This window comes from Taudactylus pleione, unplaced genomic scaffold, assembly GCF_031769625.1.
Source record: "Taudactylus pleione unplaced genomic scaffold, aTauple2 ptg000509l, whole genome shotgun sequence".
Classification (NCBI taxonomy): domain Eukaryota; kingdom Metazoa; phylum Chordata; class Amphibia; order Anura; family Myobatrachidae; genus Taudactylus; species Taudactylus pleione.
The window spans coordinates 1,388,538-1,460,626 of NW_028284911.1; the positions used below are offsets into that span (position 1 = coordinate 1,388,538).

At 45.1% G+C, this 72,089-nt stretch overlaps 1 protein-coding gene and 2 pseudogenes across 1 annotated transcript; all 3 read right to left on the reverse strand.

Annotated features, from left to right (window-relative positions):
- Nucleotides 1–4,085: 4,085 nt before the first annotated feature.
- On the reverse strand, nucleotides 4,086–5,376 carry LOC148501646 (uncharacterized; annotated as a pseudogene).
- A 9,441-nt stretch (nucleotides 5,377–14,817) lies between these two features.
- Nucleotides 14,818–30,820, reverse strand: LOC148501647 (vacuolar protein sorting-associated protein 18 homolog). The gene is made up of 5 exons (XM_088450182.1): nucleotides 30,658–30,820; nucleotides 25,848–25,989; nucleotides 23,159–23,250; nucleotides 15,988–17,840; nucleotides 14,818–15,634 (listed from the first exon to the last, which is right to left on the reverse strand). The coding sequence occupies exons 1-5, from the start codon at nucleotides 30,743–30,745 to the stop codon at nucleotides 14,906–14,908; spliced, it is 2,904 nt and encodes a 967-aa protein (XP_088306308.1). The 5' UTR covers nucleotides 30,746–30,820; the 3' UTR covers nucleotides 14,818–14,905.
- A 12,901-nt stretch (nucleotides 30,821–43,721) lies between these two features.
- On the reverse strand, nucleotides 43,722–45,100 carry LOC148501648 (uncharacterized; annotated as a pseudogene).
- Nucleotides 45,101–72,089: the final 26,989 nt, after the last annotated feature.

A 72,089-nucleotide genomic window follows, 5' to 3' on the forward strand; every position in this document is an offset into this window, starting at 1 on the left:
ATAGAAGCGAGAGTTATTGGAATGACAGGAAAAATTCCACTGGAAATATGAACTGATGAGCAAAGTCATACACCAAGCTACAAGCTGATACAAATGTTCTCCAACTGAGAATGTTTCCAGATGCAGCCGTGATATAAAGTATCTGACTAAGGTTAAGGTGAGCCGCAAGACTTAAAGTCCAGTGAGGGGATTTCCACTGTGTGCGACTGGTCAGTGTGTGCTGACCGCAGCAATGGGACTTTAAGGTTGATTCCACCACGGTCTCCAATGCGTGTACTCGGTCCGTGATAGCTGACCCGCAGCTCCTGCAGACAGGACTGGAATGCGCACCCACAGATGGTCCAATATGAAGTCCGACTCAGGTAGGTCGTCTGTGGGGGATAGATCACTGTGTATGCTCAGCCGGTGGGGAGAGATGAATGCTCCCGTCAATGGGATGAGATGGATGCAGCTGCTGCCGGCATAGAGTCAATGTCTTGCATCAGGGAATTCCCCACTCAAAAAAGATCATAGATAAGTAGGTGAATAGATCAGCAGTGTATAGCCCAATAGCCTTCCTTTATCCAATATATATACACATACATACAGATATATAAATAATTGGGAAGCACAAAGGCGGACCACTGGAAAACCCACAAGCGTGCAACACACTGGTCCACAGATATGGCACCGTGTAGCAAGCACCTGTATGTGACAGAGCTCACAAATACTTGAATTTATATATGTGGAAATCAGAGAGAAGCCCCTCCCCCACACACCTGCCAGGGCTGTAGTAGAAAAAAGGGATAGGTATAGACTGACAGTATTAAGGAAATAAAGCACAGTCAGTACTAGCAAAAGTCACATAACATGCAGAAGAATACTCACTGCACCGTTACCACTACAATCAACCTGCCCAGATTCAGTGTCTGGGAGGGCTATAGTGCTGTGTACACTGTCCTTTAGCAGGGGAGAGGTACACAGGGGGACCAGACCACACGCTGCCTGAGCGATCTGCGCTGCCACCAGAAAAAAAGATGGCCACCGGAGACCTCAGAGGAGTAGTGGCCACAGGAGGATGCAGCTCAGCGACACCAGACCCCAGCGGAAAGGCGCGCTGAGCTAAGGGGGAGGAGCCGCTAGACAGGGAAGGCTCTCTCCCCTGGCTAGCATTTAACCCCTGGGACGCTGGTTCCCACTGCCAGCAAATTACTCCCTGGTGGTCTAGTGGACACGCGGGGTATGCCTCCTGAGAGAGGGAGCCCACCGCCACTGCTAGCACCTCCGGTCTGTCCCCAGAGACTGGAGGCCAAAAGCTGCATGTACTCGCGGGTCACTGTAAGCGGTGACCCGCGGCTTACCTGTTCCACGGCGATCCAGCAGCAGCCCAGGGATATACGCAGAGCCCGGCTAGTACAGACTCTGGGGTCCCGCCGCCATCCCCAGATCTGTACTGGTGCTGCGGCGCCAGCGGGGTGTAGGAGCGGCAGCTTGGACGTCCCATGGACAGTCCGACGCTGCTGCTCTGAAGAGTTTTAAAAATAAAAGTAAAATTAAAAAAACTCAAAATAAAACAAGCTTAGGGGCTGCTAATCAGCCCCCCTGCGCTAACGGTGACTCGACTTCGGCCAGGCCCAACTTAAACTGAGGTGCCTGTGGCTCAGGGGCGGGGTATAGAGGAGGATGGACCCAGTGCATCCTGGGAGCTAAAGCTTTAACTGCGTGGTGCACGTGGATCCAGATCCAGCTATACCCCAAGGTCAACCCTGTGGACCCCCTATGGACCCTGAAGAAGAAACACAGCAGCTAGCAAACAGTCACATACAATGTATATGCAATTTAGTTGCAACGGGTTCTGAATCAACTACTCAAAACACAATGCTTGGTAGTATTTAGAGAACTATATACCCAACCCATGGCAGCGGTATACAGGGAGACTGATCCAAAACCTCCTGAAACCAACAGCTACAGCAGCGCACCGATAGTGGACTGTGAGTGTCTCATATACACGAGGCAGGTAGGAGGAGCGACCCAGATGCGCAAAAACCTTTGATGGGACCGCATCTGGGTAGGAGCTGCTGGGGGAGCGCCTACCTCCCCTAAGCTACGTCAACCCACCCTGCCGATCCCCGGTGTCAGACGAGAAAAAGGTCCCGGTAATCTAGTGAGGACGCGGAGGGTCCCGACTGCAGCGGCTTCTGTTGCATCTCCTACGCCGGAAGCAAGGACTGCCACGTGCGATTCCCTATAAGCAAGGAATCGCCTTACCTGACATCTCCGTGCGTCCGGTTGCAATCCGGGTCCCAGCTAGCATGCTCAGCCGAGACCCACCGGAATCACAAGCTCTATTACTGGTGTTGCGGCCCGGCGGAGGTAGACGGAGTCACAGTATATGCGTCTTAATTCAGACGCTCAGTACTGCCAACCCGAAAACCTAGAAAATAAAATAAAAGCTTAGCACTGCCTGAGTAGTTCCCTGTTACAATGGTGCGTCTGAATCCTGCCGCAAAAGAACAACTGAAGGCCTGTGGCATATAGGAAGGAGGACCCAAGGCATCCTGGGAGCTGAAAGCTTTAACTGTTTGGTGTCTGGATCTCTCAAACCACATTACCCCATAGTATCCCTGTGGATCTCTATGGACCATGAAGAAGAAAATAGGAGTTTGGTACTTAGCGATAAATCCCTTTCTCTGATTCCACACGGGACACTGGAGTCTCAATACAATGGGGTATAGGAGTGGGTTAACCGGGAGCTGGCACCTTAAAAAAAAAAAAAAACTAACAGTAGCTAGCTCCTCCTCCTCCCCCCCCCCCCCAAGTCAGTCTAAAAATAACTGTGCCCGAGGAGAGTTGGAAGTAAGGAGGAGACAGAAAAGCTACAATAACTACATCCATGTACTAACACATCATACACAGAAAGAAAAACGGTAACAGACCAATCAAACGACATAATGCAACAACTGTCGCATCGTTCAGAAAAGAACAGCGCAGGGAGGGCGTCCAGTGTCCCCTGTGGAATCGGAGAATGGGATTTATCGGTAAGTACCAAAATCCTATTTTCTCCTTTATCCACTAGGGGACACTGGAGTCTCAATACAATGGGGACGTTCCAGAGCTTACATCCCGGGTGGGAGAGCGCTGAGAACCTTGCAGTACTGCACGACCAAACTCAGAAGCGGAGGCCGCAAAAGTATCAAATCGATAAAACTTAAGGAAAGTATGCTTTCCCGACCAAGTAGCTGCTCTGCAAAGTTGGTTTAATGAAACCCCCCGAGCAGCCGCCCATGAAGGACCTACCGAGCGCGTTGAATGAGCGGTAATGGTACTAGGTGGTTGTCTGGAAGCCACCACATAAGCCTGTCTGATAGCCAGGCAAATCCATCTTGAAATGGTTTGTTTGGACGCCGGCCAACCTGGACGGGCCAAATCAAACCTAATAAATAAAGCGTCAGATTTACGGAGGGAAGCCGTCCGGTCCACATAAATCTTAAGAGCCCTGACTACATCTAATAACTTTGAATTTGGAGAATCGTCTTTGAAAACCGGGACCACTATCGACTGATTTATATGAAAAGCAGTCACTACCTTGGGAAGATAGGATTTCTGCGTGCGTAACTCCGCCCTATCCTCATGAAAAATTAGAAAGGGGGGGACGACAGGATAAAGGCACTGAGCTCCGACACTCGCCTTGCTGAGGCGAACGCCAACAGCAGAACCACCTGCCAGGTTAAATACTTAATTTCTACCCTGTGTAAAGGCTCAAAGGTTTCAGACTGAAGGAACATTAAAACTAAATCCAAATCCCAAGGGTGCAGTGGGCGGTACGAAAGGAGGTTGAATTCTGATGACTCCATGTAAAAAGGTCTGAACATCTGGAAGCAAGGCCAATTTCCTCTGAACGAAAATTGACAATGCAGATATCTGTACCTTTAAGGAACCTAGACGAAGGCCCGCTGTTAGACCGGCCTGAAGAAAAAGGAGGAGACGTGATGTCCTAAAAACTGCTGGAGGGTAATTACGTCTCTCGCACCAAACAACATAAGCCTTCCATATGCGATAGTAATGCTGAGAGGTGACATCCTTCCTGGCCCGCAGCATAGTGGGAATCACGCTGGACGGGATCCCCTTGCTTCTGAGGACGGCCTTTTCAGTAGCCAAGCCGTTAAACGAAGCCGCCGTAAGTTCTGATAAACAAACGGCCCCTGCAGAAGAAGATCCTCCTGAAGTGGTAGGGGCCAAGGTTCGTCTATTAACAGATTTTGTATTTGCGAGTACCAAGCTCGCCTGGGCCAATCTGGTGCTACTAGTAGTACCTTGACTCTTTCTCGCTTGATTCTCTGGAGCAAGCGTGGAATGAGAGGAAACGGAGGGAAGACGTAGATGTAATGGAAGGGCCACGGAGCTGACAGTGCGTCCACCGCCGCAGCTTGAGGATCCTTTGTCCTGGAGTAGAAGACTGGTAACTGGTGATTTACTCTTGACGCCATGAGATCGGCTTGCGGACAGCCCCACCTCAGAGTCAGTTGATGGAACACCTGAGGATTCAGGGACCATTCCCCCGGATGGATGTTCTGCCGACTGAGATAGTCGGCCTCCCAGTTCTCTACTCCCGGTATGAATATTGCAGAAATTGCTACTGCGAATTCCTCTGCCCATATCAAAATCCTGCTTACCTCCCTCATAGCGGCTCTGCTTTTTGTGCCGCCTTGTTTATATATGCCACCACCGTGGCATTGTCTGACTGAACTCTGATCGCCTGACCCCTCAATATGGGCTGCGCCTTCTGAAGGGCATAAAACACTGCTCTCAACTCCAGCACATTTATGGATAGATTTGCTTCCCGTTGAGTCCAGAGCCCCTGAAAATGCTTTCCCAGGGTCACTGCTCCCCACCCTCTCAGGCTTGCGTCCATGGCTAGGAGTATCCAATCCCACATCGCAAATCTTCTTCCCGCCAACAGGTGAGAGGGATTCATCCACCATATGAGGGATGTTCGTGTTTGCGGCGCCAAAAGGACCCTCTGATGTAGAAACAGGTGGGACCCTGACCACTGGGAAAGAAGATCTAACTGAAAGGTTCGGGCGTGAAATCTTGCGTATTGTATCGCCTCGAAAGCTGCTACCATTTTCCCGAGAAGATGGATACAGAGATGTACAGACACCCAGCGATGCTGTAAAACCATGCACACCAGGTGCTGAATGGGGGCAACCTTGTTCTGGGGCAAAAATAATTTTTGTTCCCTTGTGTCTAGTATCATTCCCAGAAAAAGCAGGCGTTGGGTGGGGATCAGGGAGGATTTCTTGAAATTTAGGATCCATCAGTGTTGTAAGAGAACACTCTGCGTTAGATGAATGTCCTTTAACAGGCGATCCCGTGACGAGGCCTTTATCAAGAGATCGTCCAAATACGGAACAATGACAATACCCTGATGATGCAGCAGGGCCATCATTTCTGCCATAATCTTTGTAAACACCCTTGGTGCTGACGAAAGACCGAAAGGCAGGGTCTGAAATTGAAAATGCGAGTCTAATATTGCAAAACAAAGAAAAACCTGATGAGGGGGCCATATTGGTATATGGAGATAAGAATCCTTTATGTCGAGGGACACTAAAAACTCGTCTTTCTCGAGACTCGCAATCACGGATAGTAGAGATTCCATTTTGAATCTGAAGACTCGCAGATAAGGGTTTAATTCCTTGAGATTGAGGATGGGCCTCATGGAGCCGTCCGGCTTGGGCACAGCGAACAAACTGGAATAAAACCCCTGACATTTCTGGTGGGATGGAACCTTCACTATTACCCGAGACAATAACAGCTTTTGTATTGCCTCCTGGATAGCTACGTAGCTATAGTAACCTGAGGTAAACCTGTCTTGAAAAAACGAGAGGGAGGCTGTATTCTAAAATCCAGCTTTAGTCCCTGAACAATGCCATCCCGAACCCAGGCGTCCTGACAAGACTGGTTCCAAATGTCCTTGAAACGTAGGAGCCGAGCCCCTACTCTGGGGTCCCCAAAAGAAGGGAGAAGGTCATGTGGTAGGCTTTGCAGCTGCTTTATCCTGCAGTGAGCTGAGGCAGCTGAAGACAATGCTCTACCCTGGCCTCTGGTACCCCTGGAGAACACTGGGCCTCCTCTGGCACGCCCTTTAAATCTCGCAGGGGTACGAAAGGACCAAAAGGACGGACCTGCCAAGGGTCTTTTGGTAGGAGGAGGGGTAGCAGATGGTAAATAAGTGGACTTTCCACCTGTAGCTTGTGAGATCCACTTATCTAATTCCGAGCCGAAAAGAACCTCCCCCGTAAAAGGAAGAGCCTCGACTGCTCTCTTAGACTCTGCGTCCGCTTGCCACTGACGCAACCACAGAGCCCTTCTAGCTGACACAGCCAATGCTGAAGATCTGGCGGATAGACTGCAAATGTTCTTTGACGATTCCCCCAAGAATGCAGCCGATTCTGCAATCTGCTCAGCTAACTGAATGAGGTCATCGGGTTGTGCACCGGACCTAATCCCTTCCGCTAGCTGCAAAGCCCAATTCTCAATGGCTTTGTTCACCCAACAGCAGACTTGAGCCGGACGCATCAAAACCCCTGCTACAGTGTATAGAGATTTTAATGTCTGTTCCAGCTTCCTGTCCGAGGTCTCTTTTAAAGCAACGGCACCCGCACTGGAAGTACTGTCTTTTTAGAAAGACGGGCTACTGATGGGTCTACCGCAGGAGGAGGTTCACACAATCTCCTACTGTCCTGCGGAAAGGGGTGATAAGAGAGATATTTCTTGTTCATTTGAAATCTCTTATCTGGGTGTTTCCATTCAATAGAGAGAATATCATCCAGCTCCTCCGATGCTGGAAAGGTAACGGACTGCTTAACCTTTTTACCAAAAATAGACAGTTTTGCAGTTACCTCTACCTCCTCCACATGTAACACCTGTCGTACTACTGTAATCAAGGCCTCTACCCCTTGTGATGCAGGTTAAATTTCCTCAGTAATCTGAACCTCCTCCTCCTGCACTTCCCCCTCCTCTTGGTCCTGAACATCTTCTTCGTCTGATTCATCCCAATGTAGGGGATTATGAATCAACCTTTTACTAAGGACCTGAGTAGATGCAGAGGGAGTCTGGGACATTGCCTTTGAAAGACCCTCTACCGATCTTGCTAAAGATCGGGCCCAATCTGGTTCAGCTGCTGTCTGATTCAGCCTTTCCCTGTCTCTGCGAGCTGCTTCCAACTCAGATGACAGGTTGGATATAACTGACACACTTAAAACACAGTAGAAAATGCACCAGCGCTTCACATACACTATTAAGGCTGCAAAAAAAAAAAAAATAGGAGAAGTCTCTATTCCTCCAAATAAAAGTCACACGAATATATAGAGATATAGCTCTTGCGCCACTAGAAAAAGTCACCAAATATTCCTCTGTAAAATATAAGGAATAGGTCCGATGATATCAGTCACCAACGTTTCTTGCACACTATTACTGTCTCAAATCTTCTTATGGCCCAGGATAACACTTTAATGAATATTCCAAAGATCACGTAAACGAGAAGAAAATAAAAATTTCTGTATGGTGAAGTATGTTTAGACAAACTTTATTTCCACATCAACATATAAAAACACAATCCAAGGATAGGGTAAAATTAGCCGTGTACCGTATTATAGGGGTGTAGTTTCCTAGCACCCAAGCAATCATAAGATGGTAAAACTCCACTACGTCTCCCGGGAATGACTCGTGGACTTGCTTCAGTCTTGGAGATATCCCCCCACGGTACCAGTCACACACCAACGCGTTTCGACTCACCAATAATCAGAGTCTTCCTCAGGGTGTGTGTGTCCTGTATGCCACTCACTTATATCCCCCTTACTGGTTTCTCATTGGGTAGGACAATAACCTTTCAATTTTGTCTTAGTCCTAATCTGTCAGATCAATCACTATCCTTAATCCACTAGGTACTTTTTCAGTTAACCTGTATATATTCATTTCTATAAATAAAATAAAATATTAAATATATAATCCACAAATATAGTTAATTGCGTTCCACAGCCGGAACGCATAGTGCTTCCTGTTTCCCCATTATCCATTTACTTCCGGTCCGGAGTGCATATCGTTCCATATCCTGCTGTCAATCTAAAGTCACCATGGTGACAGCCTCAACATCCTGACGCTGCCATACCTCCATGGTCCTTACCTACTACTGTAGCTATCGGGAATGTACAACCGATAACGCTAGTCACGCCCTCCACGTGACGGAAATACGTCACGTCCAGCATCCCGGATGTGCTTGTTGTTCCCAACCTCCTTGGAACGCAAACACAGAAAATTGCGTTCCACATACGGAGTGGGTAACCGGATCAGTATACTAATAGTCACCATAAATGTGCAAAAAGCAAAATAAATAGCGATACAGGCTGGTTACAGATACATATAAAGCTGCTACAGCTAAACTTAATACCGATTTTAAGGGACACTAAAACCATACCCAAATGGGTAGCCTCAACGTGCAGCACAGAATAAATATAATATATAGTAAAATACATGAATAATATATACTAATAAAAACAGATAAAAAAGTCCATAAACGATACATAACCATTAAAGAAACCACTTGAGCTCAAAGTCCGTATTCAATCCATTAGGGGACAAGGGCCCTCATTCAGAGCCGTACGCTCTGAGCAGAGCGCACGCTCTGAATGAGGGCCGGCCTCCATGAAAATGGAGCGTCCTTCTGGATGCTCGTATAGCTGTGGGTCACCACCCACAGGCTATACGAGCGTGCATTTTGATGGCCGCGATGGTCGAGACCATCGCGACCATCGAAATTGCGAGCCGGAGCCTGCGGTTGAGGTTTTCAACCGCAAGCTCCGGAGTGATTTTGGCTCTATCAGAGCCAAAATCACTCCCACTGACATCACTAGTGATGTCAGTAGGCCGGCTTCTGACGGGAGGCGTTCCCGTGGGAACGCCCCCGTCAGGGAGGCACGCCCCCGGCACGCCTACCAAAGGGGGCGTGCTGTCAATCAACATCGACAGCACGCCCCCTTTGATCAGACACAACGAGCGAAGGACTTTCCTTCGCTCGTCGCGTCTGGCGCATGCGCACGACGGAGCTCCCTCCGTCGTGCGCATGCTCAGTCCATAACATCGACCCACTTGTGAGCGGACAGCCGCTCGCGAGTGGGTCTGAATCAGGCCCAAGGTGCATAGGTCATAAATCCATTTCATTTCAACCTTGGCCAGATCATCACCTATATTTTTCTTTCGTCAATGATTGGTGACCTGACTAATGCCCATAACAAATTTAAGACTTTTAACGGAACATTCATGCAATTCTTTAAAGTGGTTGGAGACCGAATGTTTCTCAAACCCTTTTTTTATATTTCTTAAATGTTCTGCCCAGCGTTCCCTTAAAGGTCTTGAAGTGCGACCAACATATTGGAGTCCGCACTGGCATTCCAAAAGGTATATACAGTTTTTGCTGTTACAGGTAATAAAATCTTTAATCTTATACCTAACCTTGGTCACATTGGAAATAAAGGTTTCAACTTTACTTGATTGTCTGATGTGCAGAAACCACAGGGGACAAAGTCCACATCTGTGGAACCCTGTCGTTTTAATTCTGCCCTCTCTCTTGGGTGGCACCGCACTCTTAACCAACTTATTTCTTATATTGGGTGCCCTCCTATACACGAACTTTCCGTCACGTGGAGGGCGTGACTAGCTTCATGTGGTAGGCGCGACTAGCGTTATCGGTTGTACATTCCCGATAGCTACAGTAGTAGGTAAGGACCATGGAGGTATGGCAGCGTCAGGATGTTGAGGCTGTCACCATGGTGACTTTAGATTGACAGCAGGATATAGAACGATATGCACTCCGGACCGGAAGTAAATGGATAATGGGGAATCAGGAAACAGGAAGCACTATGCGTTCCGGCTGTGGAACGCAATTAAGTATATTTGTGGATTATATATTTAATATTTTATTTTATTTATAGAAATGAATATATACAGGTTAACTGAAAAAGTACCTAGTGGATTAAGGATAGTGATTGATCTGACAGATTAGGACTAAGACAAAATTGAAAGGTTATTGTCCTACCCAATGAGAAACCAGTAAGGGGGATATAAGTGAGTGGCATACAGGACACACATACCCTGAGGAAGACTCTGATTATTGGTGAGTCGAAACGCGTTGGTGTGTGACTGGTACCGTGGGGGGATATCTCCAAGACTGAAGCAAGTCCACGAGTCATTCCCGGGAGACGTAGTGGAGTTTTACCATCTTATGCTTGCTTGGGTGCTAGGAGACTACACCCCTATAATACGGTACACGGCTAATCTTTACCCTATCCTTGGATTGTGTTTTTATATGTTGATGTGGAAATAAAGTTTGTCTAAACATACTTCACCATACAGACATTTTTATTTTCTTCTCGTTTACATGATCTTTGGAATATTCATTAAAGTGTTATCCTGGGCCATAAGAAGATTTGAGACAGTAATAGTGTGCAAGAAACGTTGGTGACTGATATCATCGGACCTATTCCTTATATTTTACAGAGGAATATTTGGTGACTTTTTCTAGTGGCGCAAGAACTATATCTCTATATATTCGTGGATATAACTGATGTTAATTGATCCGACCACATAGGCTGGCTCACATTAACAGAGTCCGGAGGCTGAGACATGCAATTATCACACAGTAAGGAAGCATTAGGCTGTCCCTGTGTGAATTTTTCCCCACAAGTCTTGCAGGAAAAGGACTTTTGGGCTGCCTTAGACCCCTTGGTAGACATTACTGTTACAACACACACAGAAAAAAATGACAGTAGTAATTACAATCGCACCTATGACTGACAGAGAAGGGGCACAGAGGGGGATAAGCAATGCACTGTACAGCGCTAGCTGAATAACGCTGCAACAATAATAGCAAGGGCTGATAACTGAGTACTAGCCTGACTACAGACACAGCCTGCTCCTTCACTTAGTAGTGCTCCAAAATGGCCCCTCAGCGTTCTTTAGAAGCGCTGAGGCTGATGGGAGGCAGAAGAAAAAAACTTAGGCTCCGCCCCCCCCCCCCTCCCTCCCTCCCTTATGGCGCCTTCCGCGCGAGCGGCAACTGTGAAATGCCCGCCTATTATAAAGTCCTGGCTCCTCTGCTAACCAGGGAGCCAGGTGACACTAACCTTGACCCTGCCTATGCGGCCGGCGGCGGGCATTTGCTGTGGGGACCCGCTACGAGCACTGCAACCAGCGCGTATCTGGGTTCCCCAGAGACTGAGGTCTCTGTAGCAGGAGACCTCAGCGCAAACCTTGTGCAGCAGCGGTGAGGTCTCCCCTGGCAGTATCCATCGGTGTAGACAGGCAGGGCCAGTGTGCTGCCTGTCCATCCTCCTGCTGATTGGAGGTCATTTTTTCCATTAAAATAAGCCCTAAACGGGAGATCAACATCCAGCTCCCAGGGCACACTTTTTTAGACTGGCTTGGGGGGGTATAGAGGGGAAGGAGCTAGCTACTGTTAGTTTTTTTTTTTTTAAGGTGCCAGCTCCCGGTTAACCCACTCCTATACCCCATTGTATTGAGACTCCAGTGTCCCCTAGTGGATGAAGAATAAATAGGGTGTTTTTAACCATCAGAAGGGAGAGACCATAGAAGACCCAAAGAGTAGAGACCCCACAGATCCTGAGGTAGAGATGGCATTGAGACTACAACACCTAGCAGAGGACCAGATATCAGAACAATCCATTCTGGTACAGATGGATATGACAGCAACCTGAAAACCTGCAATGAGCCCAGGCGAAGACCAGTGGCCACATCGACTGGACAACAACAAACTTCTGGCAGCCTGAAAACCGTAGTATTGAAGAACCAAAGATCCAACTGTCACGCTAGTAGAGCGAGAACCCTAAGGAACTCTGCAGAAGAAGAACTAGCCAATAGATAACGGACTCGTGCCATCTGCAAAACAACCAATATAGGTAAGCACCCTATACAGTGAGGCTAGAACACTAGGAGGACAATCATGTAAGCACCTTAATTAAGGTGGAAGGTCCGTGTCTATATGCCATGAATGAACTGTGATACACCCGTAAAGTTTCTGGATAAAAGTCCCAGTTCTAAGAAGAACCAAGGGGAGACTAAGGAAAACAAGGATATATAAATATATGAATAAACAATTATATATAGATCAGCATAATGAAAGTATCAACAGATACCGAACAGTAATCACAGCGAGGCCTCCTGCATGGAAACATTGCTGTCAAGGAACCGAACCTGGGTCTCTCACACTTAATGCTATAGAAGACGTGCAGTAGCACCTCAGTCCCTAATGTAGCATCACCCCCACAGAAAGCTAGTATAAAAGACATTGCTAATCTCCAGTCCAGCCAAAGAGATGAATCAGGAAAGGCCTCCAAAACACCTGAGAGCGTACTGCGAGCAAACTTCGCTCTCTGAAGAGAGAACAACCGTTCTTCCACCTAGCAGAAGGTTGAATATATAGCGTTCTCCCCAGGCTGTATGTATGAAAAAGCTGAGATTAACTTGCTGTGGTGACCATAACCAAGTCTTGCTGAAGCTCATGAATGGATATATAAAAATATACATATTTAAATAGTGTGGTAACACACAAGAGGCATGGCAGAAGCTTGATTGCCGTGGTTCAATGTTAGTGAATTATATTATAAATATATTCTAAGTACCTATGCCTAAATATGTGTCCACAGACACAACAGACTTCTGGTCGCACCAGAACAGATATAGAAGTTAGCAGCAGAAACCTATGTATAAAAGGGTATCTGCTGTATCCCGTAGCTTTCATTTCAATAAGGGATACAACTTGGGTAGCCCAGGATAAATTAACACAGGCTGCAGACTAGCATGAAAATTGGTCCACTCTGAGCTGATTCAGCAGCTACTGTGAAACCATGGCATGCAATGATAGATATAGATATATATCTATCTATCTCTATATATCTATCAATTACACACATATATACATGCGCACACATAGCGTTCCCGCTAGGCTGTTTTAGCGGGGCGCGGCGCCCTGCCCTCCTTCTGGGGGGCAAAAAGCTCCCTACCCTGACAGCCTGCGAGTGCAGCCTTCACCCGCGGGTCGCAGTGTCCCACGGGTGGGGAAATGTGCGGTGACCCGGCATCTATTCTCCCTGTTAGCAGCGCTTGGAGGCTGCCCGGCGTGTCCGTAAGTGCAGGGCACGCCCCCAAGAGTGACGAAAAAGGGTGACGCATCTTATAGACACGCCCCCTGTTCTAGCTCTGGCACCCTGCCTGTCGCCGGAGCTATAGTGAACACTACACACACACATACACTGTATATATGTACACACATACATAGACACATATATACATTACATTTAACAAACCTGTCAGGAAGAGAACCTGTGACAGAATAGCTCTGAAGCTGCAGCACAAGTTTTCTTTACATATAGTTGAGACTGTACAGATCTCTGCAGTCTGTGGGAGCAACCAGAAGGACTTTGCAAGTATAGCAGAATGAGCGCCATCGCTGTTACAGAGGGGGAGGAGCAGACTACACTTCTGAAGAAATTTCAAGTGCAAGGCTCCACTCTCACCCGTCTATACCAATTGTATATGCTCCAATGCCCCCTAGTGGACGAAGGAGAAATAATGCTATTTAAATGCCTCGAAGTGCATTTTTATTCATTGGAGGTGTCCCAACAGTTTTACCTTAAAATAAAGGTTTGTTTTTTTTTCTCCTACTTTTTATATACTCAGGGGCTAAAAACTGTGCTAATCCCCCTGAAGCCCACATTAACGTAGATTTTATATTTGAATAGCAAAATAGTCACAGTTGTGGTTTTTTTTTACCCATTAACGTAACCTGCAGCTAACTGATTCGGCCCACTAGTATAATCAATTACACATAAATAATTTTAGGTTCAATGTGCTCAATCACCCGATGTGCTGTTCACTGTAAGATCTGCAGGCTCAGACCCACTAGAAAATGAGATTATTGTATATTTTGAAAAACCAAATAAATTAAACGGACATTAAAGGCCCCAAACAAAGTAAAGTAAGGACATCCACGGTAATGATACATGGTAACCATCCTGAAATATGAATGGTGTGTTTCATAAGTATAGTTTATCACAGTTAGATAACCTCTGAATAATATATCAGAAAGATTTTCACAAGCAAATAATGTATTTGTAAAATGTTTTTGAGATAGACATGTAAATTGTTATGCAGTCAGTTTCTGAAGGCATTTAAATGTGATAAATTGTGTGGACATATCACATGACTGATTCATATAAAGCAGGGTGCCAAATGCACAATTATATTTGCAAAAAATGCCAATAAAGAGTATTCTGATTTTAAGCAAGCAGCCTCTTCTAAACTAAAAAGGAGTGCTAGGCCACAGGTGCTAGTAACAGCAAGGCCAGTCTGCCACAACACAAAGGGAATATTGGGCCTGAATCTGATTTGGGAATAAAGTAAGAAAGAACAAGTAACTTTACACCTTGGCAAAACCATGCTGCACTGCAGGGGAGGCAGATTTAAAAAGTGAGGCAAGATTTAGATTTCAGGAGGGTGTGTCCTAGTTTAAATCTAAAAATAAAGCTGTCCAACATTTGTGGTCTACATGCAAAAGCAGCCAGTATTTAGCCAGCATGCAAAAAAAAAAAAATATCTGTATTTGCACCCCTTGCATTGTAACATGGTTTGTCTGGGTACAAAATTACTTGCTCTTTCTTATGCTATTCCCAACTCAGAATCAGGCCCATTGTCCATAACAGAGAAAAAATAACAGCAACTACAGAAAACACAGCAGGCGAAAGAATATACACAATTATGCAAAGATTGATATTCAATACATGGTAGTTAAGAATTTATTCAGGTAACCGTGCACCTTGTTGGGGAAGTTTCATTGAAACTTTAGACATGAATCCTACAGCCAGCTGAGCATTTCCTCTTTATATTGCTGTGGATCTATGAAAGGTTTGTCAATAGATCGAATCATCAGTTCACCACAATAGGGACACTCAGCTGCTAATATGTCGTCAATATCTGCCTTAATTTGTTCACGACTCTGTTGCCCCTTGCCCAGACTTATGTTATCCTCATCCTTTGTGTGGGAGCGGCTTTTGGAAGGCTGGACAGCGGCTCCCAGCTTCTTCTGCAGGTCATCCAGTTTCAATTGCCTGTAAGCAGGAAGATTTGGGACAACGGTCTGCATAAGACAGTCATAGTGAAACATGTGACCACAAAGGAAGAGATAAAAGGGACGGTTCAGAAGTGGGAAGTCACAGGCAGTGCACTTATCTTGTGGTTCCACTGAGCCATACTTATTTCTCATCTCCTGCATGTCTTCCCGTATGCGCTTCGCACTCATTGTGGCATCTTCCATTTCTTGCTTCAGCTCCTCAATATGCTGGTTGTAAGCTTGTAGAGAGCTGCAGATGGCTTCCTTAAAGTGGTCAATGGTCACAAAGTCAGGGAAGAATGGAAGAATATCTTCGATTTTAAGAAGATTACAGCTGGACAGACAAACCATGGCCTTCTTCACATCCTTTTCTTCCTGTACCACATGACGAGCAATCTTCAACCACAGCTTCTTCTTCAGCTCCTCATCATCAGCTGGTAAATCTGCAGAAGACTTTGCCAGATCCACATCAACCTATGTAACAACCATAAGACAAAAATCAAGCATGACAATGCTAATTGGAATACATACATCAACAAAACTAGAGGCTCAATAACAAGCAACATCACAAACAAGAGGCAAACACATTTAAACTGTGGTATCCAAGATCAAATCTTAAGGCAACAAAAAAAGAAATCAAAAAGGGAATGAGACTGGAAGACAATAATTATATGAACAGTATGGTTTTCCTTTAACTATAAATGAATAGGACAGTTACATGAATGTCTAAAGAAGGCACATTAACCATATCTAAAAAAAAAATTGAGCAGTATCTTACATCACATTAGTTTGCTACTAGATAATATCAAGCATCAACATTTGCCTACCTTTAAAGCCAGATCAACTGCCTCTTCATACAGCTCCATAACCTTGTAGACATGGACACAGGCATGATGGTGCTCATGTTCTGCACACAGACGTAGAGCATATTTTAGGTCATAATGGATTCTATTGGGGTTGGTGCCAGCCTTTTCCAAGTATGACAGGAGGCGATCTGGCCGAAACTGAGCATACAGTGACAATAAGTAGTTGTGAATGGCCTGTTCAGTTTCCTTGAGTTCATACACACAGAATACCATGTACCTAATGGCCTCATTGATCTGAGTGCATGCACTCTGACTGTAATTAACAAGAGCAGGAATAAGGTTCTTTGGGTCCAGCTTTTTCCCCATTTGGACCCAAGAGTCTACAACTTTTTTCGGTATGTGCTGCATCAGGACTGGAGAGAACTTATAAAAAAGCCTCTTATCTTTGTGCTTTGATAAGACATTGAGGGCCTCATCGTAATCATCATTCTGGCAGTGATGAGATACTACTCGTTCATAGTCTTCCATCAGGACAGCAAAATACACCATGTGCTCTGTGTCCCCATGACTGGCTAAGAGGTCATATATGGAGGCACGGTTATTACTGAGGCATTCCTTATTTATCTTGCTGCTGAGAAAAGCTCTGAAATCATTACGAGTCTTTAGATACAAGCTTCTTTTAGATGTATCACTTTCTAAAATTCCAAGACGATTGAGATACAACTCTGTCAACCAAGTAGTCAGTAAGGTGACTTGTATTTTCTCGGAAGGTTTAAGGTTGGACAGCTTTTTCAGTAGAAACTCCATTAGGGCTTCTTCCTGTTTTGCTTCAATGAATTTTAGTGCTATTTCTTCAAAGTAGTTTTGGGTCAGAGCATAACATTTAGCACTCTCTTTATACTTCTTGGTCTGGAAGCAGTGCTCAGCTTCCTTAGCCAACACCATATCCATACATTCAGGACGATCCTTACAAAATTCTTTGGCCAAGTCAAATTTGCCCATGTTCATATACATCTTCCACACATCCCTTGGCTCGCGATCAACAAGGTATCGGAAGACTGCTCTCTCTGTATGAATCCAGATCTGGCCTATAACTGGATCTTTCACCATCCTTTTCAATGGGCCAAACTTTTCAGGAAAGATATCTTCAAATACTACCTGACCATTTAAAGTACAAATGGCCTTTACCCTGTCTGGTAGCAAAAGCAAAAAGTGGAACTGAGTCAGCACGATGGATATTGGTTTTTCACTGGATGGGTATTCCCAAACCTGGACATCAGTAAGACCAGAATCTGGCCTAGAGAAGTCTAAGTTCCCATAAAGCACACCATTTCCCATCATCCAAGCAAAGGACATTGGATAGGTGCGAAGCTTTTGAGTGTAGAAAGCTATTTCACTATAGCCAAGATCATCTGGAAACTCTCGGATGTTCGGGGGGTCATCTGCAGAATGACTGAAAAGCGGTGCAAAGCCTTGTTGCTCAGCGCCTTCTGTTAATTTTGCAGCAAACTGGAAGAGTCTTTTCCTTGTGGTTGCAATTACACAAAATCGGTTCTCATATCCACAATCGATTACCAGACAGCACACCGGAGCAGGTCCTGTCTCTTCCTCCAAGGTGTAAAGGTAGCGAAAATACTGGTCAGGATTTGTTCCAAAAAGACCACCTTCACTGGTTGAGATTTCGGCTTCATAAATTTGACCCTGTTCAGTGCCTACTAAAATAGGACCTGTGGTGGTGTCATTCTTTTGGAACTTGTTCCATCCAATACTTTCGATCATGTGGCCCTTCCATCGGGAAAGAGATCTCACTTTCTGGGCATTTCGATTGAGATAAAGGCACTCACTAGTGTTCAGAGCAATCAGGAGATGTGATCCTAAAATAAATTTTTTAAAAAACGACACTCTTACTCAAGTAATTCATTTATATCAGTGCTATACAAAAGTTCACCTAAACTACAAGTAGCTAAAAGGAATATTGTAACATTTGGAAAAATAAAACAAAAAATAAAATAAATAAAAACCACGAGCAAAAAGGAATTCAGAAATGCAACCAACCTATTTTATACATATGAGGAAGTAGAAAAGATATATAAAACACATTACAGAAAAATACATAAATAAGGAAATAATCTAATGTGAAGCAACTTGATTAGAATGCTCAATAACATTTTTAAAGAGAATGGTAATGATCTAGTTGCAGATGTTGCCTGGCTGCAAAATTTGCTTCCAGACAAGCCAAGCAGCACTGTGAGGGGTATAAATGTAATGTTATTTTTGCATATAGGGCAAATAGCTTTTTTAGCAGTCTGCATGCAAATACCCTATTTTTGCATAGCATTGCTATTGGGCAAGACAGTGTGCCCCCTCACAACACGGATGTCCAGAGGAAAAACACAAAATCCCCAAATTATCTTGCTTCCCTTTATTTCCCAAAAACATTTACCAAGTAGCAACTAGCAAATTATGTATTTATAAGGAACCACAAGGATTCTGTAGCACTGAACAAAGGGAATACAACTGACAATACCTTACATGAGCCACAGAGTAGTGGAAATAAATTAACAGTTTCACATACATAAACAAACTTACAGAAATACATATATAGGTGATGCGCCAATTAAAAAGAGGTCCCAATGTGGCAGAACAATCAATCAGAACACCATCATTCAGATTTCTTAATATTTAAAATTTTATATTACACATAAATCATACATACATATAACATAAGAACTTTATATGATCTATTACTGACACAATTCTATACGAAAAAATAAATACAGTCTATAAGGTTACAAATGCCAAGTGACTAAAAATCCATAGCAGTTGTTAAACAAGAAAAAAAAAAAATTTTTGTTTGCTACTATATATTTTTAGTCTCACCACTGAGTTTTAGAAGCAAAGTTTCTGGAAGATAAACTGACATGCTGGATGGAAAGGATCCTCCTAGAATACTCATTTTATGAGCTGCTGCTCCAATTTGAATATATATAAGAGGCAATATTACAACATCTTTACCCCATATATGCTTTTCCAAGGTGATCAGTGTTAACTCCAGTTGGGCGTTTTAATCACAGTCCCACAGACCACAGCCCAAGGAGGGACCGAGAACTTAGCTTGCTTTGTGGTCATGTCTCCCGTCACTTTGAGATCTTAGTATGTGGTAAAGTAATCCAGCTCCAGGCACTCTCTGGCCAGGCAGCGCCTCCGTCTCTCTGGGTCACCACTCCACCAAAGTGCACAGTCCACCAGTAAATAAAGATGGTTTCCAATCAATAAGGAGGGCTACAGATGTCACTCAGCAAAAGTCCTTTAGTAAGTCACAGGTAATTCTCTAACATGTTTCGCACCTCTTTGATAAAGCCCCCGTTGATGGAGCAAAACATGTTAGAGAATAACCTGTGATTTACAAAATCACAGTTTAAAGCAGTTTCTTCTAGATAATGTACACTGGGTCCTTTGGCCTAAACCCCCAGTGTACCAATAACCATACATCATAGGTTTAAGACTTTAATACTAACACAAAATCTGAAATCCTAACAGCCGCCTGCAGAAACCGCAGAAAGAGCAAACCTGCTCATCCTCCAAACCTTCCTTTAGGAAGCAAAAATAAATGATCTTAGTGACAAAGACTCTCTAACCAGGAAGTCAGGTATAGATGACTCTTTCATATACTCTTCACCCACAATAGCTTATGGTGCAAAACTCCATACCAAGAGAATGAAGTCACTAAAAACTGGGACTTGTATCTAATGAGCCACCATCATTCAACGTCAGCAAAATATCGATGAGCTGCTCATTGAAAGGATTATACTGTAACAATTTGTCGCAAAAATGTATTATTTCGTCAACAGGGCCATAAAATTGTCATTTCAAATGTCGACACCTCACCATAAAACTCAGATGCTTTGTGAACATTATGACTGTATAGATATGTCATATGTCAACACTTTTCCCACGGTGACATGTAGAAATGTCAACAATTTAACCATCCCAACATGCTAAAATTCAACATTGTGGTTTTGACATAAATGACTGCATAGCAGTGGTCACAATAATTTAAAGTATATAAAATAAATAGGCTAATATATATATACACACACACACACACACACACATACATACATACATACACACACAGTGTTCGCAAATATGCGCTATAACGCGTATTTTACTCGGAAATGGACACAGGGGACTCACTTTTTCAAAAGGGGTGGGTCCCCGGGGACGCGCTCCACCAGGATTGGCTAGTTGTAAATTGATTGACAGCTCCCTGGCCCAGCAGCAGGGAGTCCCTATTGCTGATGGGCGGGGTTGACGAGAGGAGGCTGGTTACCCCAGGGAGGAGCAGAACGCGGGTGGCAGACAGTAGTCTGCAGCCGTTGCCGCATCCGCGCTGCCCCCCCGGCTATTCCCCTAGCTGCAAGAAGCCCTCAGAGGTCCTGCGGCTGAGCTGGAGCAAAACCAAGGTGGTGCTCTTCTCTTCAGGGGATTCCACCAAACGGGCGGCAGAGGTGCCGCCCTTGTCCCCGGGCAGGCAGCAGCAGAGCGTGTACGTGGTGCCGGGGAAGAGGAGAGCGGGGAGTGTGGCGGAGTGGAAGCCGGGGAGCTGGGTGATGCCGGAGCAGGAGAACCTGCTGCAGGCCGCTGAGGTGAGAAAGGGGAGGGAGCTGCCAGTGCTGGGACCAGGGCTTCACGGTCCCCCTCCTATCCCCGGCCGGTCTTTGAATTGAATCAATCGCAAACGGAGCAGCCAATCAGAGGCGGGAGTGTCACGGGCTGTGATCATGGAGTCCGGGACTGCAGGAGGACAGTGCCCGGGAGGAACCAATACCCAGGTGACTGAGACAGTGTGCTGCCTTAATAAACTTGCATCCGTACCAGCTGTGTGGCGCACCCCCCCCTTCCCTCAACCCCTGCAATGCCCGGCTGTGCCCCACTCGCGCCCTGCAATGCCAGGCTGTGCCTCTCTCACCCCCCTGTGATGCTAGGCAGTGCACCACTCAATCCCTCCTCCCTTACCTGTAATGCAAGGTTGTGCTCCACTACACATTTTCTGCACCAAGGTTATGGGTTTGATTCCCACTATGGCCCGAACTGTGTGGAGTTTGTATAGTCTACCTGTGCTTGCGCGAGCTTCCACTGGTTTTCTCCCACATTACAAAAATATACTGATAGGTTAATTCTCTCCTAGCTAAAATGAACCGTAATGTATATGTGTGTGCATGTATAGATATATAGAATATAGATTGTAAGCTCCGCTGGGGCAAGAACTGATGTGAATGGCCAAATATTCTCTGTAAAGCGCTGCGGAATGTGAAGAGTGTGTCTTAAAATCATGCCCCCTATTTGAGTGACCACACCCCTTTTGGGGGAGCACGCTCTAGGCACGCGCAAAAGTTCCCATTTCTCTAACAGTCACCCAGCCCCCCTGCAACTCTAGATTATACATACATAATATGCTAAAACTGGGACCACCCATTAACAGATCTCTAGTTTTACCTATGGCAGGGAGGACTATTAAAGTGGAGGAGGAGCCAGCACTTTGGCACCCTTCCAAGATACAGCAGCTGCGGGACCCAGCACTCGGTGCTATAGGGAAAGACTGCTTCAGACAGAGTATCGAGTATGAAGACGACCCAAGCATAGAAGGCTGGCACCCCCGGGGTGGGATGTATTAATGCTTACCGCCGTGGTCTAGGAATTTGCAGCAGTGACTTGATCGGGTTTCAATTCAGAGCCTAGACCGCGGCGGTAAGCATTAATACATACCGCCCCCGGCATGAAGGCGGCTCTGGCGTTATACAGGTGGCTATAGAAGAATAGGTGTCACTCTACACGTTCCTGCATTCTCTGACCTGGAACAAAGTAAGTGTTATTAAGCGAGTAACGGGCAGGAGGGAAGGCGGGAGGGGGTGTGTTTTGGTGCATTTCAGCTAAGAATACAAACAGGATGGGGGTGCCGCGGAGGCTAACGGCTAACACTCTGCAATTAATCAATATGGCATGCGCGCAGGGGGGTCCGGAGGGTAGTCCCTCAGGACTGTTAGTGTTCATAATCAGTTAGCGCCTTACCTCTTTCCTACCCCCAGCACTTGCCTACCCCTTACCCCAAGTACTGCCCCAGCTGCTATTTACCCTTATCCCCTCCCTACCCCCAGCACTGCCAGCTCCTAACCCATTTCTTAACTCCCAGTACTGCCCAGCTGCTATCTACCCTTATCCCCTCCCTACTTCCAGTACTGCGTGCCCCTAACCCCTTCCTTACCCCCTAGTACTGCCCCAGCAATCTACCCTTATACCCATCACTACATGCCCTTAAACCCCTCCTTGCCCCCTAGTTACTGCCCCAGCTGCTTATCCTCCCTACTTCCAGTGCTGCATGCCCCTAACCCCCTCTTTGCCCCCTAGTACTGCCCCTGCTATCTACACTTATCCCCACCCTATCCCCAGTACGGCGTGCCCCTAACTCCCTCTTTGCCCCCCAGTACTAATCCAACTGCTCTCTACACTTAACCAACTTCCTACCCCAACTGCAACATGATCTTACACCCTTCTACCCCCTCCCTGCACCAACTGCTGCCTGCCCTCACCCCCCTCCCTACAGCATTGTCTGCCCTTAACCCCAGCTCTATCCCAACTGCTTCCTACACTTAACCTCCTCTACCTCAACTGATACCTGCCCCCAGTACCGTTCCAACTGCTGCCCTCACCCCCTCTCTGCCCACAGCACTGCACCTGTTGGCCATGTAAGATCAAGGCAATGTAATTATAAGCTTTATCCGTACTGGAATATGAGTGACTTCCCATGATCTATGTGTAGGGCATGTGGGGTGGTCTGATGCTACTGTATATGGCAAGCGCAAAAGCATAATAATATGTGATGGGACCCAGAAACTCTGGAGTAGGACCCCAATTTGTTAAAGTGAGGGGTCCCCGGGAGCCACAATTTTTTTTAGCTGAGCGCGATCACTGTGTGTATAATATATATATTTATTTATAGTTATGTTGTCATCACGCAATGAAACGGAAAAACTCTCCAAACTTGATTAGCAGTTGCAATATTAATCAGTTTTATTAGGCATACCAGCACCCCAGCAATAAACATACAACTGATTGCGAGTGCCGGACTACTATCTATCTATTTTTTAATTATTATTTTATTATCAAAAGAAAAAAAAGCAATGATTATTACCCGTGGGATCCAAAAAGATCTTGTATACTTTGAAATCATCTTTACGTCCAAGTTCCACCTGGTTTGGCTGGTCAGCTTTTATCAAATCGATCCTACAGGGTTAGAAATTATATGGTGGAAAAAAGGGTTAGGTTGAACAATAAATTATTTCAGCAACAGAAATCATGGGTTTAAAGTATTTTTTTTATTTATTTATTAACAGTTGCTTATATAGCGCAGCATATTCCGTTGCACTTTACAATTGTAAACATTAATAGAACAAAACTGGGTAATAACAGACAGATATATAGGTAGGAAGGCCCTGCTCGCAAGCTTACAATCTACACTGCCATCACAAAAAGTATATATATTTAGCCACATTAATACTGTAGAGTTTCCCACCAATAGCAGACCACAATTCACATTTTGCGACGCTTACAAAGGATACAGCTTATTTTTACTCCAAGAAAGTGAATTTTATATCTAGTCTTTCCAGGACATATAGGACAGGACACAGCTCAATATATTTTTATTCTAAAGACATAAATGGGAAAATATTGTAACGGACTAGTTGTTATGGGCATTAGGATACCAAATGGGCACTAAGATACCAAAGAGGTACATTTTAATCAAGATTTTGACAGAATTGAAGAGGTAAGTGGATGAAGAGGCTATGTAACAATTTTCTAAACAAAAATTCCTTTTTTAATGGATGAAGGTGTTATGACCTAGGGATCATAGTAACATCAGTGATCACAAAATACGTACTATGGCATGTTTTTACACGATACAGGAGGTGAAGGACCCGGTTTTAAAAAATGACCGGGTCCCGCAGGATGCGCTGTGTGCGCGCCGCAATCGATTGGTTGGGGAAATGCTGCCGGGGTGTTCTGCTCTGGATGAGGAAGCGCTCGGTACCGGATTGGTCTGGGCTGGCTGATCTGGTGTTGGCGCCAGTGGCCATCTCCTGTCCGCTCTTATCTTGGGTAGCCAGCGAACAAGATGGTGGAGTGTAGCGACTTGTGCTGGTGCCTGAAGAGGCTCGGGGAGAGTCAGGAACGGCTACTGCTGCCGGAGGGGGAGAAGGTGAGGTGCCCCGATTCCACAGCACCCTGACAATACCTGGTATCCTGTTATAATGTGGGGCAGGCTGTGATGTAATGTAACACAGCTAGCACATGTTTATAACCAACTTCTGTAAAAAATATTAAATATATTGTATTCTCATCTTGTGCCCCTTGTTCCCCTCTCCACATGTCTGTACCCCTTCTGCTCTCCTGTGTACCCTGCCCTCCCACCTGTGCCCCGTTCCCCTTTTTCCATGTCTGTACCACTTCTGCTCTCCTGTGTACCCTGCCCTCCCACCATGTCTGTACCATTCTGCTCTGTGTACCCTGCCCTCCCACCTGTGCCCTGTTCCCCTCTTTCCATGTCTGCCTCTGTACCCCTTTTGCTCTGTGAACTCCCACCTGAGCCCCTCTCTGCTCTCCTGTGTACTCTACCCTCCCACCTGTGCCCCGTTCCCCTCTTCCCATGTCTGTACCCCTTCTGCTCTCCTGTGTACCCTGACCTCCCACCTGCACCCCATTTCCCTCTTTCCATGTCTCTACCCCTTCTGCTCTTCTGTGTACTCTGCCCACCAACACCTCTGCACCCCTTTTGCTCTGTGAAGTCCCACCTGAGCCCCGTTCCCCTCTCTGCTCTCCTGTGCACTCTACCCTCCCACCTGTGCCCCGTTCCCCTCTCTCCATGTCTGTACCCCTTCTGCTCTCTTGTGTACACTGCCCTCCCACCTGTTCCCCTCTCCCCAAGTCTGTACCCTTTCTGCTCTCCTGTGTACTTTTCCCTCCCACATGTGCCCCCTGTTCCCCTCTCCCCATGTCTGTACACCTTCTACTCTCCCGTGTACTCTGCCTTCCCACCCCTGTGCCCCGTTCCCCTCTCTCCATGTCTGTACCCTTTCTTCTCTCCTGTGTACTCTGCCCTCCCACCTGTGCCCCTCACCCCATCTGCTCTCCTGTGCACTCTGCCCTCCCACCCGTTCCTCTGTCTCCATATCTGTACCCCTTCTGCTCTCCTGTATAGTCTCCCCCTCCCCTGTGCCTCCAGTTCCCCTTTCTGCTCTCCTGTGCACTCTGCCCTGCCACCCCTGTGCCTCTTCTCCCCATTTCATTCTCACTGCAAAATATGCCCTATAGTGCGTTTTTACGTGCTACAGTGAGGCATAAATTACGATGGGACCCAGAAAATATCTAGTAGGACAACAATTTTTAAAAGTGAGAGGTCCCAGGACCCACATTTTTTTTCCACTCAGCGCAATCACTACTGATGTATTTTGTGGATAAAAGTGCTAAATCCAATATTTAATAATAATTTATCTTTAACTCCAAATATCTCTATCTTATAAATGTAATATAACACCGTCATCCACTCGCCTCTTCAATTATGTGACCCTAGATCTAGGTGTAGCTTAGCTCTCCACCCAGAACAGCTTGTGCCTGTTGTAACTATACTGATCTGAACTGACCAGGGTACACTCTGAGCGGTGCTAGGGTGTTCGGCGCCCCCCTGCAAACTATAAATTTGCACCCTCATACAAATATGTCCTCTTGACAGGTCTCTATACAACGTTTCATATTTTGAAATGTACTCTGCAACATGTATAAAATAAGTGATTTGTCTCCTGTATCTTTACTCACTACCAACACACCTGAGAATTGCTTCCTTTCCCAAACTCATACATAGTTGGTTACTACACACAACCAAACTGTTAATGTTCTCTGGTGGCGTTAAGTCGATCCTCTGTTTTTTAAAAATAGGTGTCTCCTTCTCTAGGCGAGCATTTACATATCCTGGAAAAAAAAAAAAAAAGATGCATAAAGACATAGCTCGGTAAGGACTATTAACAAAATCTTGTATGGTTTTCATACACTTACTCAGTGGTAGTAAAAAAAAATAAAAAAAAAAATTAGCAGTTTTGCATTTTTCACATCTTATTTTACATTGTGGATTCAAAATAGATTTATTCAGAAATTTTTCACATCGGACACGAAAAACTTATGAATCATAAAATAATATAACCTTTCTTAAGTACAAATAAAAACAATTCAATACATAAGTATTCACCTCCTATGTTAGAATACTTGGTAGAAGCACCATGGTCTATCGCAGGATGGAGAAGGTATTGTCTATATCTTGCCATTTATTTTGGCATATTATCCAGATCCTGAAGCAGAGGGGTAAACCTATAGCATTATGCTCCCATTACAAGGACAAATCAATCTTGGTCACATCAGATTATAGGATCTTCCTCCAGATGATAAGCAAGTCCCCCATCCCCTTGGGACAAAGTTTCTTAAATAATAGTTGTCTTTTTACCACAATCTCATCATTGTCAGATTTGTGAAGTGTCCTATAGTTAGGTTCTCCCATCTATAATAATTAATTGATCTTCATGATGAAGTTGTCTAACCCTGGGGTTTTCAACTCCAGTCCTCAAGTACCTTCGATCATGTACTGGTGACAATCTATATTGATGGGTCAGTAATTATCTCCCACATTCCACAGACAGAAATCCTCTGGTGGTACTTGAGGACTGGAATTGAGAAAACCTGAGGGTAGAGAACAACTGGCCTAACCAACTCCCAGCGGTACTTATATTTAAATAAATGTAAACACTATATTTCAAACAGGAGGGCTTATTTCAGTTCAGTACGTGATCTCTGAGACAGGGTTTACTTTTTTAATTATCTGTTTCTTGTAATTACAAAAAAAGTTTTACAGTTGTCTTTATGCAACATTATAGGGTATTTTGTATTGATTAGTGGTAAGAAATCCCAATTAGCTTTGGTGATAAATATTTTTATAGCTACTATAAAACAAACAATTATAAAATGTAGTGGCTTAGAAGACAAAACAAATAATGAAGATGAAAGGCTGGTACATTCTTTGGGTCAGATTGTATTACTGCATAGATCACTATAGAGAGGTTAGAGAAACAATGAAGGATTATTATAGGGCTATTCAATATAAACCTATCATTTATCCATACAACGTTACAGAATAGTTTATGTAGTGCCAATTAGGAAACAATCAGGTTTTATACTCTACTGTAGAAGCCTCTTAAATTACAAGTGGCAAGGCCTGGAATAGACAACAGTAAACACAAGCAGACAGACCGATGTTGGCAGCAAAATAAATGTCCTTATCCTAATGCTGGTCATACACTAGTATGACCAACATTAAATAAGATTCACCTTATGACTCCCCGGAGCTCCCTGGCAGTACAATCGATCGTGTGCCTCACGCGCTCATCAGGAAAAAAGTCATTGAAATTATATGAATGGACGCACGATGTATCGCATGCACAAAATACACGGTACGATCTGCACACGATACGATGGATCACATGGGCCGCGCATCTGATCATATGATCAGTTTTAGGAGCTGCGGGAGCGTGCAACGGAATGTATCCTACATAGAAAATACACGATTTCAGCGTACAACGCATCGAAAATCGGGCAATCGGCCCGAAATCATGCAGGTGTATGGCCAGAATAAGACCTTCAGGAATGATGACTGCACACACCTGCTACATTATAAGGCTCCATCTCACTTTCTGTGACAAACATTAAGCTTCAGCGCTATTCAGATACTATCACAGTCTGAAAGACAATCAGTGTAATACCCCTTTCAGACATACTGAGATTCCCGGGATTTTGGCCTGCCTCGGCCAAAATTCCCGGGTCTCATATCTGTGTGAAAGGTACCTACCCGGGAACACATTCCCGGGTAGCCGACCCTGCAATTGACCAGGGTATTTCCCGGGACTTAAGTCCCGGGAAGACTACCCTGCTCTAGTGTGAATGGTGCAACCCGGGGATTTTACTCCCGGGCTGCACCAGGCAGCTTCTGATTGGCCCTGGCTCCAACTGAGCCCCCGGGGAGGCGGCACCAGCGGCGGTAACAGCACCCGCACCCCTTCCCATACTCAGCGCTGGCAGCACTGAGAGCAGCGGCCCCCCTGTACCTGTAATTACCAGTAGCAGCGCCGCCGGTAACAGTGCCAGCACCTCCCCCCTTCCCATACTCACCGCCAGCGCCCCCCCCTGTCCCTATAATTACCGGCGGTAGCAGCGCCCGTACCCCCCCCCGTTCCCATACTCAGCACTGAGACCAGTGGCCCCCTGCCCTTAGCCCCAGCGCGGGAACTTTCCGGCTGTCACCAGGCAGAAGTGGAGGGAGAGATTACAGCCTCCCCGTATTCTCACTGCTGCAACGGAGCTGCGCTGGGAAACTACAGGTACAGGGAGACTGCTCTGCTCTTTCACACATGCTGCATACGGGAGAGGGGCTGGGGGGGGAGAAAGGGAGTAGGAGCAGATATTTTCAGTGACCTGTCCCTCTGTCACTTTCCCCACCTGTCCCTCTGCCCCTGTCCCTGCCACTTTCCCCACCTGTCCCTCTGCCTGTCCCTGCCACTTTCCCCACCTGTCCCTCTGCCTGTCCCTGCCACTTTCCCCACCTGTCCCTCTGCACCTTACCATCCACTTTAATAAAACTGTGTAAAACTCTGAAAAACCCTGCTCTTGTCTGAATGGTGCTACCCGGGAATTTCCCGGGTAGACACTGTAGTGTGAAAGGGGGGTCTAGATCAAATACCCGGGATTTTTCACAGGAGAAATTCCTGGGTCTGAGCAGGAAATTTCCCGGGTTGTATGTCTGAAAGGGTTATAAGTCAGTCTGTTTGTGTCAGTTGAAGTCAAAATCTGATTATGTCCCCAATCAAGTGCACAAAAGATGGGTCTATAGAAGGGAGCTGCGGGTGATTAAAGGACAATTTGATATGACTGTTTTCTGCAAGACATGATTATAATACAACAGATAACAGCAGAGCAGTGTAGATTGTTTCCATTCAGTTTCCATTTGTGTTAATAGAGATGCAAATAAAATATGCTGTTGAGGCTTCAAAGCTCAAAATACCAAGGGGTCATTTCAGGCTATGCATCACAAGTTTTCCTACACAGCTCTGGGGTGCAAGGCAAAACTTGCAATGTCGATGTCTGCATTGTGCTGTTCTGGAATTGCACATTGCACTCTTGTGCAGAATTGAGACTATGGGCCGTATTCATTTAGCCACAAAAAGCCGAGATCCGTGGAAAAGTATCGCCAATCTCGGCTTTTCGCGTAGAGGAAACTTATCTCCGTATTCAATTCCAAATGGTTTTCGCGTACACGGAAACTTAATGCAATGTAATAGGCAACAAAATATTTTTTTTATTTTGAGGTGCAAAGGTGGGGAAACCACTCAGAACCCTTGGGACAGCCCCCCAAAGGACAACTGTGTCAAAAAATCCCTAAAAAAAAAATATATATATTAGCACCCCAAAAAAGTACTTTCATTTTGGGGGCAAAAAAAAAAGTATAAAGTGGGGGGACAAGCATAAAAACTAGCAAAATAGACTTTTGGGGCATCTGCATTTTCACGATTTTTTAACTTCACCTTAGAAACTTTAAAAGATGCTAGCACCCATTGTCAAGTACCCCAAATTTGACAGGACCACTTATTTTCACCAAACAATACTGCTTAATGTAATTCTTCACCACTTGTGCAAAGACGCTAATAAGAAGCTATTGAAACAACTTAAGTACCCCAAACAGCTTTGTTAGGGCTATTCAAAGACATCTACATTGATCCCCAATGTTAGTGCATCTTTTTGTGGGGTTCAGGCTGATTTCCCCATTTCTGACAACACTTTCTGCCTGTTCCAACTTCGCGGCTTGCTGTTTTTGCACGGTTTGGAATTGAATAGGGCGAATAGCGGGGGAGCGCATGATACGTTTCCGCGTCCAAAACACGCCATGTCGGCGGAAAGTCTGCCACTTTATCGCGGACACGAATACTAATTGAATACCGCCCTATGCCTACGTGTAATAAGAGTGTGAGATTAGAGAACGATACTACCAGCTTGATCTGCATGCGAGTTGTGTGTTGTGACAATGGGGGATTGCTCAGAGTAGCACATCAGCTACATCAATACTGCATTTAAAGAGCACCCTGTAAACTGCAGCCAGGGGGCTAACCCGCTGGTACTAGGCAGTAGTTAAGAACAACACAAAATCCCATGTATGCAGGGGTTTACAGAACATTTTAAGTATTTTCTAACAGTACACACAATCAGCATGCCTCTCTACTCACTACATATACAGCTGGGTATAAAAGAATGGGGTTAATCCAATTTCCATAAAAATATTTGAAGCTAATGTGTTCTCAAATCAGATTTTATATATATATTTATTTATATATACACACACTAACAGCTTCTTTAGCACTGACACAACCACTTCTGTGCATGTCTTACTAGACCCATTAGTTCTCTATCTAGCCCCTTAATGTTATTCCTATTTCCACCCATTTCATCGAAGTTCCCTCAAGTGCCAAAACGCCTTCCACACACCCTCCCCGGCTTATTTCCAACATGCCCGCAGCCATTCCATCTCAGTTGTACGGAGTCCCTCACCGGAGAGTGGGATCCCCGGCGCCCGGGTCTGGCTCCGGAAATTTACACGCGACAGAGAGTCCTCGTATTCCTCGAGGATGGAGGCCATGGCCAGGACCAACGTCCAACGACAGCCTCCGCCTGTCACCCGAACTAACAACTTCCGGTATCCTGCTAAGTCATGTGACACGATGTCACCTGACCTATGCGCCCACTGTCACGTGACGCAGCTGCTGCGCTGTGTACATTCCATCTGCCTGTAAGTAATTGAATTTGTCCCACCAGCCCTGTGCTAATTATAAAATAATTTCCAGTTGTAATAATCCAACATATACATTTATTTTCACAATCACGAAATCCCTAACAGGCAGAGATAACAGGCTTCTTATTTAACATGGCTTCAATCTGTGTCAGTGATGACGGCCATTTGCCCGGAGATCAAAATTCAGTGACACCAACAAGTCTGTTGGGTTTAGAGACAAGCAGGTGATAGTCCAGAATACAGAAGTTCCCATAGCAACCACTCAGCTTCGAATTATCATTTATCTAGTCCAGTATATAATATGCTAGATAGAATATGATTGGTTGCTATGGCCAACTTCTCCACATGCCCTCTGTAGAAGGATATATCACTGATGAAGTTGATATACAGTCGGATGGCTATGGTCTGCTGACCCTAAGTTGATCACTCTTTGGAACCACAACATTGGGCCATATTCAATTTGGAGCGAAGAAACTTTTTCGCCGATGACGTCATTTTCGCCGATTTGAGTTATCCCTGTATTCAATTTGTCTGAATTTTCGCCGGTGCGAAAAGTAAATGCATCAGACCCTGCGATAAAGTATCACCTATGAATAGATGGCTAAACTAGCTAAATAGACTCAGGGGGCGTCCCAAGTATGCCCCAAGTGTTTTTTTGATAGCAGGTGGTTGAGGCATGGTGGATTTTTCAAGTTTTTTTTAAAAAAAGCACATTAGCCACTTTAAAATATGCTTGCACCCATTTTCAAGTACCCCAAATTTGGTGGGACTACTAATTTTGTTAAAAAAAACTTGATAAATGCTATTCTTCATCACTTTTTAAAAGTCGCTAAACACCAGCTATTGAGACCGTTTAAAGACCAGAACATACCTTAAGCAGGGCTATTCGGGGGTATCCATAGTGAACCCCAATGTCAGAGCATCTTTTGGGGGGGTGTCAGGCTGATTTCCCCAAAAATGACAAGACTTTTCGCGATATTTTGTTTTCGCCAGGTCCGGTTTTCGCCGATTTGGAATTGAATATGGGGATGCGCTGGGCCGAGCGCGATAAGTTTTTGACCTGAAAACCTCCGATAACGGCAAAAAGTCCGGCCCATTGTCTGGGAGTTCCAAATCTGTAAAAGTGCAGCGGTGAACGCTGGTTGAATCCATCTTCCAAGGAGGTTGTGTATCCATGACAAGGCTGAAGTTAGCTTCTTATTCGGCCAGCCTCTTATTCACTTCTTATTCGTGCTCCAGCTTCGTATTCACTTATTATTAATTTTCCAGCTTCTTATTTAGAATTTGTTATTTTAAAACATTTAAATAAAGTTAGATCTAAGTTAACACTATGTAAACAAAAAATTGTGTCCCTTACAAAAATGTCAATTGTATTTTACCTGGCTCAAAAAGGTTTTGGACATAAATAGGGCAGTAAAGTGGGCACAGGCACCAGATTTTGTAATTTTGAATAAGAAGCTGTAGTTGTGCAAGGTTTAACTAGTCTTGGTGAAGAAATTTTACACTTTGAACCCACAGAGGGTTGTCACATACTTATGACCCACTTGCCATTTGCCTTGACCAACAAGCTTTTGGGCATAAACAGGGCAGTAAAGCAGGCACAGGCACAAAATGTTGTCATTTTGAATAAGAAGCTGTAGTTGTGCAGGGGATAACTAGCCTCAGTCAGCAAATTTCAAACTTGGAACCCACAGAGGGTGATCAGGTACATATAACCCACTTGCCATTTTCCTTGACCAACAAAAATTTTGGCATTAATAGGGCAGTAAAGCGGGCACAGGCATCAGATTTTCTCAGTTTGAATAAGAAGCTGTAGTTGTGCAAGGGTTAACTAGCCTCAGTCAATAAATTTCAAATTTGGAACCCACAGAGGGTGGTCAGCTACATATGACCCACTTCACATTTGCCTTATGGATACCCCTTATTCGCTGTTTACCGCTTCAGGTCGCTAAACTGAAATAATTGCTTTCCAATCCAATTGTGGTTCCAGTGCACAAAAAGTAATATTTTGCAAGAAAAAGTATAACGCGCTGTGATCTAAACAATTAACGCAAAAAGCAAGTAAAATACAAGGTACAGCAGATACATACGCTAGCGCTCTGGATCCAGTTCTCAGTCATCAATCCTGAAGCCTGCAGTCATCAAAGAAGGGAAAATGACTCCCTTATGGTGTCCAGAGCACTAGCCTATATATCTTACAGGTCACAGATAGAACAATAGAGACAAGCTGGCATAATTCCATTGGTCCTTGCTCCTGGTCATCGGTTAGTTCATACAGTGTCATCAGGGGTATGTCTTGGTTCTCCAACAGTTGCTTTGTGTAGTTTCCCGCCAAAGAACTGGTTAATCTGGCTACAGACACTACATACAAAATGTTAACATGCTAACCAATAACTCCCTATAGTTCGTAACTTGCGGACGCATGATGCGATCTCCTTCCCGAATGAACCGGAGATCTGCAAATTAAAAGGAATTTAATATAATACCAAACATGACATGTCTACTATGTTCTAAACCTTAGATCTTATTAAAGTACATATTACATCATAATTACTTGTTAAAAAGACCTTTAATAACTCTTTATTAACTTATTGTAAATAGGGACCATTATATACATATGCGTTCGCATATGTGCGTCTGTGCATTGATGTAGGAAATGTTTGTACGTATGTATGTGAGGACGCACGTGGGTGTCTATGTGTACTCATGTGGTTACACATACGAGCATCTATGTGTAAACCTACAAGTCAATGTGTGTGCGTTATGTGAATCAGTGTATGTGTGTGGTGGGTTCTCAGTTGTGCGCATTGGATTGCGCCAACGCAAAGTTGCGTCCGATTTACCCTTTATCAGACAACAGACGACTAGATCATCAGATAATAATTGCAAACGTTCATACTCAATTATTTGACTTCGACAGTCCACCCTTTGATAGGAAACATAAAACTATCACATTCTGATCTTAACCTTTCCAGTCATGCATAATAATGTATTATTCAATGTTCTAAACAGTGTGACACAAGTCGGTCATTGAACCGTTAATGCGTTTCAAGAGGGTAGAACAGCTCTTATATGCATTCAGCAGATCTCTACGGGACCATGGGTAGGATGTGGGATCTCATCGAACCTATAAAGGAAGTCTGGGGGAATTGAGACTACATTATCTAGGATGTTTAATGGAACATTTACAATAATTATTATTATACTTGACTTAGCCTATTAGCATATTACTATCTGAAGGCACATTCAATGTCAGGATCATAATGCAGTTCTTTATCAACCTTTGTACCCATATCACCACCATCCACCACCATCAAGATTTCATTTTTACTGTTCACCTTAGTGGTACATTTTCCACACTTCAACACAGCACAGACATACCTGACACATAAACCAATTACTAAGATGACAACAAGTATGAGGATAAGGAGCTTACCTACACTAGCTATCATTTCCTGAGCCCACTCTCCTAGACCGGAGAACCATTTTACAGGGTTCAACCATGAGAACCACTCTGCTACCTTCTCCTCCGTCTCAATTAGCGAGGAATTATGGTTCTTTCGAAATTCCCATTTCAGCTGGAGAATTTCATCCATCTTCCAGTCAATCACTTCCTTGGGGTCATTGGTATTATTGGTAACATACATGCAACACTTGACATCAAATTGGGTGGCCAAAGTCACACAAGATCCACCAGTAATTGATGTTAAATAGTTTAGCAGTAGCCTATGTTGTACTAACTCCTTTTTATAAGCTTGTAGCTCTTTACCTGTATACCTGAAAGTTTCATCATACATCTCAGTGATATTAGCTATTAATTTAGCAAGGTTTGGGATGTATCTAAAATTTTATGTTCCCCGAGCGATCCTGGTGGGATCTCATGCTACCAAAATTTGGAAGCCAGTTGTTTTGCTAATCAACTGTGTGGCTGTATGTACTTCACTAGGATTCATGTTTCTTTTGTCTCGGTGTTCATACTGCATATGAAGGTATGGAGATGGTGTGTTTTTATGGATACCAAGCATTTCACCATGTGTAAGGGTCATAACCTCTGGTAACACTCTACCAATAAAATATAAACCTTCTGAACTCGGAGAGAGCCACTTGTATGCTTTCCTTCCACATATAAAAATACATATCATCTGGGAGTATATAAGGAATAGAATGCATCATTATCATGGAACACATTATTCTAATGAAGGATCCTGTCCCTCTTTCTTCCATTTGACTGGTACACATTTCTGGTTGTATAATATCTGCACAGTATCCTATTGGTACTCTGCCAACCATTACTTTCACATAACTACGCGTGTACCTGTAACTGAAGTATCTCCCACTTACAATAAGTTTGCGTACAAGTTCAGAATCTATTGTTTCATTAACAGCTCTGTGTGAAAAGGTCATCGTCTGATTGTTCCCGGTCACTTCCCAATTTCCTGGTTTATTGAAATTAGGGCCTGATTCAGAGCCGCTCGTAAGCGGCCGCTCATTCGCTCCGAGCGATGTTTGCACATCTGCGCATGCGTATGGGTTGTAATGCGCATGCGCCAACAAGTCAGTGCGGTCGGAAATCGTGTGCTCGCAAAATAGCGAATGCCTGCTAATATGATTGACAGGATGAGGCGTTTGTGGGTGGTAACAGGGGAAGGTGCTTGAAAACGGGGAGTGGAGATCCGAACGCAGGCGTGCCAAACGGTCAAAACGGGCGTTTTAAGGGTGTGCATAATTAACAAAGCAGCGTCATCGACCACGTCACTTGGTTGTCTTTTAGCCTGAACTGCTCGCATGATTGCGGTAGGAAAATGCTACCACAAGAATAGCAAGCAGTTCATACGCCTTTCGATGTACTCGATTAATCTAATAAATAGCGGAGATGACGTATGATGCGAGCGGCCAAGGGGCGTCTTTGCAAAATAGCGAGCGCATGTTTCGGACGCTCGTTCAGACATAGAGGCGTCAACAGACCGCAAAGAGCGAGCGCTCAATTTAAATAGCCAGCCCCTTTTTCTGAACGAGCGTCCGCAAATAGCGTCCGGCTCTGAATCAGGCCCTTAGTCACATTTAAGCATAACAGGGATCTATCTACCTGGTACTGGTAGAGCATCAAATTAGGGGGGGTTAGATATGTTACATTTCTGGTCCACCCTTCTCCCTCCCTGTAATTCAAGAACCTCAGAGACATTTAATGGGAATGGGACTAATCCTACATTATGTTGTCCCTGAGACACATGAGTGCAAACCCAACATTCAATCTGGTTTAAGACATTACCCACTAAGGAATGGTTATACTCTAAAGGATGCTCGCCCAAATACAGACTATTCTTGGTGTCACAACCCTGGCTAGTTTTTACCTTTTGTCTTGAGACTTGCTCTGTGGATCTGTGTGTGTAATCTGCCTGGGAGATCTGCTCTGATCATGCTGGCTGCAGCACTTCTCTGTGTGCATTCCTTTCCACAGTGATTATTCACCTGGACCCTCCTTTGTCTGTGAACACTGCTAGCCTTGATTGGGATCGCAGGTGTAGTTCTTACTTTCAGTACTGCAGAGATGATTGCTTCCTCTGCATGTTGTGCCCTCCACCACTAAGAGTGCTACTATCAGCACCTGTCCGTATCCGCCAATTCCTGCGAGACCCAGGGTATAAACACCCTCCTCTGATAGCATTCTGGGCCTGAACATCTCGTTACTTCTCGTGGTGTAATGTTTGTGCTTTGTCCATGTACTAGTGTATTCCAGGCTCCTGCTGATTGCTATACCTGGCGCGCCTGGAAATCCTGCTGGTTCCCAGACTGGCTCTATCAGTAATCCTGCTACACGAATATACCTGGAGCATCCAGAAGTGCTACTAGTTCCCAGGCCAGTGCATAATGTCCTTTGCTGTTGCATGACTTATGGTTCTGAGTTCCCTGTGTGTTACCAGTGTTTCCCAGCACAGCGAACGCTACTCCAGTGCAGAGTCAGTTCCAAGTTACAAGGTTATTCCACGGTACTCCAGTGCGGAGTCAGTTCCAAGTTACAAGGTCATTCCACTCTACTCCAGTCCGGAGTCAGTTCCAAGTTACAAGTCATTCCACGCTACTCCAGTCCGGAATCAGTTACAAGTCATTCCACGCTACTCCAGTCCGGAATCAGTTACAAGTCATTCCACGCTACTCCAGTCCGGAGTCAGTTCCAAGTTACAAGTCATTCCACGCTACTCCAGTTCAGAGTCAGTTCCAAGTTCCAAGTCATTCCATGCTACTCCAGTCCAGAGTCAGTTCCAAGTTACAAGTCATTCCACGCTACTCCAGTCCGGAGTCAGTTCCAAGTTACAAGTCATTCCATGCTACTGCAGTCCGGAGTCAGTTACAAGTCATTCCACGCTACTCCAGTCCGGAGTCAGTTCCAAGTTACAAGTCATTCCACGCTACTCCAGTCTGGAGTCAGTTCCAAGTTACAGGTCATTCCACGCTACTCCAGACCGGAGTCAGTTACAAGTTACAAGTCATTCCACGCTACTCCAGTCCGGAGTCAGTTCCAAGTTACAAGTCATTCCACGCTACTCCAGTCTGGAGTCAGTTCCAAGTTACAAGTCATTCCATGCCACTCCAGTCAGGAGTCAGATCCAAATTCCAAGTTCCAAGTTACCCATTCCATTCTACTCCAGTCTAGAGTCAAAGCCCACGTTCTTCAGTTCAAACCACGTTAATCCAGTTCTGAGTCAAAGCCCAAGTTCTTCAGTTCAGTCCACGTTATTCCAGTCCACAGTCAAGTTCCAAATTCACCAGTTCAACTCAGCAAGTCTTCCTGCCGGTCCCAGTCCGGTTCCTCCAAGTTTTCTACTGGTTCCAAGTTCCTGTCATTTATCATCAAAGGCAGTTCTCACTGCCACATAAGTCTTGGCAATAGAGCTATTTACCTCATCTGTGGTTCCAGTCATGCTGGTCTCTGTTGAATCCAGCTCATCACCCGAGACAGGTAACTCACAGCACCAACCGTGACACTTGGACTGGCACCGTTGGATGCACTTTTCATCAATTAGGGATACACAGATCGCACACATACAGTATTCCTCAGACAATAGCCCTTCACACTGACTGAATTTCTAGGATAACTTATTTCTTAACAATTACTGTACTGAGTTTTGCCATATACCGCCCTGATTGTTTTATCGCTCCTTCTCCTGACCCCATTCCATCGATATCACCATCAACCTCCCTCTCCGTCATCTGTCCTCCATCCTCCGTCACAGAAACAGATAGTCCCGAAACAAATAAGGATGACGAGAACCCTGAAAGGAAGCAGAAACACAAACCCAGCCCGCTACTCCATTGCTGGAATAGTGGTCTGCAAATTTCTCTAGCTCAGGTGTTCCACTGCAGTCTCTAATTCTCCCAGAACAGGCTCGCAATCGACAGGTCCACGTTATCTGTCTCGACTCCGCCTTGTATCTCCTCTGGGTAGTTGACCTTTCTGCAGTGAGTGGAATGGACCCAGGTATCGCTCTCTGCTACTTTCAACGATGTCGTACTTGTCAGTAACATTTGATACGGACCTTCCCACCGATCTGTCAAACAACCTGAGCGTAAGAAATTTCGGATCATAACAAATTCTCCAGGTTCAACATCATGACTGTTTGTTTCTGGCATATCAGGTGATAACATTTTCAATTTCTGTTGCTGTTGTTTCAGCTGTTTACTCATTTTTATAAGATATTTCACAGTAACCTCATTATTACTCTTCAAATCATCCTGTGGATTTATAATCAAATGAGGTTGTCTCCCAAACAGTATCTCAAAGGAGGACAGATTAAGAGGATGTCTAGGAGTGGTCCTGATGCTATGGTGGACTAGCGGTAAGGCTTCTGGCCATCCTAATCCAGTTTCAGCCATGATCTTACTCGTTTATTCTTAATAGTACCGTTCACTCTCTCCACCTTCGCATTGGCTTGCGGTCGATTGGGGGTGTGAAGTCTACTATTAATACCCATAAGCTTACACATGTTCTGGAACACATCACCAGTAAAATTAGTACCCCTATCACTTTCTATGATTCTAGGGATACCGTATCTGCATACAAATTCCTTAACAATCTTTTTAGCAGTAAAAACAGCAGTATTAGTGGCAGCTGGATATGCCTCTACCCAATTAGAAACCACATCGGTACAAACTAATACATACTTGAGATTCCTGCAGGGTGGTAATTGGATGAAATCAATTTGTATTACCTGAAAAGGACCGTCTGTCGGAGGGATATAAGATGGCTCAGTTGGTATTGTCTAACCAACGTTTTTCCTCAAGCAGGTCAGGCAGGACATTGCCCTTTTTTCAGCTTGGGAAGAAAAGCCTGGCGCACACCAATATGCTCTGACCAACTTGCACATACCTTGTTTTCCCAGATGAGTCAGACCATGCGCTGCCTCAGCCAGGCTTGGGTAATATGCCCTGGGAGCAACAGGCTTACCTTGTCCATCTTTCCAGAGTCCAGAGGACTCCTGACCAGATCCCTTTGACCTCCTGTCAGAGTTCAGCCGGGGATCGTCCGTCCCTTACCGTCCCGCCGGCTTCCTCTGACTTCCCGGGCAGTCGGGCGGCTCGTGCGGTGACGTGGGAGGTGCTGAGCATTCTCCCTGATGTTGTGTCCTGGGCGGCCTGGTGCACGGGGATCAGAGTCCCTGTCATGGGCGCCGCCATGACACTTCCTGCTCTGACTGCTTTTCCTCCCCTGACAGTCTGGCCGGTAAGCTGACGCTGTGGACCAATCAGTGGGCTTCCAGGGGTATATTTCTGGCTCCTGTGTATCAGGTAGTTGCCTGAACAACCATTGTCGCTGCTAGTGTTACTAGTGGTCTCTCATTCCAGGTTCCCTTGCTTCCAGTGATCTATTCCTGTATACAGCTACATCGTCCTTCTCACCAGTGCTTTACCACCTCAGCCTGTGTGCAGCTATATCATTCATCTCATCAGTGCTTTACCATCTCAGCCTGTGTGCAGCTATATCATTCATCTCATCAGTGCTTTACCATCTCAGCCTGTGAGCAGCTATATCATTCATCTCATCAGTACTTTACCATCTCAGCCTGTGTGCACCTATACCATTCATCTCATCAGTGCTTTACCATCTCAGCCTGTGTGCAGCTATATTGCCAGTGCGTTATCACCTCGCCTGTGTGCAGTATACCTCTATTCCATCAGTGCGTTACCACCGCCACCTGTGTGCAGTATACTATCCATTTCACCAGTGCTTTACCATCACAGCCTAAGTGTAGTTATACGTACCCACCTCTCCAGCGTTGTAATCTCTGGCTGGCTCCGGTGCCACTACCTACCTCGTTACTGGACTCTGTGGTCTCTACCTACGTGTTACAGTATTGCATCGTGGTGCACTCTTTCTGACCGGCAACCCGGTAGAGTGTGTCCGCAGTGCACACTTCCTTGTACCTCAAGTACAGTGTCCCTACGTGCCCCTTACTGGCACCGACCCTTTGGGCCACGAGTGTTCGTTTCTCCTTTTTCCCGCAGGCTTTGGTCACCTAGTCAAAGGACCGCGACCTGCTTACGAGGTGCAGCTCAAGCCCATATCCCGATTGGTGGGGTCACTGGCGAACACCATCTCATGGGTTAGATTCCGCACCTTTGACTGGTCTCGCCAACGACCAAGACCCGTGGATGCGGAGGTCGTACATTCAGGCCCCTCGCCTCTGTTTCCTCCCGCAGCCTCTGGCCTCAGCTTCCAGAAAACCACCTCCCAGCGTCACACCTCCAGAGTGCCTTTTCCTGTAGGGGACACAAATTTTGCATCTCAATTAATTTCTGCATGTCTATTGTCTGGAAGACCATCACTTTATCAGTTGTTAAATTTATGCGTAACCCTGCTGCCCACTTGGCAGCTTCATGTGCTCTGTTATTGCCCAATGACACCGGGTCTTTTTCACATGTGTGGGCTTTACATTTGATGACAGCTACTGCCTTTGGTAGCTGGATCGCTGTCAAGAGTCCTTTTATGTGGTGTGAGTGTGCGACTGGTGTGCCTGCTGCTGTCATAAAATTTCTCAGACACCAAAGAGCTCCAAAATCATCTACTACCCCGAAGGCGTACCTATAGTCAGTGTAGATATTAGCTGACTTACCTTCTGCCAGCTCACACGCTCTCCTTAATGCCACCAGTTCAGTCACCTGTGCTGAGTGAGGTGGACCAAGTGGTTCGGCTTCTACAACATCCTCGTCATCTACAACAGCATAACCTGTGCATAATTCTCCTGTGTCAGTTTGTCTATGACAACTCCCATCCGTGTAAAACGTCAAATCTACATTTTCTAATGGTATATCACGTATGTCAGGTCTGCAGTAAAGGTCTGATTCAAATACTCCATACAATCATGTGTATCAGTATACCTGCAAAACTCACCTTCAACCAGCGACTCACCTCTCTCCACCCTTTGTGTGTCTTGAGGCACATATGGTAAGTACGTTGCTGGGTTTAATGTTTTGCACCATGTAATGGTGATATTTGCAGGTGCCATTAGAGCTAGTTCCCATTTCGTGAACCTAGCTGAAGAAACATGTCTGGTTTGGGCAGAATTCAGCAAAGCAGATACAGCATGTGGTGTATAAACAGTCATATCATGACCTAATACTACATCCTTGCTCTTATTGACCAGAAGTGCAGTTGCTGCTAGACTTCTTAAACACGTTGGGAGTGATCTTGCCACAGTGTCCAATTGTGCACTGTAGTATGCTACAGGTCTACTAGCGTCACCATGTTTTTGTGTGAGGACACCTGCTGTGCAGCCATCAGCCTCCGTACAATATAAATCAAAAGGTTTTTCATAATCTGGTATTCACAATGCAGGTGCTTTCATCAGACTGTCCTTAAGGTTAAGGAAAGCCTGCTCTATTTCCTCAGTGTGTGACACGGTCGGGTTTTGAGGTTGAGACTGAGGACCTTATTCAGAGTCGGTCGCGAGCGCTGAGCGCTCGCAACCGACTCGATGTTGGTCCACTGGGCATGTGCACGACGGAGACGGCTCCGTCATGCGCATGCGCGAGCCCCTGCTAATGACGGGTGATCCGTCGTTAGCGGGGTCGAAGCAGACGGAGCGAGCTGTCGATGTTGGTTGACAGCTCGCTCCGTTTGCTGGGCAAGCTGGGGGCGCGCCTGCCCAAACGAAGGCGTTCCCGCAGGAACGCTAGCCGTTTGGGGGCGGCCCCACTGACATCACCAGTGATGTCAGTGGGGAGCTTCCTGCTCGATCAGAGCAGGAAGCTCCCTGGGGCTTATGGTTGACGAGACCCTACCCTAGGGTCTCGTCGTAAGCCCCGATGGTCGTGATGGTCTTGACCATCGCGACCATCTCCCTTAGCGGTCGTTAGAGCTGTGGGTGTTAACCCACATCCTAACGACCGACATGGAGGCGGCCGTTCAGGATGCAAGCGGCTGCCCTGTTTCTGAGCGACCGCTTGCATCCTACGACCGCCTCTGAATGAGGCCCTGAGTCCTGCAATGGTAATGCCTAAATAGTAAAACCTGGGATCCACGTTCTGCAGTATCCACACATGCCCAAGAAGGTACAGATTTGCTGCTGGTTTTGCGGCAGTGTCACAGTCTGTATGGCCTGTATTCTGTCAGTCGTCATATGTCGTAGCCCCTGGGTTAGACAGTGTCCCAAGTATTTAACCTTAGTCTGGCATGGCTGTAATTTGTCCTTTGTAACCTTGTGCCCTGTTTGTGAGAGATGAAGTAACAACAGTTTAGTATCATTTAAACATGACATAAACGAATCAGAGCACAACAACAAATCATCTACATATTGAATTAGAACAGATCCATTGCCTGGTTGAAAAGATTGCAAACAGTCGTGTAAGGCCTGAGAGAAATACTGGGGCTATCTATGAAACCCTGGGACAATTGTGTCCATGTATATTTTACCCCTCTGTAGGTGAATGCAAAGAGATATTGACAGTCAGGGTGCAGAGGGACAGAGAAGAAGGCAGAACATAGGTCATGACAGTTATGACAGTGAAGTGGGTTGCAGATGGTGGGATCTGCATGAGGATGACAGCTGGATTGGGCACTACGGGGAATTGGCTCTCTCCCCTAAGGTCCTGTACTAATCTATAGCCCCTTCCCCCCAGCCGCCTTCACTGGAAAAATGGGACTATTGGCTGGGCTAGCTGTACGAATTAAAATCCCCTGTTGTAACAACCTCTCAATTATGGGATAAACCCCTAACTCTACCTCTGGTTTTAACGGATACTGAGGGATTTTTGGAGCTTGCCTACCACTTTTTAACCATTGCAGGAGATACATTTGCCATCAATCCAGTGTCCTGTCCATCCTTGGTCCAAAGTGAACCCGGTATTTGAGATAACATCTCTTTTACTTGGGTGAGCTTTGTTCTAAAACAGTAGAGTGAAACATTAACCTTTGTGGAGTGTCCAATATGTCCTGTACCTCATGCGCAACCTTCTCTGGGATATCTAGGAATATACCATAAGGGGTACAGTAAATGACACATCCCATTTTACACAACAAATCCCTTCCCAGCAGGTTAGTAGGAGTCACCGCTGCCAGGAGAAAGAAATGCTTGGTGTGCAGTGGCCCAATAGTAACCTCTGCAGATTTGGTTAGAGGATAATGCTGCACTCTCCCCGTTACCCCCATTGCTGGTACTGTCTTGTTAGTAATCTGTAAATTAGATGGAGAATTTAACACGGATCTGGTCGCCCCTGTGTCTACAAGAAAAGTATGTTTAGTACCAGATATATCAACTGTCATTGTAGGTTCTTCCCTAGTATTCTCAGTTAACCTGACTGGCTGTAGACTACAGGTATGGCCTGACCCCTAGCGTTGACTATTCACTGCCACTACGTGAGCAGGTGATTGTTGGACGTTTCCTGAATTATGTGGGTGTCCTCTCTGTGTGTAATTTGGTGTTCCTTTCCTAGGTGGCCCCCACTTTTTCACTTTACAGAACCTACTTATGTGTCCTAATTTATCGCAATTATAACACCTTCGTGTTTGGTATGTGTTTTGTGGCTGTGCGGGTTGATATGTGTTGAGATCTTGTAATTGTGCAGGTAAATATGTGTTTTGCGGCTGTGTATATGAACCCTCTAAAGCCTGAATGCTCACAGCCATTAACCTTTCGCTTTGTGTCTCTTTCTTCCTGAGTATGTTCTTATCATGATCTTTTGCTGACTCTCTAAGAGCATCTACAGTAATTCCTCTCCAGTTAGGCTGAGAGGTTTGGACCCTGGTTTTTAGAGTGTCTTTAAGACCATCCATGAGTACCGTTACAGCTACCTCCCTGTGGTGTATATCATCCTTTATATTTTCTATCCCAGTGTACTGGGATATCGTCTGCAGCGCCCTGGTGAAATAGTCTGCTGCAGATTCACTATCTTTTTGTTTGATAGTGAAGATCTTGCTCCAGTTAACTATCACTGGAAAATATACAGACAATTGTGTGACTATACGTTGAATGTTAGCCTGATTATTCTCGTCAGTTAAGGATACATCTTCATCCAATACACAAGCCGTGATAAACTTTTCCCCGTCGGTATTGGGAGGCAGACATGCCCTTAACACCACTCGCCAATCTTTATTAGTTGGCTAATGAGCATTACCTAAGTCCTTAACAAATTTCTGACACTTGGCTAACTCTTTCCTAGGATCGGGAAAGTCTGACATTATGAAATGTAACTCTGCTCTCGTCCATGGACAATGCATTGTTACATCAGGGGAACTAAACCCTCTCTATCCAGTTTCCCATGGGGAATAGTTATTGTACGGACCGGATGTATACCTGCCACATTACTAAGTTCAGGGTTAACTACGGGGCTTATGGTCTTGGCTCTCTGGAGGTTCAGTCTCTTACTGCTATGCACTCCACTACCCTCGCCAATTTCCACTTCTGCTACAACTAGGGGGGTCACTTCCTTTTCTTGTTTCTGTGGTGCTTCTAACAGATTAGCAACATGTGTAATGGCTGATATTACTGTGGGTTCATCATCTTCTACATACACATTTTCTTTATAGTTACTTAGTACAGGGTATAAATTACTTGTTACATTTTTATAATTTGTGGTATCGGCTGTACCTTCACCTTCAACCGCATAGGGTGGTGGAGGTGTGCATGTGCCATCCCCTTTTCCTTTGGTAGCGCTACCTTGCGGTGCGTGCGCGCTCCCATGCAGCGCGTACACGATGCTGTTTTGCATCGTGTGCGCGCTCCCTTGCGTCGCATGCGCAATGCTATTTTGCATCGCGTACACACTCCCTTGTGTAGCGTGCACGACACTGTTTTGCGTCGCGTGCACACCACTCAAACAGTCATTGTATTTTACTCATTTCTTCAGTGATTTGACTAAACATATGCTATTTCTTACATTATTTAGTACCTCCAAATCGAAACTGCCAATTTTAGGGAAAGATTTTACAAATCCTTTGGTCATCTTGACCCATTCGTCACAGTACACAGTAGCATACGTACCATACTTCGTATACATTATGTACCTTGCCGAACCTGTCGGCCCTTCCATGAGCAGTATATCATCAACCATTTCTAGCATTTGCTTAGCCCCCATTCCGGAAAATGCTTATCAACTTCTCACTAGAGAATTTCGACTGGTGAACGATTTCTAAGAGCTACGTTCACGGACTCGTTCCCGTTGTGTACAGTTGGCCCGCTAAGCGTTTCAGTCAGCTTACACAACAAGGAGCAAAACAATTGCCTATTGCGATCGATCCTGCTTGCAGTGAATTTAACCTAAGCTTCGTCCGCTCGCTTCCTACTTTGAGCTACTCTCACCTGGTACAATTTAAGTATTCCAATAACACTTACCCTTGCCAGTGATTTCCTCCCCACAACTACCCAAGTCACAATCACAGTTTACGCAACTATGCGGTCCGATCGCATTGCCCCAGAGAACCTAACTGATCAATGGTGCTTTACGATCACTTTTGGGTGTTGGACCGAAAAACTACCGCTGGTTTTTCGTACCACAATGTACCTGCCAATATACTGGCCCGGTACAGTACAGGAAATACATATACGCTATTGTGCGACGTATACACTATTGTGCGATTTAGCGCCAAAAGTGACAATAAAAGAAACAAATTTTTCCCCGGTCCCTAATCAGCGCTCCTTAAAATCACACAATAACGGACATCGGTTTCACAACACTGAATGGTAACAGGCTTTGAACACAGTGCGTTCTTACCTGCTTATGGCGCCTTCCACCCTTTGTTGAGGAACCGAGATCCGTACGCTATCGTGTGACTTCTATCTAGCCCCCATCTATGGATAGTCCTTAATAGCTATTTAGCGCTTCAGGTCGCTAAATTGAAACAATTGCTTTCCAATCCAATTGTGGTTCCAAAGCACAAAAAGTTATACTTTGCAAGAAAAAGTATAACGCGCTGTGATCTAAACAATTAGCGCAAAAAGCAAGTAAAATACAAGGTACAGCCGATACATACGCTAGCACTCTGGATCCAGTTCTCAGTCATCAATCCTGAAGCCTGCGGTCATCAAAGAAGGGAAAATGACTCCCTTATGGTGTCCAGAGCACTAGCCTATATACCTTACAGGTCACAGGTAGAACAATAGAGACAAGCTGGCATAATTCCATTGGTCCTTGCTCCTGGTCATCCTGGTCATTGGTTAGTTCATACAGTGTCATCAGGGGTATGTCTTGGTTCTCCAACAGTTGCTTTGTGTAGTTTCCCGCCGAAGAACTGGTTAAAATGGCTACAGACACTACATACAAAATGTTAACATGCTAACCAATAACTCCCTATAGTTCGTAACTTGCGGACGCATGATGCGATCTCCTTGCCGATAAAACCGGAGATCTGCAAATGAACAGGGATTTAATATAATACCAAACATGACATGTCTACTATGTTCTAAACCTTAGATCTTATTAAAGTACATATTACATCATAATTACTTGTTAAAAAGACCTTTAATAACTCTCTTTATTAACTTATTGTAAATAGGTACCATTATATACATCTGCGTTCGCATATGTGCATCTGTGCATTGATGTAGGAAATGATCGTATGTATGTATGTATGTATGTATGTGAGGACGCACGTGGGTGTCTATGTATACGCATGTGGTTACGAAGAAGAGCGTCTATGTGTAAACCTACAAGTCAATGTGTGTGCGTTATGTGAATCAGTGTATGTGTGTGGTGGGTTCACAGTTGTGTGCATTGGATTGCGCCGACGCAAAGTAGCGTCCGATTTACCCTTTATCGGACAACAGACGACTAGATCAGCAGATAATAATTGCAAACGATCATACTCAATTCTTTGACTTTGACAGCCTTGACAAACTAGGATTTGGGCATAAATAGGGCAGTAAAGTGGGCACAGGCACCAGTCATTTTGAATAAGAAGCTGTAGTTGTGCAAGGGTTAACTTGCCTCGGTCAACAAATTTCAAACTTGGAAGCCACAGAGGGTGGTGAGGTACATATGATCCACTTCACATTTACCTTGACAAACAAGGATTTGGGCATAAATAGGGCAGTAAAGCAGGCACAGGCTAGCCTGGTGTCCTGGATACGCTATATTGATGACATCCTGTTCATCTGGAAGGGTGACAGGGTGTCTTAGGATAATTTCTGCAATTACCTCAATAATAATTCCTGAAATATTAACCTAACCCTCACGATTAGTGAGGAATCAGTAAATTTCTTGGATTTGACTGTATATATAGATCAGGGAAAGGTTAAGACAAGAAATTTTAGTAAGCCTGCGGATTGTAACTCCTTCATTGATGCTTGTAGTAATCATCATTGGAACTGGCTGAGGAGCAGGGCTTAAAGTGGTCCTGGAGAGGTGATGGAACTCATCTCTCCCACCGCCTACTACCCCCCACCCCCGCCACGCTAGTCTGACAGGCCAAAATAAGTGTGTATTTACACACGCACACACTGTTGTGTATAGGAAATGGTAAAGTGAATGGCTGGAGGCCGTCTAGGCCCCAGAAGCTTTGGGAGCTATGACAGTGTGAAATACATTTTAGATGCTTTTTTAGCACTCCTGCCATCAGCTGAGACTACAATGTTAGATCACTTAAAAAGAAAAAAAAATGTTCTATATCATCAGTGCTATTTTCCCCACAAACTAGTCTATGTCACTTGGATGCCCAATTTTTTGATGCAACCCCTATGTATTGCCTTTTCTTGATTCTTTCCTTACCTAATATGCCGGTTTCTCTAAAGAAATTGAGCCTCCCTAGGCAGACAGTGAGTGGCTCTCTGTCTGTGGGACTTATGTGCAGGGACTTGGTGGAGGTGGAACTAGTTCCATCTACCATTAGAGGTGACGGAACTCAGTTCCACCCCGTTCCTGCCCACTTTAACCCCTGCTGAGAAGTATTCCACTCAGCCAGTTCCAAAGAATCCGAAGGAATTGCACGGATGTAAAGGAATACTTGTCGCAGGCAGAGACCCTGAAGGGTCAGTTTATTTCTAAGAAATACGATGGTGAGGTAATTGCGAAAGCTATGAATCAGGCTCAGAATATGGATAGAGAACGTGCCCTCCAACATGTGGGAAACTTGGGGAGTAAAGGCAAGGAAAATGTGAAATGTCTTTTATTACAGGCTATCATAGCCAATATCAACAAGTTGATAGCATCATAAAAAGACATTGGGGTGTTTTGACTAGAGACCCGATTCTGACCAGATATATAGATAAACAGCCCAGCTTCATATATCGAAAAATGACTAATATTAAAAATAGAGTTGTGAGTAGTGCTCTATTCATTCCAAAAACAGGTGGTTTGAACAAATCGAAGGGATTCTTTAGGTGTGGTTCATGTACTATGTGTCATCTCTGTAAAAGTAATTACGAGGAAGATTACACAATATAGGTCTTCGCAAATGAATATTACATATGAGATTTATGATTTCATCACTTGTGATAGCAAGTATTGCATTTACCTATTAAAATGTTCTTGAGGAACCCAATATATTGGAAAGACGACGTGAAAGTTGAAAAAGAGATTATCTGAGCATGCCCGTAATATCAAAAAGGGTTTGATCACACATAATGTGTCACTACATTTTAAAGAAAAACATCTGTGTGATATATCTCACCTTGTCGCAATTTGTGGGATATAAATGATATATCCCATTTGGCGTGTAGACAACAGGGATGTTAGGTTAGCAAAGGCTGAGATGAAAAATATCTATAAATTAAAAACTTTGTCCCATAGAGGTTTGAACGCCGAGTTTGAAGTAAAGTGGTTTTTGATGGATTAAACTGGGGGTTGTATATGTGCATCACATACTATGTATCATTTATGAGGGTTGGAATATGATATTTCTCTGTTGTCTAATTGTTGTTTTTCCTTTATGTGTGCATTGATTAAGAATATGAGATATACTTTGATTGGGTTCCCCAATACGTATAAAGTGCCGATTACGAACTTTCGGGTGTTGCGTTCCACACCATAACACTTCTGGGCATGCGTTCCACTTACGTATAGCCTCCGACACACGTGACCTATCAAAGCTGGAACTACGAGGTGGTCTGACCTATCCGGCATACGGAGAAACTTACTGATATGTGGAACTTCATGTGAAAGACGAAAGGGATGGCCGGACTAGTGATGTGGATACGTTTCTTGATTACCGCAAGGAGTTGTAACGGCACTGGATTGAGCATTCCAGAATGGAGTGTCATTCTAAACCTATGAACTTTCTACAACACGGACTTCTGGAATGGCTCTCTTAGCTCCATGTTTTTAAGGTTTTCTAAATAGGGTAATTTTGCCCATTTATGTATTTATTTGCTTATTTATCTATTTATATGTATTGGATTTGTATATTTATAACACTTTTTTGAACATGATGATGTCCGGTGTAACATAGGATCATTTTATTAAGAGTTAGGACTATGGAATGTTTCATTAGAGTATATAATCAGGATTATTTTTATTAATTGGTGCAATAGAGGATATGACATAAATACCATTTCTTGTTTGGTCTTAGCCACATCCTGAGGAAGGACCGTGTGGCCTGAAACGCGTAGATGGTGGTGGACCTAGATGATTTGTAAGTAGAGGAGGTAGAATATCAACTGGCTGTTTTCTGTTTTCATCTGGCTGTGGTCATCTCTTGTACTGGGTACATGTAAGGAGATCTACAAGCCTGAAACAGCCTCACCTTCTCTGCTGTATGTTTTATTTTGTTCATGTTTTTATGGAATAAATTTATTTTTGTGGAGAAGCTTTTCCTCTCTTTTGTAAATGTGGGGGTGAAACACATTGGAGACCATTTCACTACAAAAGATACCTCTATGTGAATGGGGGAAGGGACCTATAGGTGAGTCCTGTTTCATATGCTCCAAGTGTGTGGGAATTGTAGAGAGGAGAAGAAAAGACTAAAAGAAACTGCTATATGACTGGTATAGGCTTTATTTGGTGAGTGCTATCCAGGTCCTATAAGAAACGGCAGTGGACCACGAATTTGGGAAAGACTTGCAATAGGAGGAATATATTTTTATCCATATTACTGTTCTTTGTGTTATGTATTTTTGTTTGTGATAGCGCTGGTGTTTTTTCTCCATTTTCGTTCTTTGATACAGTGTTCTCTCTGCAAGCCTGGCAATTACCGAAGAGGAGAAGAATTTGGGTCATGAATGAGAGCAATTCAGGTCTCTCAGTAATCCGGGCAATTGCCAAAGGATGCATAGCATGTTCAGCCCCTCACCTTGCCCCCTTACACTGTCTAATATTATCTGGCACAAACGGTGCGAGCGGAGCGTGCTTAGGTGGCTTGTGGAGATGGAATGGAGTAGAGCTCTCGCAGAAAGTATACAGTGCCAAAGCGGAGAGAAGGTGCTGCCTGCAAGAAGAAATAAGGTGCCGGAAAGAAGACAGATATTGATGTGTCAAGAAGAAGGACCATAAATAGATTAGAAAAAGGTATGCGCTGGACAGAAAATTTAGTCAATCATTAAATGCACCTGCAGCATGCAATTCTAGGGATGTGTCCAACTAAATGGAAACATTAATAACAGATTGCAGCGCTAGTACACTGAATAATAAATCTAATTAATATTAGATACACATGAATTTAAATCACACATATCAAAATAAATATAAAAATTCAAGCATGCATTTACACATATACAGTATGCCTAAAATCACTTAATAAGCTAATGCTAGAATGTAAACCCTGTCGCTAGATATCTCTTGATTCTAGATAGATGTCAAGCTAGAGATATTGTATGTCTGTAGATCTGTTAGTAATTGCAACATAAGTCCCAGAAAACAATCACCAAGCTATTAAATTAATGTCTATCATAAAAAAGAGAAAATGATCTCGAAAGCAGTGTCTCTGCTTAATAGAAAGTATTTTGTTTGACTGTTTAAATACTTCCGTGCTTAACCGTGAGGAAGGCCAATCAGAGGGCGATACGCGTTGGGAAACCCTCACTACTCATCACTGACGTACTCGGAAGCAGCTGCAGCAACAGCGTGAGCAAGCTCCACAGACGGAGAGCGGCTCACACACAGATGGAACCCCAGACCAAGTCCCTTCTGTAAAAGTCTGTGTGGTCTGACGCAGCCAGAACTACAGAAAAATCCCCAAAGCCCCCACGATATCAACACCACTACGGTAGTGTAGAAACGGGAGGAAGTGGGATCACGTGACCACCGGAGAAACAGCTGACCGGAGCGGGAGATTCGAGCATCAGACTCACAGGTATTACAGAAGTCTGAACATTCTTTTAGTGGACTACTGGTATTACCAGGACATTCAGAGCAAAGGATATCCACAGGAGCATTACAGTGCACGGATTACAAACCCCTGAAGGCTGAGATTACCAGCACAGTTACAGATATTTCTGAACTGGAAACACTACCTTTATTGTCTTCTATAAAAGGAAGAGATACATTGAGCAGTCCCCAAAAGACAATTTTATAGTTAAAGATCACTGACATCCAGCAAAAGTAGAGACCAATCAGAGGACTGGGGTGAGTATACGTGCGAGACACCGCCACAAATACGTGTGTCTCGCCATCTACCTTTATACCCCTCTCTCACTGACGGCTGCACAGCGCTCTCCTGGGGAACGTATGATAGACACCGCCACAAATACGTGTGTCTCACCATCTACCTTTATACCCATCTCTCACTGACGGCTGCAAAGCGGTCTCCTGGGGAACGTATGATAGACACCGCCACAAATACGTGTGTCTCACCATCTACCTTTATACCCCTCTCTCACTGACGGCTGCACAGCGCTCTCCTGGGGAACGTATGATAGACACCGCCACAAATACGTGTGTCTCACCATCTACCTTTATACCCCTCTCTCATTGACGGCTGCACAGCGGTCTCCTGGGGAACGTATGATAGACACCGCCACAAATACGTGTGTCTCACCATCTACCTTTATACCCCTCTCTCACTGACGGCTGCACAGCGCTCTCCTGGGGAACGTATGATAGACACCGCCACAAATACGTGTGTCTCACCATCTACCTTTATACCCATCTCTCACTGACGGCTGCACAGCGGTCTCCTGGGGAACGTATGATATAGGCCGAGAGCCTCCCTGAAGGAGAAGCTGATCCCCGCAGTGAAATAGGGATAGATATATAATTAATTCATATACCTGGTAATACTTATACTGTTTACCACATAATGGGCCTGATTCAGAGCCGCTCGTAAGCGGCCGCTCGTTCGTTCCGAGCGATGTTAGCCCAACTGCCCATGCGTACGGATCGTTATACGCATGCGCTAACCAGTCAGTGCGGCCGAAATTCATGTGCTCGCAAAATAGCGAATGCCTGCTATTTTGAGTGACAGAAAGAGGCGTATGTGGGTGGTAACAGGGGAAGGTGCTTGAAAATGGGGAGTGGAAATCCGAACGCAGGCGTGCTTAAAGGTCAAAACGGGCGTTTTATGGGTGTGCATATTTAAAACAGCAGCGTCATTGACCACGTCACTGGGTTATTTTAGAGTCAGAACTGCTCGCAAAATTGTGGTAGCAAACACCAACCACAAGAATAGCGAGCAGTTCATACCCTTGTCGATGTACTTGATTAATCTAATAAATAGCGGACATGACGTAGGATGCGAGCGGCCAGGGGGCGTATTTTTCCAAAAAACGAACGCAAGTTTTGCTCGCTCGTTCAGACATAGAGGCGTGAACAGACCGCAAACAGCGAACGGTTCATTTGAATAGCCACCCCTTGTTTTAGAACGAACGACGGCAAATAGCGAGTGGCTCTGAATGAGGGCCAATGTTTTCTGTGGGGAACGTGTGTTAGACGCTTGAGAGCTGAGACCGCACGGACAAGCCATGCCTATGGGAAAAGCAGATTTCCCATATTAACTAAAGAGACAATTATTAGCATCGTTTAGAAGATCTCTGGGCCTGATTCAGAGCCGGACGCAATTAGCCGTTCGCTCGTACGCATTCGATTGTTTTAAACCACGCATGCGTCCGGTTATCATTGCTCATGTGCGGCCGGATCATTGCGGTCATTTTTCGTTCGCTCGTATACACAGCGAACAGGAAGTGACCTATGTAATTTGATTGACAGAATGTTCCGTTTATGGGTGGTAACGGGGGTGGAGATGAGAAAACGCAGGCGTGTCAAGCCATTTTTTGGGCATACATGTATTATCTTGTGTGAACGTCCAATTTGGACGTTCTTTTGGATACGTCACTGTGTGATCCAGTTTCCATTATGACTGCTCATTCAGCTTGTGGTAGGGTATAGGATCTCGCAAAGACGATGGTCTCTTCGTAGTTCCCTTAGCGAATCGATGTTTTGCTATTCTCCTTTACAAGGCACAAGACCAAGCACCTAATAATTGGTTCACTTGCGAGAAGGTGATTTGCAATGGCCATGATTTATTAGCTAAATTTGCTATGCATGTTGTGTTCCTATTTGTTTGTGTTTTGAAATCACAGCAATCACAAAATAAATGTTTAAATAAAGGTAAAAATGCTTGATGTTTTTGCTATATTCCGTACGCATGTTGTTGTCAGATTTAATTTGTTTTAAAAAGCCCAACACCTTTTATTTTATTTTTAAATTTTTTTAACATTTTGGTTACAATACAGAAAGACAATCAGCTACTAATTGCTTTGCTTGTGTTATTGTTTACTTACCTGTTACCTTATGTTTTTTGAAATTAAACATTTGTTTATGTATATGACCTTTGTTATGTATTTAAGTATGTTTGTTCCAGTCCCTTTTAGCCATTTGCTAATGAATTTGACAATTTTTTTTTTTTAAGGATTTTTATTTTTCAAAAATCAAATTTTCACATTTTGGTACAAATGTGTTTTTTTTGCAGCAAAATTATTTTATATTTTTAAGATCCCAAAAATAAAGTAATGTTTAAAAAAAAACAATTCACAAGAAAGGAGAGGGAGGTTTTGTGGTGCAAAAATATGGGGCAAACACAGAGATGGAATTTGGGGAAATTAGCCAGTGCTGTCAACGCCTTCTCCCCCGCTTGGCTTGATGTTGGAGGGAGCATGACTTTGTCTGGTCGTACAGCGTGCCTGGCCAGAGGTAGCTGGTGTTTCCTCTGGCCTAGGCATAGGGCTAGGCACATTTGGAGGGATGGCCGATGTTGCGCCAGAGGTGGAGGGCCCTGATGTTCCGGCAGGAAGGGAGGCCGGCTCCAACATGCGCAGGTGGACGAGCTGCTCCAGGGCATTAGCTATTCTGACATTGGACGCAGTGTTTTCCTCCAGGGCGTCCGCCATCCATAGCAGATTGGCGTCCATCCTCATCACAATCTCTGTGTTTTTATCCATTTTATCATTGAGATCTGAGAGCAGGGCCACTGCCTGCGAGGGGGAAGGCCCTGGACTGTCCGCCACAGGGTCCCCAGCCGGAAATACTGCTTCCTCCCCTGCGGAGCCAGCAGATCTACTGCGGCCAAACCTCAGTTCTGGAGCAGACTCGTCCTCTTCTGTGCCTGTGTGAAAAGAGAGATCATACAAATATTAGTACATTTGTAAATTTACTTAAACAAGTTTTTCAATCATTTTTAACTAAATTACCTGCAGCAACATGTGGAGCCGCAAAGTCTGGCATGTCTGTGTCCATGTTGGACACGCCAAACATCTCCTCTTCCTGCACACACCCCTGTGCCAGCTCCTCCAAATCTGTTAGCTCCAATGACACAGGGGTTGGCCCACCACTGCATGCCTAGCCCTATCAGCCATTTTTTGTTTTAGACGATATTTGAAGTCGCTCCATCTGTTGTTTAAAAAGTATGGTTAGATTTTTTAATAATTTTTAAAAAATTTGGAAATAGGTTACAGCATTTACGTACCGGCGTTTGACCTCTTTGGTTGAATCACCAACCCCATTGACAGCACTGGCTATTTCCTCCCACAGTTTCCATCTCTGGGTTGCACCCATATTTCGGGGTGCCTGTGCCAGGATATCAATGCACTTTTGCACCAAAGCCTCCATCTCCTTTCTTGTGAATTGCGGCTGCCTTTTACGTTTGGCCCTCGCCTGGGTACTAGGCCCCGCAGCCTCCTTATTGTCAGTCTCAACACCGTACAAAAAAATGACATAAACATTTTTTAAATGTTTTTTTTTGGGGGGGGGCGGTAACTTTAATTTTGGAGCTACTTACTGTGAGGTCCTGGATTTTGGCTTTGCTGCTGTTCAGTGGACATGATTAAACCCTTGATTTCAGCAGACCCATTGTGGGCTCTCGTGACGTTTTTATAGATGCGTGTGCATTATACGGGCGCATCTATTGTGCATCATTGATTTGAGCGGGAAAGTTCGGTCTATTTAAGGCTTTTTTGTGGCCTTGTTTCGGGGTGGGTTGTTTGAAGTCGTTGGAGTTTGAGATTGATTCGGAGTAGTGGTTGGTTGCGGAGTGTTTTGGATTTTGTGAGAGTTTTCTGTTGTTTGTTTATTTTCTTTTGCATTTTTTCATTTTTTTTCTATCATATTTTTGTTTTTTTGTTGAGGTAAGTTTTTTGGGTCGATTTTTGGGTCGATTTAAACTTGCAAATATTTTTTTTTTTTTTAATGTTAATACGTGTTTCCTTTTTTTTTTAGTTTTTTTTTTTTTCCTTTCGTGTTGTGGATCGCGTTTATTTTGTTGTGATCATCTTTGTGCGGTAAGTGTTTTTTGTCATACATTAGACCCTGTTATTTTTATAAATTTTTCATGTTTATTTAAGGGGTCACACTATGCAGATAGGTGTACGTTAAATTTGAATTTTTTTTGCAAATGTTTTTTTTTGCAATAATAAAAGCGAAATGTATTGCGTATATTTTGCTCATCTCCTGTCTGTGGCTTTAGCGTACCATTTAGCGTTATTTTGTCACCTCTATTGCGTATATTTTGCTCATCTCCTGTCTGTGGCTTTAGCGTACCATTTAGCGTTATTTTGTCACCTCTATTGCGTATATTTTGCTCATCTCCTGTCTGTGGCTTTAGCGTACCATTTAGCGTTATTTTGCCACCTCTATTGCGTATATTTTGCTCATCTCCTGTCTGTGGCTTTAGCGTACATTTTAATTTTCTTGTAAAAACCTAGAATAACAACATCATCTGTGTAGTGCATGCATTCTTTATATTTTAGCCTTAGCCTGTCTTTATTTTGTGTTAATTTTTACATTTTTTTTATGGAAAATCTAATTCGTAGGTTTACTTCAAGATGTCACTGCCTAACCCTGTAAGATTCTTCTTAATATGTAAAAAAGATAAGTATATTTTCTCATTGTTAAATGTTGGAAAAATAACTACATTGTCTAACATTTCAGATTAATGTTGGGCGAATTATAGTGGCGATGGTCCACGACCCTGACCAACCTGAACATCCTCCTAGGCGTAGGCATCATAGGCGTGCAAGGCCCCAGATATTTAGAACACGTGTCACCCTTTTTGGAATGCCTGATGATGTGGTTTTAAGGCATTATCGCCTACCACCCCAAATCATCCTAGACACTCTTTCATTAATAGAGAGTGATCTTGAAAGGCAAATTAACAATCCAACAGCAATACCACCACTTATGCAGTTAATGTCGGTGTTACATTTTTGTGCCTCAGGATCCTTCCAGACCACAGTTGGCATCGTTGCTGGCATTTCCCAATCCTCCTTTTCAAGGATCCTGAGGGCGGTAATGGATGCACTCTTTAAGCACCTCCATCATTTTATTAATATGCCATTGGATATGGGGTCCCTTAATGTGGTTAAGCAGAAATTTTTCGAAATTGCAGGCTTCCCACACATCATAGGGGTTGTGGACGGCACTCACATACCACTTCAGCCTCCAGCAGCGCTGGAGGCAATATTTAGGAACCGCAAACATTTCCATTCAATGAATGTAATGGTGGTATGTGGTGCCTCCCTCCAGATCTTGTCCCTGAATGCCAAATTTCCAGGAAGTGCACATGATTCATTTGTCATCCGGCAATCAGGGCTTTGGCACAAATTAAACAACCTACAAGCTGGTGATGCATGGCTTCTGGGTAAGTGGTACCCTTAATTTTTAAAACAAACACTGTTGACTTAGAAATGGTACTGAATGTTTTTTTATTTTCACAGGAGACAGTGGTTACCCTTGCACGCCCTGGCTGCTCACTCCTTATTTGGTTCCTACACCAGGGCCACAAAGTCAATATAATTCCGCACTTACTGCCACCAGGCAGGTGGTGGAGCGTTGCATTTGCCTTTTAAAAGGCGGATTTCGATACCTCCACCGCTATGGTGGCGACCTCATGTATTTGCCGGCTATGGTTTCCAAAATTGTGGTCCTGTGTGGGATATTTCACAACATCGCCATAAGGAGTGGTGTCCCAATGCAGCCAGAGGATGCCTTGCCTGAGGATGGCCCCCCCGAGGTTGGTCAGAGGAGAGTGTCAGGGGGGTCCATACGTGATGAGGTAGTTACACGCTTTCTCAGGTATTTGATTTTCCATTTTTTTTCATTTGTTGACATTGGGAATAAGGAAAATTATGTGTGTTAACTATCCTATGTTTTGCTTTTTAACCTTTTTTTTTTTTGCCAAATCCAAACAACAACCTGCTTACTTCCTGAAATTGATCGCCTGTGACAACAATGACTCACAAATTACCTTTACACCTGGACAAATGTGTTTCTTACCTGATTTTGGACAACATGTGGGCATGCACCATCTTCAACCAGTTCTTGATTTTCTTTTGCAAAATTTAGTGTGTATATTTTTTGGTTTGTGAGCTAATGTGTATTAAACAATTTTGTTTTAACATTTAATTTTGTTTGACATGAAAAAAACAGTACCTTTGAAAATAATTTCCGAGTGTTTTTTTTTTATTTTGGGTTTGGTATTTTTGTATTTCTAACCTAAAAATTAACAACATGTTGGCATAGTTTGCCCAACCTTTTTTCCTCTCTATTTTCATATTTTGGGAGTTGCATTTATAAATTTTTAACAATTAAATAACTATATAAGGGTATTCTTGCGAAACATTATGGAGTTAATGTCAATTTACCCAATTTTTGGACTGCCAAAATATGTCTACAATTTCTGGTAAACCCCTCATTTTTTTTGTAATTTTTTTTAATAAAAAAATTTGAGTCTGGAACATTGTTTGCATTTTCATATGCAAATTCTAAAACCCCCCCAAAAAAACCCAAACACATTGATTGACCTTGTGAGCTAATGTTTGAGTCAATAAATAAGATTTTTGGAAAATAACAATTTTTATTAACGAAAAAGAAAAACATATTAATGCAGCAAAAAAGAAATTAAATGGTCCATTGAGACAAGTAGCTGCACCAAATGGCCCCTCATGGCTAAAATATGGCCCAAAATGTGATGCTCCCGCCTCCTTGGGTCTGTTGAAAGAAAATTCTGTGTTTTAATAAAAATTTTTAATAAAATACCAAAAAAAAAAAAAAGCAGTATTATTTTCAACGAAAATTAGTTAACATACCATGCTAAAGTTTGAACACAAATATAGTGGTTACATGAACTTGCCTAAATTACCAATTGGCACTAAAAAACAACTTACAACAACATGAACATGAGAATAGTGGGTTGAACAATCACTTTGGCATCTGAAATAATCCTTACACAATTTGAATTTTGATTTTAGAACAAAAATTTAAAAAGCACAATGAAACTTGTGTTTGGCTCTGGCATATGTGGATTTTTAATACATTATTTTGTTAAGAAAAATGCAGACAATCGGCAAAATTTAATAACACCAAAAAAAACAAAAGAATACATTTTAATGTTAAAATGTGAGTCGCAAATTTTTAATAATTAGCACCCAACAAAAAAAAACAAATGATGATTTAACCAAAAAAAAAAATGGACTGGCCTTAGATTGTATTCAGGGATACCACAGTGTATGCATATAGGGCACCTTTTCACACATTAATTGCACACATCCTCATCATCAGATGAAGTGGGCCAGTGGACAGCTGAATCAGGTGGGCTCATTTCCAGGGGGGATAAAGGGGAGGGAGTATAATCCAGAGTGGGTGCATCAGGGGAGGGTGTGGGAATGTGGATGGGTAGGACAGGGGAGGGAGGTGTTATTTGGAATTGGGGAGCAGGAGAGGGAGGGGAAATAGGGATGTCCAGGTCAGGGGAGGGTGGAGAAATTTGGGAGGAGTGGGCAGGGGAGGAGATGGTGGGAGTTGGGGAGAGGGGTCGTGCAGGCCTCCGACTCCGTCTCTGGATCCGCTCCTCACCTAAATGATGTATAGTTTGGAATATTAGAAATTCCCAAAAACAATTAAAATGTAAAACATTAACCCAAAAGAAAGAAAAAATAAATAAATAAACCACATTAACAAAGTCTCATTTAGGCAAAAAAAAACGCATACTGCACACATGCACACGCATTAATGCAAATTTAAATTAGCAAAGACAAAAATTAAAACAAGATTGTCATAGATATATAAACATTCAAATAACCACTTACGCCGACGGATCCTCATCCGAAGATGCGCAAGCAGGTGTGGGGACCGGCGCCGTAAATCTGACCACCGGCGCTCCAATTGTCCGATGGTCCGACGATAGCCCATTCTCCGCAGCCTGCGCCGCACCTCCGCGTACGCCCGACGCTTGACCATGTTGGTGACGGGGGGCGGCCTGTCTGTTATACGGCGATCCATTACATCTGTGAGCACCAGCAGCTCACGCCGTGTAAAAGCACTGGCTCTCATGATGGCAATGGTTTTTTTTTTAAGACAAATCAGTTTTATTACAGGGACCCCTAAATTTTGATTGGCTAATGTACTTTCATAAATAACATGAACAATTCTATTGGTTAATGTGTGAGTCATGTGAACAACCCATAAAAATATATTGGGACTTAGGATTGGCTTGCTGCATTTTGATGCGTTAGCAACAATCCTGAAAAAAGAAAAAATATATATTTGCAATATTATAAACCTAAATAAAACCCCCCAAAAAACGAACAAACAGCGTTTGGATTTAAAATAAACAGCAAGTTTGCCGTTAAAAGCGGACGGAAACTACGGACCAAAATGAACACAAAACAAACAATAAAGTTTATTGACATTCAAAATAGAAACAAGATTGAAAACATTCGACCAACAATTAAGTAAATTAAGGTAATGATTGGCACCAATCGATTCACGGAAGTTTGCCGAACGAGAAAGAAGGCAATCGACAAATGACAGGCTTACTTCCGGTAGTACTTGTGCGAGCGAACACTTCAACAAAAAACGAGTAGTGTGCTCGCTATTTCGGACACTCGTTAGCTAGAGGAGGGGTGGGGGAAATATGGGGCGGAAGTCTCGCTACGAGCGACCACACGTGCGAGCGCTTGGTTTGACATTTGGACGGTCGTACCTACTGCGGGCGAACGGCTGATTGCGTTCGGCTCTGAATCAGGCCCTCTGTGAGTAGAGATAATAACCTGATTGATTTTATTTTAATCATATGAATAAATACTGATAGATATTTTAAAACTTTTGGATCACGGTTGTTACTAACACTATATTGAAATACACACACAAGGTTGAATATTTGAGTGCATTTCTTCCCTTAAAAGGTGTTCAACCTAACACCTCTGCTTTCTCTTGCATGTGTGCACCTGGTTCACTATGGGCGAAGTGCACCGTGGTTGGTTCTATCACAGGTCGGTCACCTAGTACAGGTAAGGTAGTTTCGGCTACACTTACACGGTATGCAATTTTTCTATACAAAATAATATCTACTTGTTCTTACTTGTTATACATTTTGCATAGCAATTTCATTCACACAAAAAAAATGTGTGTTTAAAATAGTTTACAAAATATCACAGCTATATTTAAACGTATATGTGTAACAGTCCCCTATCCCCAAGTAGAGGTATAGTGGGCATTGGGAGGGTGGAACCTCTTATTGGGGGCAAGGCATTCCCGCCACCATGCCTAAGACACCCTAATATCTTGAGTACAGTTAGGCCAGGGCAATGTGATTTCTTCTTTCATTTATACTGCTAGAGAGAATATAAAACCAATGGGTAAATGACAGTGAGGGGCCCATTTATCATTGAATATTTGAGGTAAAATCCCCGAAACACCTGTTTCCCCGGATGTATCAAGGAGGTCCCGCAGCAGGTGTCTCTGATACCTGCTGTGATCCCTCCATGTCCACTGGCAGCCGCATCCCCCATAGGTTTCTATGAGGGATGCCATGCTGCCAGATTTACCAATGCGAATGTGATCTGGATATTGGCCCCGCAGCTAACGCCATCTTCAGTTAGCCGCTATGGCCTATGGGCTACCACCACATAATTAATGGTGGAGGATTCACCCGGAACCCTCCCCCGGCAAGGGCCGCCAGTCACAGGGACTGTGCATGCGCAGCAGCCCCAGCACTGGCCGGCAGCTCTCCGGAGACACGCAGGGACAGGTTCCTCTCGGAGCCCGTATCCCTGCATGTCCCAGATGATACATCTGGCCTCTATGCTCGCATTCTGCAATGTAATCATGGGCGGTACTGACATGCCCTGATCGCATTGCAAATGTGATTATTAATAAATGGGGGCCTAAGTGAGACTCCAGTTTGAGTGATGTAATATACGGTGCATTGAAAAAACTTCTCAGACTCAACAAAGGTAAAAAGTCTTTATTGAAAAATAGCTCTTTTACAAAATTTTACTGCAAAGAGGTAACCTTTTGTGTGTATTTTCACCCGTTCTCAACCCTTACACAGACATTGGCAAATATTCATATGATATTCATAAGAAAAAGCAGATCCCTTAAGACCTTAAAACATGTAGATTTACATATCTAGCATTTATATTCCCTCTTTAGGATCTTAAGAGCCATAATTACATTGAGACTTTTTATTTTTGTGTGTATACATTTTTTATGTTTTTAATTAGAGATGAGCGGGTTCGGTTCTCCGGGAATCGGACCCACCCGAATTTTCGGGGATCCGGGGGGGATCCGAGACACAGCTCGGATCTCTCTGCCTGCCCCGGATCTCTAATCGAGACAAAATCTCGCGGTCCCACTGTTGGATCGCGAGGATTTGTCTCAAGTGGGCTTAACGCTTATTGGCTGAGAGAGCCATCTGTCACGGCTCTCAGCCAATCAGCATTAAGCCCATTGAATATGGGCACAGGAAGTTAGGAAGATGCCACCCATTCCCCTTGCCTGACACTGCTGGCGCCCCCCTCTGCCGACACCGGCGGCACCCCTGCTGCAGACCTCCACTGGCAGCATCCCCCGCTGCTGACACCCCTGCTGCCGACACTGCTGGCACCCTGCATTGAGGACACCACTGGCACCCATGCACTGCCGACACCATCAGGACCCCCACACTGAGGACACAGCTGGCACCCCTGCTCTGCCGACATCACCGGCACCCTGCACTGAGGACACTGCCAGCACCCCTGCACTGCTGCCCTACGTACTGAGAACACCGTCAGCGACCCCACACTGCCGGCACTGCCACACTGAGGACACCACTGGCACCCCTGCACTGCTGACACTGTCAGCAGTAGCGGCTCCAGGCACGGGCAAGCCGGTCCGTTGCCCGGAGCGCTACTGCTTCCGGAGGGCGCATGAAACGCCCACCTCCCTCCCAGCGCTATGGGAGATATTTAAGCTCAGGGGGGAGGGAGCGGAGGAGGGAAGGGGGGCAACACAGGACGGCGCTGGGCGCTGCACAGCCTAGCGCCGGCCCTGACTGTCAGCACACATGCACTGAGGACACCGCAGGCACCCCCACTTTGCCAACACCCTGCACTGAGGACACTGCCAGCACTGATGCACTGCTGCCCCACGTACTAAGGACACCGTCAGTGACCCCACACTACCGACACTGCCGGCACTCCCACACGTACTGAGGACACCGTCAGCAACCCCACACTGTCGGCACTCCCACACTGAGGACACCACCGGCACCCCTGCATGCCGACACTGTCAGCACACATGGACTGAGGACACCGCTGGCACCCCCACTTTGCAGACACCACCGGCACCCTGCACTAAAGACACTTCCAGCACCCCCGCACTACTGCCTCACGTATTGAGGACGCCGTCAGCGACCCCGCACTACTTCTACTCCCACACCGAGGGCATCCCCACACAGCTGCCACTGTCAGCACTCCTGCGCTGAGGACACCGCTGGCACCCCTGCTCTGCCGACACTGCCAGCACTTTGCACTCAGGACCCCCACTCTGCCAACACCGCTGGCACTTCTGCATTGAGGACACCACCGGCACTGTTGCATTGAGGACACCACCAGCACCCCACACTGCCGATACTGCTGTCACAGTAAGTGCACTATTGGTGTATCCAACCCACACTGTAGTACACACTATGGGCCTGATTCAGAGATAAACGCAACTGCAATCTGCACGCAGATCGAGCGATTATTTGCCATTGTGCATGCGTATGTATCGCAGTGCGCGTGCGCAAAGGCAGCAGTGCGTCCGCTGTGCATTCACGTAGACCACGAAGGCCCATTGCAGATTGATTGACAGGAAGTGACTGTTTGGGGGTAGAGACAGGGAGTGGTTTGTGAAACACAGGCGTGCCTGGCCGTTTGAACGCCGTTACGTGGGCGTGCATAAATTAGCCACTACAATTGCATACACAGCTCTGCATGGCAGAAGAGCTCCCTGGCCTGCGTGTGGTCAGACCTTCCGCAAGGGTAAAATGGCCTCCGATGTACTTCGATGGTACCGATGTTTAAGTAGGTATACGTAGTTGTACGCTGGTGAGAAGCCAGTAGTGGGCATCTTTATGCTCGTGTGATCTTTGCTAACATTAGCATACTTTTGCAACTGCTTTGCGTACGGAGACGCAGTTGTGGTCGCAGTAGCGTACATATCTGTATCAGACCCTTAGTCAGCCAACTAGCTGGATGCAACCTTTTGGTCCTAAACTAGATGAAAAAAATCAATATTGTGAGGTGGTCAAAATTGATTGGAAATTACTGGAAATAAATGATATTGAGGTTAATAATACTGTAGGAACAAAAACAGGCCCAAATTATGTGATTTTAGCGGTTTTTATAATTTTTTTTTTATTTAAATACAGATCCAAAAACAAAACACGCAAGGGGCGGTTTTGCAAAACCAAATCCAGATCCAAAACACACGGAGATACTGGGCCTGATTCAGAGCCGCTCGGTAGATGCGATCGCTCGCACAATGTGTATGCAAAATGCGTAGACAGTGTTATCGCACAGCAATGCATTAGCATGCCCAGCCTGTTTTAAGACGCCCACTTGTGCACGTCATGTCCAGGAAGTGTATGCAACCATCGGTACATCGGGTAGCATCGGATGCTATCGTAGCGCTTGAGGTTGACCATACCCTGCCGCAAGCACTGCGAGCACTCCAGTGTAAAAACAAGCCAGGTGACATGTACTATGATGCTGTCTTTAAATTATGCACACCTCTATAACGCTGTTGAGATGCTCAGGCACGCCTGCGTTTGCACCTCCACTCCCCCGTTTTTAATGGTCAGTCCCTGTTACCACCTACAAACAGCTTCCCCTGTCACTCACTCTGCTGGGCTGCCTATGCACAGGGAGCGAATGCATTGTGAACTTTCGCTAAGGTATGTTCATGCGCACAGCAATGCATACCCATGCGCACAATGCATACCATCGGCAGCAGCGAGAGTAGGCATCTTAGCCACCGAGTCTGAATCAGGCCCACAGATCCAAAGCTAAAACCAAAACACGGGTGTCGGCGCACATCTCTAGTTTTAATGATAGTCATGAATTGTTACATTTCTGGAATTTCTAATAAGTTAGAGATTACAGATGTTCAGAACAAAAACGAAACCTGCAGCCATATTTTTCTATCTCTTGGTTATGTTGCTGTGCATATAGTAGGAGAAATACGACTGCACCTGGTGTGGGATGGAGAGAACTGGAGCAGGAGAGTTATCATGGCAGGAGCAGCTGGGGGAGAAAAAACACTTACCTGGATGCCAAGGGATCGTGCCGTGAGGAAGCCAACGTTGCTGGAACCTGGTCAGGTAAGACTGCGATGATCTTGTGCCTTTACCTAATCTTGAGAGCTTCAAATTCAGCCATTTTGGGTTGTAAAAAAGAGCCAATCTGTTCTCTCTGCAAGACTGGCAATTACCGATGAGGAGAAGAAACACTTACCTGCATGCTATGCAATCTTGCTGCAAGGAAGCCGACATCGCTGGAACCTGGTCAGGTAGGACTGAGAAGATCTTCTGCCTTGTTTGAGTCTTCAAAGATTCAAATTCAGACAGTTTGAGTCATGAATGAGAGCCAATCAGGTCTCTCAGCATGCCGGGCATTTACCGATGGATGCGGCGAGCCAATCATGGCATGTTCAGCCCCACACCGTGCCTCCTTACACTGTCTTATATTATCTGGCACAAATGGTGTGAGCAGAGCATGCTTAGGTGGCTTGTGGAGATGGAAATAGAGTCGAGCTCCCGAAGAAAGTATACAGTGCCAAAGCGGAGATAAGGTGCTGCCTGCAAGAAGAAAGAAGGTACCGGAAACAAGATAGATATTGATGTGTCAAGAAGAAGGACCAGGCTGAAGACAAGAGGCCCAGACACTAATGAGGCAGCCTGACATTGGGAAAAGGTAAGGCCCCTGTGGAAAGGCTCTTTTGCTTTCTCCTAGTTTCTCAACCCAAGCTATCATATAGTGACTGTGTGCAACCTAACACCTCAGCTTTCTCTCGCGCCGTGGTTGGTTTTGTTGCAGGTCGGTCACCTGGAACAGGTAAGGTAGCTTCTGCTTCTACGCAGTTTTTCTATACATTATAATACCTACTTGTTCTTACTTGTTATACATTTTGCATAGCAATTTAATTCAAACAAAAAAAAGTGTTTAAAATAGTTTACAAAATATCACAGCTATATTTAAAAGTATATGTTTATTATATGTGTAACAGTCCCCTATCCCCAAGAAGAGGCATAGAGGGCATTGGGAGGCTGGAACCTTTTCTTGGGGGCAACATCACATTGTTACATCACATCTCTGGGTCGCACCAAGAAATAACTTTTTTTAGATGGCGTTCGTCTGCGCGCACTTCCGGAAAGGGGGTGTGTCCTTACGGAACACCCTCAATTCATCACACTGTGGGGCGTGCCCAGCACTTACCGAGGTGCTGGGCTTAGGCTCCCCCAAGCTCTCCCCTCATGGCGAATAATTGCCATGCACAGTAATGGGCCTTACACAGTATGTCTTACACAGTAATGCCCTTTATAACACATTATGCCACACGCAGTAATGTCCTGTATACAGGGCTCCCATCAGAAATTGTGGGGCCCGGTACTGACAAAATAGGCAGGGCCCCCTGGGGTATAGGGCAGACTTGGGTGGAGTTGTGGATAATGTGGGTGGAGCTACTTTGGGGGTGGTGCATTAATTGGTATGTAAATCAGGGATGGCTAGACATGGTGGATGGGGGGGCACAGGGTAGAGAAGGCTGGGTGTTAATGGGGACACAGGGAGGGAAGGCTAAAAATTCGGGGGCACTTGGCTGGGAAGAGTGGATTGGGGTGGCAAAGGGCAGGGAAGGCTGGCTCGGTCTGAGGGGGGCAAAGGGCAGGGAAGGCCGGCTGGACTAGGGGAGAGGCAGGGCAGAGAAGGCTGGCTGGACTAGGACAGGGAAGACAGGCTGGCTGGACTAGAAGGGGAAGGGAGTGCAGGGAAGTCTGGCTGAACTGGTGGGGTGGGCAGGGAAGGATGGCTTGCTAGACTAGGGGGGTGGACAGGGAAGGAATTCTTGCTGCACTGGGGGGAGGGTGGGCATGGAAGGATGCTGGCTGCACTGGGGGGAGGGTGGGCAGGGAAAGATGCTGGCTGCACTGGGAGGAGGGTGGGCAGGGAAGGATGCTGGCTGCACTGGGGGGAGGGTGGGCAGGGAAGGATGCTGACTGCACTGGTGGTGGGGGTGGGCAGGGAAGGAAGGCTGGCTGCACTGGTGGGGGAGCATGGAAGGATGGCTTTCTGGACTGGGGGGATAGGCAGGGAAGGATGGCTTGCTGGACTGGGGGGGGTGGGCAAGGAATGAAGGCTGGCTGTACTGGGGGGGTGGACAGGGAAGGAAGGATGGCTTGGATGGAGAGGGCTTAGGGAAGGCTGGCTGGACTGGGGGAGGGGCAGGGAAGGCAGCATGGCTGGCTAAACTGGGGGGGGAGGGCAGGCTGGCTGGGCTGGGGGGGCAGTGCAGGGAAGGCTATCTGGACTCGAGTGGGGGCACAAAACATGTAGAACAGAAGTACCTGAGAAAGGGGCCATCTGATAGTGGCGAGTAGTGCAGCAGGCGGAGAAAAAGAGCATCTGCGTTGCGGCATTTAAACTATGGAGCCGGTCGTGAGCCAATCATAGCTCGCGGAACAGGAGCCAATCAGGAGCAGCCGCTCCTGATTGGCTGCTGTTTCGCGAGCTATAATTGGCTCGCGGCCAGCTCAATACTACTATTGAGCTGGCCGCGAGCCAATCACAGCTCGCGGAACAGCAGCCAATCAGGGCGGCTGGTCCTGATTGGCAGCCGTTCCGCGAGCTGTTATTGGATCGTGGGCGGCTCCATTGTACTTCAAATGCCGCAGCACCACTGATGCTCTTCCTCACCGAGTCGCCGCTGCCAGCCGGGCCCCCTCTCTCTCCGGGCCCGGGACAGGAGGCCCGGCAGTCCCCCCCTGATGGCGGCCCTGCCTGTATAACACATTATGCCACACGCAGTAATGCCCTTTAGAACACATTATGCCACAGGCAGTAACGCCCTGTATAACACACTATGCCACACGCAGTAATGCCCTGTATAACACATTATGCCACACACAGTAATGCCCTTTATAACACATTATGCCACACGCAGTAATGCCCTTTATAACACATTATGCCACACGCAGTAATGCCCTGTATAACACATTATGCCACACGCAGTAATGCCCTTTATAACACATTATGCCACACACAGTAATGCCCTTTATAGCACATTATGCCACACGCAGTAATGCCCTTTATAACACATTATGCCACATGCAGTAATGCCCTTTATAACACATTATGCCACATGCAGTAATGCCCTTTATAACACATTATGCCACACGCAGTAATGTCCTGTATAACACATTATGCCACACGCAGTAATGCCCTTTATCACACATTATGCCACACGCGGTAATGCCCTTTATAACACATTATGCCACACGCGGTAATGCCCTTTATAACACATTATGCCCACATTATGCCACACGCAGTAATGCCCTTTATAACACATTATGCCACATGCAGTAACGCCCTGTATAACACATTATGCCACATGCAGTAATGCCCTGTATAACACATTATGCCACACGCAGTAATGCCCTTTATAACACATTATGCCACACGCAGTAATGCCCTTTATAACACATTATGCCATATGCAGTAATGTCTTTTATAACACATTATGCCACACGCAGTAATGCCCTTTATAACACATTATGCCACACGCAGTAATGTCCTGTATAACACATTATGCCACACGTAGTAATGCCCTTTATAACACATTATGCCACAGACAGTAACGCCCTGTATAACACACTATGCCACACGCAGTAATGCCCTGTTTAACACATTATGCCACACACAGTAATGCCCTTTATAACACATTATGCCACGCGCAGTAATGCCCTTTATAACACATTATGCCGTACGCAGTAATGCCCTTTATAACACATTATGCCACACGCAGTAATGCCCTGTATAACACATTATGCCACACGCAGTAATGCCCTTTATAACACATTATGCCACACGCAGTAATGCCCTTTATAGCACATTATGCCACATGCAGTAATGCCCTTTATAACACATTATGCCACACGCAGTAATGCCCTTTATAACACATTATGCCACACGCAGTAATGCCCTTTATAACACATTATGCCACACGCAGTAATGTCCTGTATAACACATTATGCCACACGCAGTAATGTCCTGTATAACACATTATGCCACACGCAGTAATGCCCTTTATAACACATTATGCCACACGCGGTAATGCCCTTTATAACACATTATGCCACACGCGGTAATGCCCTTTATAACACATTATGCCACACGCGGTAATGCCCTTTATAACACATTATGCCACACGCGGTAATGTCCTGTATAACACATTATGCCACACGCAGTAATGCCCTTTATAACACATTATGCCACATGCAGTAACGCCCTGTATAACACATTATGCCACACGCAGTAATGCCCTGTATAACACATTATGCCACACGCAGTAATGCCCTTTATAACACATTATGCCACACACAGTAATGCCCTTTATAACACATTATGCCACACGCAGTAATGCCCTTTATAACACATTATGCCACATGCAGTAATGCCCTGTATAACACATTATGCCACACGCAGTAATGCCCTTTATAACACATTATGCCACATGCAGTAATGCCCTGTATAACACATTATGCCACACGCAGTAATGCCGTTTATAACACATTATGCCACATGCAGTAATGTCCTGTATAACACATTATGCCACACACAGTAATTACCTTTATAATACATTATCCCCAATTCAAATTACACCACACAGTAGTCCCTTATTCATGTTATGACACACAGTAGTGACCCTTTTACACAATGTCCAAATTAGTGCCCCTTATACACAAGACCCACAGTAGTAGTGCCCCTTATACAATGCCCACAGCAGTGGTGCCTCTTACACAATGGCCCCGGGAGTGGTGCTCCCCATGCAGTGTCCTCATTAATAGTGCCCGCAGTGGTAATACCCTATTGGTAATGACCCCAGTAGTAGTGCCCCCAATAGTAGTGCCCACAGTAGTAATGCCCTCTATAGTAGTGCCCAAAGTTGTAATGCCCGCATTAGTAGTGCCCCCTGTAGTAATGCCCCCTATAGCAGTGCCCACAGTAGTAATGCCCCCTAAAGTAGTGCCCACAGTTGTAATACCCACATTAGTAGTGCCCCCTATAGTAGTGCCTCCAGTAGTAATTCCCTCTATAGCAGTGCCCTCATTAGCAAAGCTCCCATTAGTAATGCCCCCTTTAGTAGTGCCCACAGTGTAATGCCCCCATTAGTAGTGCCCACAGTGTAATGCCCCCATTAGTAGTGCCCACAGTGTAATGTCCCCATATGTAGTGCCCCCAGTAGTAGTGCCTCCTATAGTAATGCCCCCACTAGTAGTGCCCGCAGTTGTAATGCCCCAATTAGTAGTGCCCCCTATAATAGTGATGCCCCCATTAGTAGTGCCCCCTGTAGTAATCCCCCCTATAGTTGTGCCACCAGTGCTGGTGCTTCTGAAAAAAAAATACAATTAAAATACAATCACGATACCTGTGTCCGCTGCAGTCCGGTCCAACCGCGGCTCCACGGATCTATGGGAGAGACAGCATGACGTCCCTCCCATAGTGCTCTCTGCGGGAGCCAGAAGCCGGAGTTCAGGCGTGATCTCCGGGTTTCGGCTGCTGCTGCAAGGAGGGAGCCGTGTGCCTACTGGTAACAAATCTCAGCGGGCGCCTGGCAAATGGAGGCTCCCTGTGGCGGCTAGCGGGGAGGGGTTGCGTGGCACTGTTTATTTTTTTTCTTATGGGATTTTTTTTTCCTTCTGGGGACTCTGTGGTGCCCTCTAGGGGCTGGCGCTCTGGGCGACGGCCCTGTTAGCCCGCCCTAGAGCCGCCACTGGGGGCATGGCCTAATAATGGAGACGTGGCCACTTTCCCTAAAAAAGATATATGATCAAACAGTATGCACCATGGTTGCCGACTTTCATGCTGCTCCTTCCGGGAGGTGTGGCCAGCACAAGGGGGTGTGGTTGGATGGGTGACTGTCATTGCGGGTGGGATAGGGCCATGTTATTGTGTCATTTTGGCCCCGCCTCCGCTACACAATGCTGATATTACAGGCAATGTGAAGCAGGGGGCGGGGACAAAATGACACGATTCACCGGCCCCCTCAACTGCGGGGGTTTCACAGTTATTCACGGCGGGGTTGGGGGGGATCGGCGGCCGCCAGGAGGCTTGTCTGCCTTTCCTGGGGGGCCAGGAGCGGCACCCGAATTTTGGGAGGCTCCCAGCCGAATTGGGAGGGTAGGCAAGTATGGTATGCACAGCACCACAAGGCCACCCTGGACCCACTGCAGCCCAGCACACAGCAGCATGGGCAGTTGAGAAAACTATGGTACGCGACACCTCTTGGAGCATCTTCGTAACGCCGGGCATCTTGCAGTTTATGTCGTATGGATGCTAGGGGATAAATTTACTAAAGGTCAATTTTAAACACTTAAATATCAATCAATATCGATGTTTTATTTCAGGGGCTAAATCACACATTTACACCACTTCATCTATATAAAAAAATGTCTGTTAGTAATTGTGTGATTTAGCCCCTGAAACATAAAATCAATGTTGATCAATTTATATCACTTTTTAATCAATTAAATAGATGAAAATCGACCTTTAGTAAATTTACCCCTAGGTGTATGAGGACACATCTGTAGCGCCAGACAAGTGCAGACACACAGTAAAGCAATGCTGTCCATCCTGACTTTTGAGCTTTGCATAGTTTCAGGAACAATATGGACACGCACTAGCCTCCAAATTGGATTGTTTCCCTATTTACAGGCAGTGTTATCAGGGTCTGTGAATGCACAAACAAGCTGATAATAGTCGTCTTCTTATGCTGGGTACACACTATACAGATATATCTGCAGATGATGGCCGTTCATACACACTGA

What these genes read in the sequence shown, in the direction of transcription:
- LOC148501647 (XM_088450182.1), bottom strand. Translation starts at nt 30,745, where the DNA reads ATGGCCTCCATCCTCGAGGAATACGAGGACTCTCTGTCGCGTGTAAAT. An exon ending in GGAAAGGAAGCAATTCTCAG is followed by an intron (nt 23,251 to 25,847) that starts GTGTGTTGGTAG and finishes CTAACCCTGTAG; the next exon opens with GATCGATTTGATAAAAGCTG. An exon ending in GATCTTTTTGGATCCCACGG is followed by an intron (nt 17,841 to 23,158) that starts GTAATAATCATT and finishes AATTTATTTTAG; the next exon opens with GATCACATCTCCTGATTGCT.